The sequence below is a fragment of the Mus musculus genome, chromosome X, assembly GCF_000001635.26.
Source record: "Mus musculus strain C57BL/6J chromosome X, GRCm38.p6 C57BL/6J".
Taxonomy (NCBI): Eukaryota; Metazoa; Chordata; class Mammalia; order Rodentia; family Muridae; genus Mus; species Mus musculus.
In genome coordinates this window covers 9,430,336-9,502,424 of record NC_000086.7, presented here as the reverse complement: position 1 = coordinate 9,502,424, position 72,089 = coordinate 9,430,336, and the positions used below count along the sequence as shown (strand labels likewise).

General features: G+C 40.0%; 1 protein-coding gene and 1 long non-coding RNA gene across 3 annotated transcripts; one reads left to right on the top strand and one right to left on the bottom strand.

Moving 5' to 3' along the window:
* Nucleotides 1-14,658: 14,658 nt before the first annotated feature.
* Cybb (cytochrome b-245, beta polypeptide) lies at nt 14,659-67,173 on the top strand. 2 transcript variants are annotated; one of them, XM_006527565.3, is made up of 14 exons: nt 14,659-14,710; nt 33,121-33,219; nt 35,247-35,342; nt 36,671-36,781; nt 45,381-45,465; nt 47,146-47,291; nt 48,649-48,839; nt 51,614-51,743; nt 52,692-52,784; nt 55,479-55,732; nt 57,715-57,877; nt 59,746-59,892; nt 62,406-62,530; nt 64,082-67,173. In XM_006527565.3, the coding sequence occupies exons 2-14, from the start codon at nt 33,175-33,177 to the stop codon at nt 64,206-64,208; spliced, it is 1,713 nt and encodes a 570-aa protein (XP_006527628.1). In that variant the 5' UTR covers nt 14,659-14,710; nt 33,121-33,174; the 3' UTR covers nt 64,209-67,173. The 2 variants fall into 2 exon arrangements, with proteins under 2 accessions (XP_006527628.1, NP_031833.3); NM_007807.5 differs by lacking the exon at nt 14,659-14,710 and having other exon boundaries at nt 33,101-33,219; nt 64,082-67,171.
* Nucleotides 17,899-21,852, bottom strand: Gm33784. Its single transcript, XR_878053.1, has 3 exons — nt 21,767-21,852; nt 20,756-21,611; nt 17,899-18,087 (listed from the first exon to the last, which is right to left on the bottom strand). It is a non-coding gene; the product is annotated as a predicted gene, 33784 (long non-coding RNA).
* Nucleotides 67,174-72,089: the final 4,916 nt, after the last annotated feature.

Below are 72,089 nucleotides of genomic sequence, written 5' to 3'. Positions count from 1 at the left end.
ATGCTGGAAACTTGTCTCCTGCATTTCCTCTCTTTTATCACCATTGGCCACAACAGTCTTAGAAACTTTATTTTACTTATTCTGGAACAACATTTCTTTTCCATATCTTGGAGTCTTTCCCAAACACAGCTCACTTTTAAAGATGAACCTTTCACTGCATAATTGCATATTATCTTAATTCAGTTCTGGATATATTTTTTCAGTTTTCCCAGATGACTGATTTATTTGGGTCTCCTTTCTCCATGCACAACCCTGCCACTTTTATCCTCAGATTACCATGTGTTTTAACTTTCACATTCAACATATTGCCTAATATGGGATGGGGTTTAAGATATTGAGGAGGACACATGATCTCACAGAAGAAAGGGTTCCTTTAGAACAAGTGGAAGTACTGTTTTCTAAAAGCAATGGCCTACCTCTACTGGTCAAGGAACTAGAATCTGGTGTTGCATAAATTTTAAGGACTTGAAACCAGATGACCTCATTGATCTGTGCATTGCAACCTCATTGCAACTGTGGTTCTCTCTCTCTCTCTCTCTCTCTCTCTCTCTCTCTCTCTCTCTCTCTTCTCTCTCTCTCTCTCTCTCTCTCCCTGTGTGTGTGCATGTTTATTTCTCAAGCTTTCTCAAGCTTAATGAAATATCTATCCATTGAAAGCTGTTGGTGATTTGATAGCAGTCATCTCTAAATATCAATATAAAGTTATTTGCATCCTAATGGAGACCTGGGAGTCATAATGTGAAGTACTTCTGTGAAATACACATTGTTCAATGCAGTTATACTGAGCTGCCATCAAAAAGTTTTCTCTGTCAGTCAACATGTGAGCAATGTTGTCTGAGAAGTGCTGCTTCCATTGTAGTCAAACAGCAACATGTCAGTAGAACTACCAGCTTTTATGGTTTACCACACTGGGAAGAACTTAAGTCTTCTAGTTAGGGTAAGCATTGCTGCAAGAAACACCCTGATCAAAAGCAACAGGTGGAGGAAAGGGTTTATTTGTCTTATACTTCCATATCACTGTCTATTCCTGAAGGAGGTTAGTACAGAAACTCAAACAGGGCAGGAACCTGAAGACAGGAGTTGATGCAGAGACCATGGAGGGGTGCTGCTTATGGGTAGCCTCTTTGTCAGTCTTCTTTCTTATAGAACCCAAGACCACTAGCCCAGGGCACTATCACCCATAGTAGTCTGGGGCCTCCATGATCAGTCACTAGTTAAAACAATAACCTAGAGACTTGCATATAGCTAGATATTATGAAGTCACATTGTCATTTGCGATTCCCTCCTTTTTAATGACTATATCTTTTGTCACATTGACATAAAACTAGCCTGCACATGAGGAAAATGAAATAGGTTTGCAAAAAAGTCACTTCCCTTATTATGTATTCAAAAGCAACACTGTATCAGAAGCAGATATATAGGAGAATAATACCACAGCCAATTATAATTTACAAAGAAATTAAAAATTAAAAGATTGTGATAAAATAATATAGGGCAGTCAGTCATTCACTAGATTTACACTCATATATATATATATGTAGTTACTGCTGTTTTATCTATGATTCTCTGCTACCATTTGTCCCCCGAAAGTATAAGAATTAAACTTAGATTTAGAAAGTAGTCACATCCTTATATTGTTGGTTTTGCTAAATTATTAGATAGTTCAGCTTCTTCATTGGAAGTATTTTCTTGTAGTCCTTTTCTTTGTTCTATGCAGAATTTTCAGTGTGCAACAGACCTGCCTTGAACCTTAGGATCCTTGTCTAAATGATGGGATTTGTTTTTGTCTGCTTTTTCCTTCAACATTACACCAATGCTGACTTCCTACTTTGAATAATCATCCTTTTCCTCTTCTCTGAATTTGTAATCATGGAATGAGAAAGGTTACAAACATAACATAAGAATCAAGAACCCATTTTATGTGAAGGGCATATATTTTAAAAGGGACTTTCTTATAGATTAGAGTTAGACTAAAGCTGTTATAGTGACTCAATTTTTGTGAAAAAAAATCAGTAAGTTTCATATTTTTCTGTAATTTTAGATAGAACCATCAAGTCCCTGAAAATTATTATATGAAAGTATTTTGTATAATTTAATTTTAGCAAACCATAGTAAATGACCTTAAACGTTTTTCTTTTGGGATTTCCTGTTTTTGTCTCACTGAATCTTAAAAGTTCTAAACATAGACTTTGCTTTACTTATTTGAAGTATAAATCTCTCTGTAAATCTGTGCTTCCTAATACTTCCTTCACTATATGCCAATAAAGCTGACTCTTCCTCAAAAAAAAAAAAAAAAAAAGATAAGTACATACCAAATAAACAGAAACATAAAAAGAAGAAAGAATTAGAATGATGACTCAACATATTTTAATATTAAACTCAGTGGAATTTAAGTATCCAATACATTAAATGATTTTTTAAATGACATTTTATAATGATAAAATATATGTACTGTATGTGCTCTCAAACTTGTAATCTTATCATTTGGCAGAAAGGCAGGAATATCAGTACAAATTTGAAACAGTCTGCTATATAGAAAATTACAGGCTAAACAAGGAAATATAGTGAGATCATAGCTTATAAAGTAAAAAAGCAAAAACATTCTCTGTAAATTGGTGTTTGAAAAATATTAATTTATATTATTCAGGATATGCCCTGGAAATGTAGCAATAAATAATTCTGTTAGTATACAAAGAAAAAAGAAAGAAAGAAAAGAGTGTCTCCATCCCTTTCCTGGTGACAAACTGGAGAGAAGGAATACATAAATGAAATGCCACAGAGCACATGAAATTAAAGACTAAAATACCATGATATACTTTGAGTCCACTAAGGACAGGAAATGTATCTTGTTTATCATCTCATTTTCCATCTGACAAAATAAAACATTTCAGGGTTCATATGAAAATTCCAATAAATTGCATGAAATTCATCTAGAGCAGACCACCTTTTTTTATTGTAGACAAAAGTTTGAGTTGTTTGTAAGCAATGTGTAGCAAAATGCTTTAGGTTTCTGAATATGACACAGGCACATTGCAGTTATACCAGTCATGGCACTGTGTATTTGCAGCATATTGTTTGTGGTGCTGCAGACTGACCCAAGACATGCAAGAGTTTTACTACTGAGCTAGATCACCAGTGTTTAGCCTACTTTATACTAATTTCCTATGAACAACTATGTATAAGAAGGCTGAAGACTGACACTCCAACTTCCTGACTTACTGGGGCTGTATAGGTAGGCAGCTGTCTTTACAATTTGTCTCAGTTCTGGAAGCTGTGTTAGGCTTCCTATATTTTCAGATAATGTTGGTCATTCTTGGATTTCTGACAGGGTTGAAAACTGGTAGTCTCATAGCCAACCCAAGCTGTTTAGCATTGAGAAAGATGATATATATTTGAGAGGATGGTTTTCAGATGGCATACAATCTAAAGCCAGAACATAGATCAGGTGTAGAATTATAAGTCTTTTAATTTAGGATAGATTACAGAATGTTCTATTTTTATTGACAAAAATGATGAGCTGGGTGTTAGGTCTGACTTGTACTTTATAAATTACAAAATGGTAATAGTTGTATTAAATTTATATTTGAGAGAAAAGTTGTTGTTGTTGTTGTTGTTTTAATCTGGACAGAAAGGGTGAAATGTAGCCGAATTTCCACCAATTAATTTAAATATTGATACAACACAACAAGAAGCCTGTGATTGGAAAGGGAAAAGGGAGGTGAAGCTAAGAGTTTCAGAGGCAGAGACGGGGACAGGTAAGAAGGAAGGAAGATGGAGAAAGAGAAAGGCAATTCAGATTCCATGTGGCTTTAAATAGCCATAGGTAGCTATGAATATATTAAAAGGATAGAATAATTGAGATAACTTGTCTAATCTAGGTGGACAGCTTGTATCATTATCAATTGGCTTTGAAATTATTGTGTGGACATCTTGTGAACTGAGAATCTATTGATATACAAATCTGACTGATAATTATAAGCATCTAGAGTTTTGATTTACCTGGTTAAGGGGATTTTTGAGAACTAGCTGCAGGGGGTAGATGGTTGAGAAGGTACAAGGGTCTCTGAGGCAGGCAAACCAGAGCTGGGAAGACCACTGCCTGGGACTAGCCCAGAGTCAGCAAGACTGCCAGGGCAGAGAGTAGCTGGGTATGGTGCGGGATGGTACAATTTTTTAATATTTCTCACAACACAATTACATACTATCTACCACAGTAAAAGTTCTATGAGGAATGGGAGGACCACCCTTTGCCATGTTCCTTTTGTTTACATAATACCTAGTTGGGTATTAATGTATCCCTCCATCTATACCTTTTGCCTGTAACTTCATAACCCTCATTGTAAGTCACTGCCCCGGTGGTTTTCTTTTGCTGATGAAATGCTCTTATGTGACCACTAACAACCAGGTGACATAGTTAATAATAAGCTATTTTGAAATGGCCCCTGTGAACATTAAGCCAAATATCTTTAGTGTACCCTCAGATATATGTATATGTATGTATGTATATATATATATATATATATATATACTGGATAAGGGCCAAAAGCAGCCGCATTCTTTGCCAAAATGTCACAAGAATGTTCTGTAGACTACTTAGGAATATTCTTCCACTCTGAAACATCCGGAACTGCATTTCCATAGTCCCAGTTACATTCAGCATCACGGATTTCTATGCTCCTACAAGGATTGCCTTTGCCTTTAAGTCCCACTTAAAGCATTCAACTACTTTTATAGAACAAAGTCCCAAATTATTCCATATTCCTCCAAGTAATGTCACAGTCAGTCCTGTTACATCAACATACTACTCCTTGTCATATCTACTGACTAAAGCTTATAGATAAGAACATTTAATTGGGGACTTGTTTGCAGTATCAAAAGGTTAGTCCATGATTATCATGGCAGGAAACAGACAGGCATGACACTGGAACAGTAGCTGAGAACTGTACACCCTGAACTGCTGGCAGCAAACTGGGAGACACTGGGTCTTGCATGGGGTATTGAAACCTCAAAGCCTACCCACCCCCAGGACACACTTACTCCAACAATGCCTTACCTATTCCAAAAAGGCCACACCTCCTAATCCTTCCTAAACAGTTCTCACTGGGTGTGGGACCATGAAAACCAGCCTGTTTTCTGGTTGAGCTAGGTTAAAACCCCAGAGACCCAGCAGATAACTCTGCAAGGTACCGAAGGAAGTTTGCCAATCTCCCAGACACTAGGCTCCTGACACAAGGCCTCAGCTCCATAATTCTGCAGCCATCAGTCATGTAGGGCAATGCCTCAAGCTCCTGGTATTCTGTCTGGACTCTACCCCCACAGTTACCTGGCAACAGCCAGGTAGGCCTGGCCCACTATAAAAAAGACTGTTTGCCCCCTCCTCCCTCTCTTACTCCCTCACTCTCTTACATTTGCCTCTCTTACTCTCCCTCTCTCCGGATCCCCACCACCACCACCACCACGTGGCCATGGCTGGCCTCTACTTCCCTATTCTCTCCCTCTCTCTGCTTTTCTACAATAAATGCCTCTTCTCATCAGGATCCGATCCGCTGTGCTGGAGCAATGGAGCAGGTCTTCCTCTAAAGAGCTGAATGTCTAACCTCCCATAGAGGCCTCCCTGCACTCTCAGCCATGGCCACCAGCCAAACCAAGAGACCCACCAACCAAGCCTAGGACACTCTCCTCCCCATCTTTTCCCTTTGGCCTCAGGCTAGAGCCAGCCCTTGGACCCACGCTCTGTTCTCAGCTCTTCTGTGGCATCCAGCAGTGTCTGTGGTGTCCAAGAGTTAGAACCTGCAGTCCCTGGCCTCCGTGCAGGCCTGGGGACCACAGAGCCAGCTCTGCCGTGGCAGCCAGCAATGTCTGTAGTGCCTGAGAGAATGAGCCAACTCCAGCAGTACGGAGGACCTCAGACTGCGCCTCCCCACCCCCCAGAGCGGGGTCCCTCAGCTCATAGCCCAACATCTGCCCAGTAGCAGTGTGAGGTGCTAGCAGTCAAACTTCCTGTATCTGCCTCCATGAGCAGCCTTAGTCCTGTGGCAGGCCAGATGTGGGCCACCATTTTAACCCACAACTGGGGACCAAGCATTCAAACAAATGAGCCTGTGGGGGCCATTTTCATTCAAACTACCACAAAAATTATCTATAGTGTTTTTCTTAAAATTTTATTGATTCATTGTGAATTTCACATCATGCACTCCAATCCCACCTATTTCCTGGTCTTTCCATATCCACCCTCCACCCTTGCAACTTGCCCCTCAAAAGAAACAAAGAACAAAAACATGTCTCCATGGAATCTGTAGTAGTGTGTCACACAGTTTACCTTTTGCCCAAACAACTTTACTTGCAAATGTTCATTGCAATGAATCATTGGTCTGGTTTGAGGCCTTTGTCTTCTGCTACACTATCAATACTGGATCCTCCCAAGGACTCCTCTCCAATATCCTGCTTATTACCCTGTGTCATAGAGAGTCTGAAGTTTTGGTTCTGCAGAACCAGCCCCTTTTATGCACACCAGCAGTTCATAGACAAGGTAGATGTTGGGGTGGACCAACTCAAAGCTCTAGATCTGAGCCTTGGTGGTAGCCATGCCACTGGTGTCACCCCTCCTGCTTTGCTCAGATAATGGGTGGGGCCAGTTCTCCTGCCTACAGCAGCTGGCAAGGAGCAGAAACTCCTGCACTCAAACCATCAGACCCAGTGGTCCAGCACTGCCCCAGCAAGGGGCGGGGCCATCTCTCCCAAGGTCTTGTTCTAGGGGCCAGCTCACCTGTACACATTCCTCAGGTTGAGGGGAGAGGTGCTCTCCGAAGTGCTGCAGGCTGGGAGGGGTACTCTGTGCAGCCCTTGGACATCAACATGGCCTCAGATGGCAGCTTTATATAAAAAAGAGCCACTGAAATTATCCTTTGATTCAGCAAGAAAGTATGAGATAATGATTATATTTTCTTAATACCTGGGCTTCTAGTAGGAGACTGACCAGATTTCGTTCCCTTGTGGTGTTTAGCAGAAAATAGGCCTGTTGCTGGCCTTTGGTTACTTTGTAGGGTTTTTTTTTTCTTCCACCCTTCTCCTCCCCTTTTCCATCCCTAATGCTAGATAGGACAGAAAAAAGGATAGAGGGGAAAGGGGGCAATGTTATGTTAGATTACTTCCTGATGATTAGGGGCATCCAGTTCCTTGTGGCAAGTTTGATCTTCGATGTCAGGACAGCTAATTTCTTGTTGCTGTTGTTTTTTCTTTCTACATGACCAACAGAAATCAATCAAAACCCTGCTAACCACCACAACCCCTTATTGGGGCTCTAGCATTCATATACCCCCTGAAAAGTCCCCAGAATTCCAAATGCCACACACTCTCAGAAACTATTGGCAGCTTGCAAAATCACAGCCCTGCTATACAAATCAAGGCAAATCATAGTCAGCTGCTGTGGACAGTCTGATGCAGTCCTATGTCATACACCTGGGATTAAAACAAAACCATATTCCTATAATATTTCTGTGCTTTTTAAAGGAACCAAAATTCCAAAATTGTTATCCCACAGGTCTGTTTTCTTTTCTTGTGACAAAAGCAAGAGACCACATTTGATCTTTGAGAAAAACAAGTAAGGGATGTTCCACTCTACAGATCTATTCACTTCCCTTTGACTTTCAGAGATTGTCTTCCAACTCTAAATTTGCATTGTGTGGCAACTATATAAAAGACTTCATCTGTTCCAAGCCAAATCCATAAAACAGTAAATGAGTAGGAAAAAAAATCAATATTTGATTGAAATCCTTTTCTTAGATAAATGTTAATACGTTGAATATTTATATATGCTTGTGCATGTATAAATGTATATATGTGCTTTTCCATTTAAGTCACAATTTTTAAAGTAATGAATAAAATAAAATTTATTAGCTGATTAAAAACAACTTCAAGAAATAAAAAAATATGGAGCAAAACCTACAAAAGTACCAATTTTATTGATACTTTGTTTCTTCATTTCAAATTACACTTATCAACTTTTCTTATTTCTTTTATTTTTATTGAATATTTTCTTTAATTATATTTCAAATGTTATCCCCTTTCCCGGTTTCCCCCCAAGAAATCCCCTATCCCATCCCATCCCCCTGCTTCTATGAGGGTGTTTCCCCATCCACCCACCCACTCTACCTTCCCCCCTCGAATTCCCCTACAGTGGGGCATCAAGCCTTCACAATACCAAGGGCCTCTCCTCCCATTGATGCCCAACAAGGCCATCCTCTGCTACATATACAGCTGGAGTCATGGGTCCCTCCATGTGTACTTTTTGATTGGTGGTTTAGTCTGAGAGCTCTGGGGGTACTGGTTAGTTCATATTGTTTTTCTTATGGTGTTGCAGATCCCTTCAGCTCCTTCAGCCCTTTCTCTAACTCCTCCACTGGGGACCCCATGATCAGTCCAATGGTTGGCTGCAAGCATCTCCCTCTGTATTTGTCAAGTTCTGGCAGAGCCTCTCAGGAGACATCTATATCAGACTCCTGTCACTTCTTGGCATCCACAATCGTGTCTGGGTTTGGTGACTGTATTTTGGCTGGATCCCCAGGCAGGGCAGTCTCTGGATGGTCTTTCCTTTTGTCTCTGCTCCACACTTACTCTCTGTAACTCCTCCCATTGGTATTTTGTTCTCCCTTCTAAGAAGGACTGAAGTATCCACACTTTAGTTTTCCTTCTTCTTGAGCTTCATGTGGTCTGTGAATTATATCTTGGGTATTCTGAGCTTCTGGGCTAATATCCACTTATCAGTGAGTGCATTACATGTGAGGTCTTTTGTGATTGGGTTACCTCACTCAGGATGATATCCTCCAGATCCATCCATTTGCCTAAGAATTTTATAAATTTATTGTTTTTAGTAGCTGAGTAGTACTCCATTATGTAAATGTACCACATTTTCTGTATCCATTCCTCTGTTGAAGGATACCTGGGTTGTTTCCAACTTCTTGCTATTATGAATAAGGCTGCTATGAACATAGTGGAGCATGTGTCTTTGTATATGGTGTAGCTGGGTCCTCAGGTAATACTATGTCCATTTTTCTGAGGAACCTTCAAACTGATTTCCAGAGTGGTTGTACCAACATGCAATTTCACCAACAATTGAGGAGTGTTCCTCTTTCTCCTCATCCTTGTCAGTATCTGCTGTTACCTGAGTTTTTGATCTTAGCCATTCTGACTGGTGTAAGGTGGAATCTCAGGGCTGTTTTGATTTGCATTTCCCTGATGACTAAGGATGTTGAACATTTCATTAGGTGCTTCTCGAACATTCAATATTCCTCAGTTGAGAATTCTTTTTTTTTCCTTTTAGAATTCTTTATTTAGCTCTATAATCCATTTTAATTGGATTATTTGATTGTCTGGTTTCTAATTTCTTGAGTTTTTTATATATATTAGAAATTAGAACTCTATCAAATATAGGATTGGTAAAGATCTTTTCCCAATCTGTTGGTTGTTGTTTTGTCCTATTGACAGTGTCCTTTGCCTTACAGAAGCTTTGCAATTTTGTGAGGTCCCATTTGTCAATTCTTGATCTTAGAACATAAGCCATTGGTGTTCTGTTCGGGAAATTTCCCCCTGTGCCTATGTGTTTGAGGCTCTTCTCCAGTTTCTATTCTATTAGATTCAGTGTATCTGGTTTTATGTGGAGGTCCTTGATCCATTTGGACTTGAGCTTTGTATAAGGAGATAAGAATGTAGCCATTATTATTAGGTAGGTCTACTAGGATTTCACCCTTTCAGTTTTCCATTATCTTTTAATGATTTTATTTCTGTAGTTTAGATTTGGGGGTTTTGAAACATGGTTTTATGGAACCCAGGCTGGCCTCAAACTTGCTATGAACAGATTTTTTTCTTGTATCACCCTACTTGGGGACTGTTGAGTTGAAAATCTTTGTGACTGTTGCCAAATTTGAAGAGTTCTTTTTACCACTATTTCATTTATAAAATTTTCTTCTGTATTAGTCACTTTCCTTTTTATAGTTTTGGACTTTATTTTATAGACATGAAAACTTTGCCTGCAAGTATATCTATGCATCACATATGTGCCTCGTGCCCTTGGCAGCCAAAAGAGTGTATCGGATCCCTTGGAACTAGAGTGACAGATGATTGTGAGCCATTGTGTAAATTCTGGGAACTGACTTTGAGCCCTGTGCAGGAGCAACAAGTGCTCTTAACTTCTGAGCAATGTCTTCAACCCCCCATCAGTTGCTTTCCTTGCTGTGATAAAAATATTTCAAAGGAGCAGCTTAAGGAAGAAACAGTTTAGGTTGACTTACAATTTGAGGCTAAAGCCAATCATATCAGGGAAGTCATGGCAGCAGGAGCTTGAAGCATTACAACTGCATCCAGGAATCAGAGAACAATGCATGTTGATATTCATCTCCATTTGCCTTTTCTAGTCAGTGTAAGACCCCACTCACAGAATGTAACTGATAGTTTTCATATAAATGTATATAGTAAATTAATATGGAGGCTTTTTTTCTAGCTAGTTCCCAACAAATAATACAGACTAAGATTTATTTCAAGCTTTATTTTACTACCTGGCCAATCTATCTTAATCCCCTAAACTAATCTGGGTACTTTGGAGCCAAAGTTCCAATAATATTTACATTTAAGACCTTCCATGCTTCAACTGAACTGTTATGAATTCCTCTTGTCCTTCCTTCTGGCTCAATCTACCTCCTCCACTCTCTCTCTCTCTCCTTTCCCTGGCTGTTGGAAATCCTGCCCTATTCTCCATTCTGCCTAGCCATTGGGTAATCAACTTTTGTTGACAAGGCAAAGAATTAATAGTGAGCATTGTTTACACAAACTTTACACCAGAGACTCAATAACAATGCTGTGTTTGGATTGAAACAAGATACGAGGGCAGATAAACCAGCATTTGAATAACACAAGAATAACAATTATGCACTGCACAGAAATAGTATGCCTACAATGGAATGGTACCACACACATGTAGACTTCAACACAATGTAGACACTCAGTCCCAGACATGTCTAGAGCTTTATCTCCTAGGCAACTCTTCCTCTGTAATTCCCACTTTGTGTGTGTTTATAATGTACTACAGACTCTTTATTTTTCTTCATTCTTTTTTCTCATTATTCTTCAAAGTAAACAAATTAATTTTACATATATCTTAGTACACTGATTGCCTTTTCTGCTTTTCTGAGATCTTCTAGTACATCTTTATTGCAATTAATATATTCACCAGTCCCTGAATTTCTATTTTCAATATTTTTTTCTCATAATTGATAGTCTATATTTGTAGAAACAATTTCCTGATACACATAATTTCCTTTAATTTTTGTTCATGGTTTCCTTTAACTCCATGAGAATATTTTAATACTATTGACTTAGACCAATATCTGTGATGACTTGGGGACAGGTTTAGTTAACTTTTTTCCCTATGAGTCAGTGATAGTTTATTTTGGTCTTTCTGTGTCTTTAAATTGTTTGTGAATACTAGATATCTTTAATATTACCATGCAGTATTTCAGTTTCTCTTCCATCTTCAAGAATTGTGTTGTTACTGTTCTTGTTTTTTTTTAAATACTAACTTTCAAAACTCTTTCTGTAAAGATGATATATCTCATGTCCGTTGATGCCGTGTGTGCTCTAGTTTACTTTAGCTAAGAAGTTATCTGGTATTTGACAGAGATATCCTTAAATTACTGTTGTCATTTTTTAAAAAAGAAAAAAAGTAAAAGAAAATATAAAGTAATAGACAGGACACGACAGGGATGGAAAGGAAAGGAAAGGAAAGGAAAGGAAAGGAAAGGAAAGGAAAGGAAAGGAAAGGAAAGGAAAGGAAAGAGGAAGCATTGTGTAGGTCCTTGAAGACTGGTTTTGGGTCCAGGCAGAGTACTCTTTCAACCATCAGCCAGGCATTTCCCAATTTGAAGTTATCCTTTGTTATGGTAAAGGGGATCTCTCCAGATTCTTCCGGTCTTGACCCAGAAGCATCTTGGTTCTTGTGCTTCAGATGAGGCTTGATGGCAGAGTAATCAATCAGGGTTTAATTAGAGTAAGCAAAAAAAAAAAAAAAAAAAAAGCAAGCATACATCCTTTAGAAATGAATGGGTTGAACCCAGCCGAAAAGGCTTTGCCCCTGGCAGACAGGGAGCTTATATTTCTTTTCCTGTGTTAGTCCCTCCTTTTTTTCCTTCCTCCATGGTGACTACTTCCAAGAGAATGGAATACTTTTCTGAGAAGCCAATTTTTACCAAAAATTCATTCTAAGTGGGTATATAAGATGCAGAAATATGCATAAGTATTGAAGTTTAAAAAAAAAGATGACTAGGGAAAAGGGCAACAGCATTATCTACATGTTTGTGTGTTTAAAAAGTTGCTGAAGCTAGTGTGAATGGTCCACCTGCAGTGAGAATGCAGCATCACCACCTATTATTGGTCCTTATGTCCTGCTTGTGAGGCCCTGAGCTGGCCCACCTGGAATTACTAGCACTATCTATCCTGTTTTGGGGGGTCTCATTGATCAGTCCATCCCAGAGATGGCCTTCTACCTACTACCACCTTCATTTTCTGCTTGATCTGGGCTTAGTAATCAGTCAGATATGAGCCCTTGTGATCTTAGGCCTTTCTTGGACATGCACCCAGTCCCAGATTCCTGTGAGGCCTTCTGGGCCTGCTACACCCAGTTGTTAGTTTTGGCTTTCATAATGTTACATATAAACCCAAGTTTATATGCTAAGAGGACTTGGAGCTCGAAGTTCTAGCTCAAAGAGCTGTCAGCATGGGTCTCTTCATCTTGGTTAGAGATAGATCCACTGTCAGCTGCAGTATCCTCACTAAAGTTCTTCGTTTCTCTTCCTCTATTTGTCAGGGAACTGGAGGTTGAACTAAGACTTTACACATGCTAATTAAACCCTAAAACACTTATCAGGAAACATAAGTCTGCCAAGTAGGCAAAATGACTCCAGGGCAACAACTGTTCAGAACAACACTGGTGTGCTTAAGAAAGAATTCTGGCAATATCTTTACTATGTCACTCTCCCATCTTTGACCAGATTTTCAGTGTCCTGTCCCTGATCAAATTGTTCAAAGTGTTGTCAGGACCTGAAAGAGATTTAAGGATGACAGTATGTATGTTAAATTCCTAAGTGTAAGGTGTATATAAGCTAGGAACCTCTTCTATTCAGGGTTGACTGTTATTTGAGCATTAGCCCCAGTATGCCAGGCACTTTAGTAAAGAGCTTTTCCTTCAGCTCCTAGTGTGCAGAGTGATTTCTCACAGAGGCATATTATTTCTACCACACTACCAACACCTATAGGGATTGTCTTAGCGAAAACCGTCTTTTCCAGGGGTGTTGTCCCCCATTGAGCATCTCACACTCAGAAGGCTGAAAAAGGGGTTGGAGGGGGAGCATTGTGAATTTCAGGCTTGTTTGGCTAGAGTTACAAGACCTTGTCTCAAACCAAAGGAGCTAAAATCCTGACTCATATTTCCCAAGACCAGTGTCAGATCTTTCCTCTTAATTGCTGAGCGCTTGGTCTTGCTGCATGATAATTCATTTTCTTCTGTGGCCTACTCCTGTTTTCTTAGCTTTTATTTCCTTCTATAGACATTTACCTCCAAGAACTCTCCCTAATAAAGCTGCATACCAATCTCTCCTTTAGAGTCTGCTTCCTAGGCAACCCAGAGTAACTAGGATGCCTAAATGTCTAGGTAGATAAGACCCAAGAATTCAAACACTGTCAGTGTATCTCTCTTCAAATCTCCTCATCCATTCTTAGTTGCTAATTCAGATTTTATTTGTGTTGGTATAATTATATTTATGCATATGCCATGTTTTTTAATTTAAAATTCTGATTTATTCTCCAACTCCCCCCATTCCTTCTCTCTCAAATATACAAGTTCTTAGTCTATAATTCATATTGTTACTATATACATATATTATATAAACCTACTGAGTCCACTTAATGATGTTCATCTGTACATGTGTTTAAGATTGACTATTTGGGATTGAATAACCTATATAGGTTCTTTTGGGGAGGGAGTGTGATTTTTTTTCCTCTTGCTCTGTAGCCATTGATGGCTTATAACACTTCATCCAGGGGCAGAGCCTTGTGAAATTTCCACCATCGATGATGGTGTGCTGAATGGTGTTATCCTTATATGAGTCTTATTTAGGCAACTATATTTTTGAGATTTTATGCATAACCTCCCCCAGCCTGAAGCAGGCTAAGCCAGACCTTGACCTTGCTGCCACTAAGGAGATTACCTAGGGTGGAGCCTTCCTCCCTAGATGACTCTATTGTTCAATCACTGCCACTGTTCCCCTTCAAGATACTGTTACCTGATGGGAGGCCACTGAGCTATTCCGGAGACTACACCCTATCCTGCAAGTCATCACCTCTGCAGCTGGTTCCAGACTCTGAGGATTAATTGGCAGGAATGCCCCCCCCCCCTTTATAAGCGCATTTGCCATTAAACATTTGAGCTTTGATCAGGAAACTTAGCTCCATTTTTTCTCTCAAACTCCTAGTTCTCTCTCTTTCAGCTCCAGTCTGCCTCCCAGGTGTACCCCATTTCTTGTGAGCCTCAGGTTGGCTTCCAACAATCTGGTGTCCGAATGTGGGGCCTGAGGAATGGCAGAAAAACACTGGAGGAATGCTGCTTGGTATGGAGCTCCATGGGAAGAAAAAGAAAAGGATCGTACTGGGCACAGTGAAGCAACAGGTAAAGTGTTGCTGGAGGTGCGGAAAGATATGGGCTAAGCTTGAATCTGTGCTAACCCAGTGCTGGATTCACTTAGGTCAGCAGCGAATTATCGGAACTAGGAACTGATCAGGCAGTTGTCCGCAGCTGTTAAAAGCTGCTTCAGGGGAGAGGAAAATGGTTTAAAAAATAATGAAACAGGTGGTTCTCCGCAGTCGAGAACTGTATCAGACTAGAGGAATAGAGCTTAAAATGATGGAGTAAAATATATAGAGGAAAATGGATTTTAAAATTCTCCCAGAGGCAGAGAAAAATTCGGGGGACACCCCTCCTTTTTCTCTCTGGCCCCTACAGCAGAAGTTCTCTGCCCTCTTTGTGTTGTCTAATGTCTAGTCTAATGTCTGGTGCACCGGTCCGTTCACATGTCAATCCATGTGTGTTCCTGTCTAGTTGTCTGAATGACTGAATGTTCTGTGTTTCATGTTGGAAAATAAAGATGGCTAAAACTTTTATCTGCTGGTTCAGCAAAGCTGAGAGTGGCCACATGCTTTAGCCAGGATTAGGCACAGCAGGAGGGCTCCTGATGGGAAAACAGTTTCTTAAGAAAGGGAGTTTGCAACCTCTTAGTTTTAAGGCAAATAGGCTGGTAGTGTAAGACCCCCTTTCTGGGACCCCATTCTAGTCTCTGGAGTGAGAGAGCACCCAAAGAAACATGAGAATCCATCTTGCTGTAATCACATGAGGCAGTTTAATGACAGAGCTCCAGACCGACATGCATCCCACACAGGAGATAACGGATGTCGGCCACAAGGCTCTGAAGCTAGGGGCTTTAATGGGGTAAGTGGCTTATGGGTGTGGAATTCAGCATAGCGACACACTATTGGCTTATTCAAACATCAGCAGAAAAATTACATGTACGTGCAGGGTGTCAGAGTTCTGTGAGTTGTTGACTCAGTTCAGATATCCCAGTTATGTCCTCACATTCCTCTTTATCTTATGGTCAAGCTGTTCCCAGGAATGTTTTAACTACGGGGCATACCCAGGTTTGTCTTTCTTTTTTTCTCAGCCCCAGGCAGCCTCTAGGCTCACAAACAACCAGCAATTTCTGAGTACTTTATATGACTTACAGGTCTTGAAATTTCATCTTTCTTTCATTCCCCTCTTCTTCTCCCACTAAGTAATTCTAATCTTAGAATTTCAGAAGTCTATATCTCTATGTGGAGAATAGAAATCATACTCTTTTTCTATCTTAACTATAGATTGCTATTGACGCTGGAGGACCATAAGCTATACTGTATCTTTAACATGGGAACAAAAACAGAGTAAGAAGGTGTCTTAGTCAGGGTTTCTATTCCTGGACAGAACATCCATCATGACCAAGAAACAAGTTGGGGAGGAAAGGGCTTATTCAGCTTACACTTCCATACTGCTGTTTATCACCAAGGAAGTCAGGACTGGAACTCACGCAGGTCAGAAAGCAGGAGCTGATGCAGAGGCCATAGAGGGATGTTCTTTACTGGCTTGCTTCTCCTGGCTTGCTCAGCCTGCTCTCTTATAGAATCCAAGACTGCCACCCAGAGATAGTCCCACCCACAAGGGGCCTTTCTCCCTTGATCACTAATTGAGAAAATACCCCAGAGCTGGGTCTCCAGAAGGCACTTCCCCAACTGAAGCTCCTTTCTCTGTGATAACCCCAGCCTGTGTCAAGTTGACACATAAAACCAGCCAGTACAATTGACCCCTTGTCAACTTGACACACAAACACATCACTAGTAAGCCTCAACCCTTAGTTTTCATTCATTCCCAAGATCTTAAATAACTTTAAAAGTCCCATAGTCTTTATACATTAAAAATTCAATACTTTTAAAATATCCGATATCTTTTAAAATCCAAAGTCTTTTACAATTAAAAGTCTCTTAACTGTGGGATCCACTAAAATATTTTCTTCCTTCAAGAGGGAAAAATATTAGGGCATACTCACAATCAAAAGCAAAAATTAAACTCCAACTGTCTAATGTCTGGGATCCAACTCACGATCTTCTGGGCTCCTCCAAGGGCTTGGGTCACTTCTTCAGCCATGCCATTTGTAGCACACACCTTGTCTTCTAGGCTTCAGATGCCTGTACTCCACTGCTGCTGCTGCTCTTGGTGGTCATCTCATGGTACTGGCATCTCCAAAACACTGCACGACCCCTTCATTCCTGGGCCATCAATTGCAACTGAGGCTGCACCTTCACCAATGGCCTTCCATGGCCTCTCACAGTGCCAAGCCTCAGCTGCTCTGCGTGACCCCTTCATGCCTTCAAAACCAGTGCCACCTGGGTAACCCTTACACATTACCAAGTCCCGCTGCAGCAGGAGTATAACCTTGGCTATCTCTGGAACACAGCCTCTTTGTGCTTTCAGAAAACACTTCCCAGAAGATGTCACCTCAACGATGCTGGTCTCTTCTTAATCACCGCTAATTTCTTAGCTCCAGCTAACCAGCATCAATAGTCCCAATAATCCAAAGGTTTTGCTTTAGTAGTTCTGGTATCTTGTTAATCACAGCTGATTCTTCAGCCCCAGCTAACCAGAACTACAGAATCTTCACAATCAAAAACAGCAATGGCCCTGAAAAAAGTCTTTAATCTTCCCTCTGAAATTTCATAAGCCAGGCCTTCATCTTCTGCACTGTTCTCAACATTATCTTCCAAGCTCCTATACAACATTCGACAGAGCTCTTAACACCGAATGGATCTTCTGGTCCAAAGTTCCAATGTCCTTCCACAGTCCTCCCCAAAACATGGTCAGGCTGTCACAGGAATACCCCACTATGCTGGTACCAATTTGTCTTAGTCAGAGTTTCTATTCCTGGACAAAACATCATGACCAAGAAACAAGTTGGGGAGGAAAGGGTTTATTCAGCTTACACTTCCATACTGCTGTTCATCACCAAAGAAGTCAGGACTGGAACTCACGCAGGTCAGAAAGCAGGAGCTGATGCAGAAGCCATGGAGGGGTGTTCCTTACTGGCTTGCTTCTCCTGGCTTGCTCAGCCTGCTCTCTTATAGAACCCAAGACTGCCAGCCCAGAGATGGTCCCACCCACAAGAGGCCTTTCCCCCTTGATCACCAATTGAGAAAATACCCCACAGCTGGATCTCCAGAAGGCACTTCCCCAACTGAAGCTCCTTTCTCTGTGATAACCCCAGCCTGTGTCAAGTTGACACATAAAACCAGCCACTACAGAAGGGATAGTAAACAGGACTAGGCAGGGACCCTTCTAGTGAGGCTTGAGAGTCTGGGCATGATGCAGGTGCACGTGGATCAGATCTCTGACTGGAACTGGTGAGATGTCCTTGGGGTACCCGGCTTGTTCCCTGTAGCCAGTTGTGACCAGACTTCTTTCTGCACCACCTGCAAACATTTTAACTTATCATACAGATCATTATTATAACAACATGTAGGTTTAAACACATCATTTAAGACAGTTATGGGCATGGGAGCCCCATAAAGAATCTTAAAAAGAGTAAGGCTGAATCAAGAGGGAGTATTTCTATTTCCAAATAGGGCAAGGGGAAGGAGCACCAAGTCTGCTCCAGTCTCCATGGTTAATTTTGTCAAGGTCTTTTTTAGAGTTCTATTCATTTTTTCTATCTGTCCTGAGTTCTGAGGTCTGTACACACAATATAATTTTCATTTGACCTCTAAATAATTGGCCACGCCCTGACTTACCTGGGCAACAAAGGCAGGGCCATTATCTGACCCTATTGCTTTTGGCACTCCGAACCTTGGAAAATTTTTCTTTAATAATCTTCTTGATGACTATCTGAGCAGTCTCATTTTTACAGGGAAAAGCTTCTATCCATCTTGAGAATGTTCACAAAAACCAGAAGGTTTTTCTCAGTAAATATAATTTTCTCAGTAAAGTCTATTTTCCAGTAGATGTCAGGTCTGTCTTCCCATAGGAGGACTAGTTTTCTTTCTTCAGTTTCTACTATTCTATACAGGGTTTCTTTTACCAGTCTTAATTTGTCTATAACTTGATAGTCTTCAGACTGTCAGGATCATTGCTCTTTGGGATGCCTGTTTGGTGGTTAGATCTGCCATCTGATTTCTTTAGCCACACCATCTTAGGTCTTTCTCTGCAGATGTCAACAGCCCTCTTTGTCTGTATATTGCTCTGTGCAGTGGCAAAAGCATACCTGATGTCAGTGTAGACTTCTCTTTTGCCATTTATAGAGTTTGTATCAAAGCCACAAGTTCAGCTTTCTGTCTACCACTGTACTGCTGTCCTTGCCTTCCACTTACCTTCAACTGTGAGGCTACTGCCATTTGTGTACCAGCTCGAACTCTCAGGCCAAGGCTGATCTGATCCTTCAGATCATTTCGAGTATCAGTTTCTTCTGCCAGAATGCCAGCACAGTGATGAGTAGGTGAAGTCTCAGGCAGTAGGTTAGTGAGATTGAGGATAGCAGGGGGGGGGGGGGGCGAAGGTCACTCGTTCAGTCAACAAAAAGCTCTGATAATGTGTCCATCAGTCAGGGGAACGGTTGGATAATGTTTTCAAGAGCGTTAGTCAGCCATCGGTCAGTGGGGCTGAACCACACTTTCTAGGGCATGTGCCAAGTTTTGTCTCAGAGTCAATTTATCTGCACCCTTGACCAGAAGCCACTATGTGCAGACAACCAGGCCATCCTACAGCCACCAGGTCTAATTTCTTACAAGTATGCCACAGGTCTTTTCCAGGGTCCCAATCTCTGAGTAAGAACCTCTTTGGTAATAATACCTTTGTTCTTAGTCACATCTAGGAGGCCCAAAGCTGAGGCCGACATTAGGGAGGTCTTAATAGCATCCAAGACCTTTTGTTCTTTAGTTCTCTAACGAAGGGCTGTTTATCTCTTTAATTCAGCAAAACCTGGAATCTACAATCTGCAAAAGCCCACAGTGCCCAGGACATTTTCTAACTTGTTTTGCACTGGTCAGTGGAGGAATATGAAACAGTCTCTTTTCTAGCTGCTTCGACAGGTAGGCCACCGGCCTCTTCTAAGGACTCAGCTTCTGTGTTAGCACCCCTTTTGCTATCTCTTTACTTTTAGCCACGAACAGGTGAAGAGTTTGGTCATGAGGGGGGCTCCTCTTCTTTTTGTTGGGGCAGTCTCTTACCCAGTGCCCATTTTCTTTACAGTAAACACATTGATCTTTAGCCAAAAGCTTTCTTTTGTTGCCAGGTACTATCTAAGTTTTCTAGTTTTCCTGACTCTTGTGGCCAGCATTTCATTTAAGTTTTTCTCTTGTCTCTATCTCTTTTTAATTTCCTGGCTCCCTGTTTCTTACAGATCATTTCTAAGTGCCAGCATTATTAGCATGTGCCACCTTACCAGGTTCTAGTCTTTGTTATTTACCTCTCTTTGCTCCTGTTTCCTAACTGTAGTGGAGATCTTATGCAATGTTCTCTCTCTCTCTCTCTCTCTCTCTCTCTCTCTCTCTCTCCATATATGTGTGTGTGTGTGTGTGTGTGTGTGTGTGTGTGTATCTTTTGTTCCTCCTCCTTGTCTTTGCTTCCTTTGGATGCTATTTAAATATCACATCTATATCCTGTCACTTATCTTCTCTCATAGTTTGACTCCTACCCTGGTTTATCCTTCTCTCTCACTGCACATCTCTGATTCTGACTCTGGTCTCTGTCTTTGTCAGCTTCATGTTTCTTTAACTCTTTTTCTTGCCTGTCTCTTACTTACTGGTTCCTCCTCTAAATATTTCTCATTCAGGGTATCTCTCTCATCTCAGGCCTCTCTAATCTCCTTCATCTCTATTTTTATTTCTCCTCACTGTTAACCTCTCTATTTGCCACTGCCATCTATCTCTCCTGAGTCTGCTGAAGTTTGCTCTTAGCTCACTTCTTTGCAGACCTCTATCCTTCCTTTGTTTCTCCTCCTCTGCACTTTCTTATCGACTTACCCTGTCCTTCTTCTAACTTATGTAACTTCTTATTACCTTGGTCAGATTGTTGGGGCACTTTCTAGTCCCATAGAGACAAGACCCCCATCAGAGCCTGGCAGTTAGACTCGAAGGTGCTCCTTACCTTGGACAGAATCCCCAAGTAGGCGGATGCCTCTCTCACTGCTTAGCAGCTTAGGGTGGGGCCACACTAGAAGAGAAAACACTAGGCAGGGAAGGGAGTGCAGCTCTCACATCTGGTTGTACCAGGCCACTGATATCTCAAAGTGAAAGCACTTTTTCTGTTAACAAGAGACGGGATGCAGGGGACAGGGGAATGAGAAGCAGCCAGGGAACCCTCGGCGCTCTTGGCCAGTCACTCCCACAGCCTCCTCTATCTCCCCTTCAGCAGCCACAACATCCAGGGCAACTGACTTCTCAGGGACCACCCCTCTCTTGCTCCGGGTTTCCGATCTCATTTTTCCCTAGGCTCCAGGTCCATGGGTGGGACCACTGTGACCTGCTAGCTGCTCCCTGGAGTTGGAGTGGGAGGCAGGGCAGCCGAGGATCTGAAAGAAAGTGGTCAGCATAGGGATCTGACAGGATTCTTAGGCTTATTCCAGAGGGCATAACTCAAAAACAGTCATCAGTTGTTAGTCCAAGTCCAAACACAAAGAGACACACAAGTCACACACACAGAAATCATTTTCAGGCAACCACCATAGAATCACAGTACCTCAGAAATGACAAACACAAGCAAGACCAATACAGGGCATCTTGCATGCGATTTCCAGAGAAGCCTGACACTATCTGTTCCAGGCATATACTGAACCCTAGCTGCTGCTGGGTTGAGAAGGACTGTGTCAGATCTAACTTCCCAGCTTGAAACCGGAGCATCCTCCAGCGTTGTGGCCTGCAACGTTTTGGCACATCTCACTGTCACTGCGATGAACCCAAATGGACCTCTCTCCATGGGAAGGGCCCCAGAACCTGAGACCGGCCTAAAACCAAACCAAGATAATCAGTCAATCCCTTGGGACCAAAACCAGACCTGAAACCAGACAAGCCAAAAGCAAAACACAATCAGAAGGTGGTCTAATGGAGGACACACAAGTGAACAAGACAGACAGACAGGCAGGGAGGGATTCCACTTTACCTCCGATGTAAGGTGTCTGTGTCCCATGACAAAAACAAGACAGCAACAGAGAAAAAAGACACCAGTATATCCAAGCTTATTCAAACATCAGCAAAAAAATTACATGTACGAGCAGGGTGTCAGAGTTCTGTGAGTTGTTGACTCAGTTCAGATATCCCAGTTATGTCCTCACATTCCTCTTTATCTTATGGTCAAGCTGTTCCCAGGAATGTTTTAACTACGGGGCATACCCGGGTTTATTTTTCTTTTTTTCTCAGCCCCAGGCAGCCTCTAGGCTCACAAACAACCAGCAATTTCTGAATACTTTATATGACTTACAGGTCTTGAAATTTCATCTTTCTTTCAGTAGTTGTTTCTTCTTAAGAAAATTCTCTGCAATCGTGATTATTGCATTTAGCTAATGACAAGGTGCTTTTTGTCTTATAATTATAGCTAGAAAATTTGAAATTCTTTAATTGGTCTAAATTCATAAGTCTCGTGTAGCCAATTCATTTGTTTTTTTTTTTTACTGGTCTTAGAGGTGTAATATGCTCTGCGTGTCTTCATCACAAGAGTAGTAGCTTATAAGTTATGGGGTATGATCAAAAAGATGTAACACTGGTTACTAGAAAGTTAGCTTTAAATTGGTAACTCAGGTTTGGAGTCTTTCCCACACGTGGCATAAGGCAAGCCAAGAGGCTGGGCCTCTAAGGATACTTCTAGTTGAGATAATATTTAATGTGATGCTTATCCTAGAAAGTAGAATTAAAGATAAGATTTAAAGCAATGTCTCTTTAATGAAGCATTAAGACTTGCACTGTCATGCATTCATAGGTATAAATTGGCAGCCAAATTTCACAACGTGATAGTGAAGTTTTGATGTTTATTCTAAGGTGATAAATTGTTTTAAAATTGGGTTTTGCTTTCCCAAAGTTGTAGTTATAGTCTAATATTGCAAAAGATACTTAAAAATTCTGAAATCTGTCCGCATGGCAAGAGGAACAAGCTCAGAGCAGCCTCTGCAAGGTTTGTGTGACTTTCTTTTGTCTTGCAAATGGAGCCTAAGGAACCTTTCGAAACTTTCCTCTCCTTGCCTTCAGGGAAAAATTCCTTTTAGCTAAAAGAGCACTGTTGCAGATCTATCCAGATACTGTTCTAAATAAAGTTTAAATTCAAAGTTTATAAAAGGTTAATCAGGCTATAGAATTTATTAGGACATTGCAATTTGATTTGCCTACTTCATGTAAAGTTATTATAGATTTAAAATTTTGTTTTTCCCTTTGCATCTGGAAAATTGTAAAGAGTTTGCTTCTAGTGAGCTTATAATCATTGGAAAATTTTGCCGCTGAGTATGGCTAATATAGCCTTACCTCATGTAAGAAAAATTCTTAGTGTCTCTGCTTCAGCACAAGAAGCTAAGAGTTTGAATCTTTCAGTGTATATTTGTATAAATGGGAAGTATTTTATTAGCTAATGCCTTTCAAGGGAAGTTTACTTTAAATCCCCGCTCTCACACAAAGAGCTTTTAAGTTCTGGGGAGTAGCTGTTGCTTCATAAAAGATTCAGAGGCAATATCTTTTGAATACTTAGGGTTTTAGTTATACTATAAAATCGTAGTATAGAAAATCTAAGAATGAAAAATTGATTTGCTTCAAAATTTTATTTTCAAAAGCTTCCAGGAGATGTTAATTGGCTACCTCACCTTAATCTCACCACAGGAGAACTTAAGCCTTTGTTAGGTGCTATTAAGTGAGACACAAATTAACTGGCAAAGAACAAAAGGCTTTGCAGAAATTAAAGAAATCCATTGCCCCCATGAGCATCCGCCTGTCCCTGCAGGGGGTGGCTGTATTTTTCCTGCTAGGACTCAGGGTGCTCTGCCACCCTCGCTTGGGCTTCCTGACCTACAACAGATTGGGCCACTTCAGCCTCTTTGGCCTGGGAGGAGGGCCAGAGGTGGTGTTCACCTCAAAGCACAGTTTTAACATCCTATTAAGGCTGCTGTGGTGCTAATAAAGAATTGTAAGATAAATTCATATATTTTAGAAAACCTGAAACAAAAATTGTGTCTTAAGAACCTGACACAGTGTCTGTTCCTTGTTCAAAACAGCAATTAATTTGGTTATTACAGAATATTAATATTTGATCTATTGCATACCATCATTTTAAATAAAATTGACAATCATCCCAAAGACAAGCTAAAAATTTGTTTTTATGCATGATTCTGTATCTTCTGTAAATCCATGCATGCATGCTTCCCAATTACTGTGTTTAAAAACAGCCCTGTTATGGGAGAAAAGTATATGTGAATTGGATCACACACTTATTCTTTTGAGTTTTCTCCTGCTTCAGCACAGATAATTAAATTATGTGCTGTAGATGGTGTTTTAAAATGTTGAATAATCAAGCTTTAATTTGTATCTTTAGATATATCAGAGCTTACATTTGCTTAAAATTGTTCATCCCTCAGATGCTATTAATTCTCAAGTTTGCAATTGCTTATGCAACCCATAGAAAAAAATAATGTTCCTTTTAAGAAGACTGTTTTGGGACAGTTAAGAATTTGTCCTGGGTTGCCTGGAAATGACCCCCAGGATTCGATTTTATGTTATAGAGATTTACATAAAGCTTTAGCTGATAAAGGATTACAGATAGCTCCTAAAAAGATACAAACTCAGGATCCCTATAATTATTTGGGTTTTAGATTTACTAATCAAGTTGTTTTTCCCCAGAAGATAGTTATTCGCAGAGACAACTTAAGGACTTTGAATGATTTTCAAAAATTGTTAGGTGATATTAATTGGCTTTGCCCATATTTAAAGCTTACTACAGGGGAGTTGAAACCTTTATTTGATATTCTTAAAGGGGGTTCTGATCCTACCTCCCTTAGAACTTTAACCTCAGAAGGATTGCTGGCCTTACAACAAGCGGAAAAATCTATTGAAGAACAATTTGCCACTTATATAGATTACTCTTTGACTTTACATCTGTTAATTTTTAATACGATTCATATGCCTACAGGATTTTTATGGCAAAAGTCTCCTTTAATGTGGATACATTCGAGGATTTCTCCTAAACATAATATCTTGCCATATTATGAAGCAGTAGCTTAGATGATTATCATTGGAAGGAAACAGGCACTAAATTATTTTGGCAACGAGCCAGATATCATTACAGCGTAGGTCAAGACACTTGGCTGAAACAGTACAGTAGAGATTGGTTGCTTGCTCAAATAGAGTTTAAAGGAACTATAGGCAGCCACTACCCTCAAGATAGGTTGATAAATTTTAAAAATGTATATGAGGTAATATTTCCTAATATGACCTCTTTACAACCCTTACACAATGCTGTTCTGGTGTTTACTGATGGCTCCTCTAAAAAGCGAGCTGGATTTCTTATAAATAATCAACAGGTAATCATAAAGACTCCTAGCTTCTCAGCTCAATTAGCAGAATTAACAGCAGTACTGAATGTCTTTCAGTCTGTGAGTGATGCTTTTAATAATTTTACTGATAGTTTATATGTTGCACAATCGGTACCCTTATTGGAGACCTGTGGTACGTTTAACCCTAATATGCCAGCAGGATCCTTGTTTTCACAATTGCAAAACATCATTCTTGCCTGAAAACACCGGTTCTATATTGGTCACATATGTTCTCATTCTGGTCTTCCTGGACCTTTAGCTAAAGGCAATGATTGCATCTACAGAGCTCTAATAGGAGAGGCCTTAATTTCAGATGCTGTTGCTTTGGCCAAATATGATCATGAAAAGTTTCATCTCTCTAGTCATACCTTAAGGCTCCAACATAAGATCACTAAGGAGCAGGCAAGAATGATTGTAAAACAATGTCTTAAATGTATTACATTATCTCCAGTACCACATTTAGGAGTTAATCCACGAGGTCTTATACCTAATCATATTTGGCAAATGGATGTAACTCATTATGCAAAATTTGGAAAATTAAAATATATACATGTTTGTATTGACATTTGTTCAGGATTCCTTTTTGCTTCTCTGCATACAGGAGAGGCCTCTAAACATGTAATTGATCATTGCCTACAAGCCTTTAATACCATGGGATTGCCTAAACTTATTAAGACAGATAACCGGCCATCCTATTCTAGCAAAAATTTTACTTCATTTTTAAAAGAATTTGGCATCAAACTGAAATTCTGTATAACCCCATGGGACAAGGAATAGTTGAAAGTGCTCATGACACTTTTAAAAATTGGCTTAAAACAAACAAACAAACAAAAAAACAAACAAAAAAAACAAAAAAAAAACAGGGGCAGTTATATCCCCCAAGGTCACCAAAGGCACATCTTGCTTTTGCTTTATTTGTTCTAAATTTTTTTGCAAACTGATGTTAAAGGTTAGTCTGCAGCAGATCGTCACTGGCATCCAGTTACTTCTAGTTCTTATGCCATGGTAAAGTGGCGGGACCCATTAACTAACGAATGGAAGGGTCCAGACCCGGTCCTAATCTGGGGAAGGGGCTCGGTCTGTGTTTTTTCACAAAAAGAAGACAGAGCACGATGGCTGCCTAAAAGATAAGTTCGTCAACTGAACACAGATCCTGAATCTTCCAGTAAGTATGACTCTGACCTTGATTATAGCTAAAAATCCTCTTTAGCCAAAAAGTTAATTTGGAGCACAGCCTCCTCTCCCAGAAAGTTACAGCCTTTCTGTGATTCTCAAAGTCACCTCCCCCACACCAGGAGCTCTAAGTCTAAGCTTGATTGTTGCTAATTTGCGATTGAGTGGAGTACCTGGACTTCCCCAAAGATGCTTTTGTACTGTTGCTTTTCACTGTCTCAACTTTGTTTTTCAAGCAAGTCAGTCAACGCCCTTCAGCAGGTATGCAGCCTCACCTCCAACAGTACAGGTGGCAGTTATTAATCTTCATGAGGAAGCATTCTCTAAGTACATATTATGGCTTTGGTCTGAATTGGGAAAAAGGTGTGCTAATGAGGGCCGGACAGTCAAAGACGGGCACCCAGATCTCGGAAGCATACCAATCTAAGACAGAGGTACATGCCAAAAGGACATGGCTGTTGATAACACACCACAGAGACATGTTTTGTGTGAAATATAACACAAATAAGCTGCACATAGCCTCCAAGACAGAATTGGATGGTTCAGGAAGATCTAAGATTTCCTAAGACAGGTGCAGCTGCCATCCACCATAACTCCCAGGCAGGAAGAGCATAAATAAATTTTATGCCTCAGTCCAGCTTTTTTTTTTAAATATTAATAACAGGGGGTAAATTGTAACCTCCCCCAGCCTAAAGCAGGCTAAGCCAGACCTTGACCTTGCTGCCACTAAGGAGATTACCTAGGGTGGAGCCTTCCTCCCTAGATCACTCTATTGTTCAGTCACTGCCGCTGTTCCCCTTCAAGATACTGTTACCTGCTGGGAGGCCACTGAGCTACTCTGGAGAATACACCCTATCCTGCAAGTCGTCACTTCTGCAGCTGGATGAATTGGCGGGAATGGGCCTCCCCACCCCCACTCCCACTTTACAAGCGCATTTGCCATTAAACATTTGAGCTTTGATCAGGAAACTTGATTTAGCTCCATTTTTCTCTCGACCGCCTAGTTCTCTCTCTTTCAGCTCCAGTCTGCCTCCCAGGTGTATCCTGTTTCTTGTGAGCTGCAGGTCAGCTTCCAACAATGCATAAGACATCCTTGTCGGGTCTAGAAGATGCTATATAGCATCAGTCATCCCAGTCTTATTCCTTACAATCTTTGTGCCCCATCTTCTTTCATGTTCCTCAAGCTTTAGGTGTAGGGGTTGCGTGGTAGGTATACAAGGTTAGGACATGTCACTTTTGATAATTGGGTTTTGTCAATTTGATAGAAACTAGAGTCATCTGAGAAAAAGGAACCCCACTTGAGGGACTGCCACTAACAGCCTGGCCTGTGGAAATGGCTCTGTGACAGTTTTTGATTAATGGTTGATGAATGAGGGCCCAGATCACTCTGGGTGATGACACTTGGTGGGTGGTCCTGAGTAAACAGTGGAGGAACAAGCCAGTAAGTAGCACTCCTCAATGGCCTCTGTTTCAGTTCCTGTCTCCAGGTTCCTGCCTTAAACTTCAGCACTAACTTCCTCCAGTGATAGATATGATCTGTGAGTTGTGAAATGAAATAAATCTATGTTGCTTTTGGTCATAGTGTTTATCACAGCAACAGAAAGCAAACAAGAACAGCACATGGTCACTTGTTCTCTGAGCTTTGACTAGTTGTGGATCTCTGGAGTAGCTGCTGTAGCAAAAATGAAGCTTCTTTGGAAAGGGAAGAGAGCTACACTTATCTGGGTATAAGGATAAGTGATTGGAATAGAGTTAGAAATGTATTGGGTTGTCCTCTAGAGCCCGTGATTGCCCCAGTCACAATTGGTTGGTTAAGTTCATGGTACCAGACACAAATTCCTTCCTAATAAAGGTTTCTTTAGTGTAATTAGACAGATTTCAGTTACCCAGAGATAAAAGTGCCACAGTTGTACCATTCAGAATATTTTGCCTGGCCAGTCATTGCTGTGGTCTGTAACCTTTACATCTGGGTAGGACTTCTGATCACATTTTAACCTCAGTAGTTTCATAGCATCTTCTGATTCTGTAAGACCTAGGCATTAGAGAGGAGGCTTCCAAGTCAGCTCTAGCTCAATTCCTCCACAACATGGTATAATTCTAGTTCTGATTTTTAGCACATGATAGGAGAGACAGACTGTGGCCACACCAGGCATACATCACTGACAAAGAGGAAGAGAAAATGATTTTATTTTTGTTCCTCCGAAGTAAAAAGTCTACCACAGGATGCAAAAACACTGATTGGTTTTGTTTCCATCAAGAGACCCCAAGTGAAGTCTAAAGGGACGTCTCAATAGTAATCCTTTGGCAAGGAATGTGGGACCACATCACCTATAGATGTTGATTTTGTCAGAACATGACAATTCTGGAAAATCTAGCATACACAAGCTAGCTACAGAAGAAGGAAAATGCACTTTGATCAGCACCAGTAAGAAAATTCATTGGGACTTTTGATGTAGTTACAAATCTCCCATTCTGTAGCAATTTCCATTCTTGAAATTGTGGGAATTCTAATTTGAAAATTGAGCTATCAAGACAGAAAGACATAATCATTCAGGAAGTGAAATCGGAGACTATTCTGAAACTCGGGACTTCCTTTCTTCCTTGTTTCTAGGGCTTGTGAGTTCATGCTTAAGTTTTCCATAGTCTAACCCAATGTCAACAGTTTCAAGACACAATGGAAGCTTAAGGGATTAGACAAGATGATCCCTTAGCTAATACCCATTAACTAATACTGAGGTTTAATGTCTTTTTATTCTCCTTGTGTAGTCAGTGCTACACAGCTAATCCTATTGTTCCTTTCTTGCCCTTGCCACCCGTGTTTCTAAGAGCAGCATACACTATAGCTTTCTTAAAGTCTCTTCATAGGGCAGTTAGTTTCCATGGAAGAAATATTTTACTTTTCATTGCAGGTGATCTTCTCATCTGTGAACCTGATTAAGGCAAGAGCTCACAGAAAGGCTCCTCCCGAGTGCTGTGGCAACTTTCAGAAAGAGGAAAAACAATAGAAAGGAATGGCTGCTTATCCGTGGAAAAATACTTCCTTCACGTACTTTCTTTCTGAACTTTTTGAGGGAAGGAGAGGGAGGGAGGAATGTTCAAGAGACATGTTTATGAGAAGTAGAAAATACTGTTTCTTCATATGTGAACATTCATGGTACTCTCTTTTCTTCCACAGGTTTAGCTATAGCACAGGTTTCAGAAAGCTGATCAAAAATGGTGGGGGAAATGTGACGACTTAGCTAGAACAAGAGAAGGTGAACCATTAGGTAGAGAAAGAGAAAAGAGAGGAACCATTGGGTAGAGAAGAGAAGACCTTGTTGAATTTTGAAAAGCTTAAAGTCATTCTTAAGAAAGAGTCTGAGAATGGAGAAGATAAATAGAATTTATCATGTTTATGGTGTTCTATTGTTCTTGAGGCACATAGGACTCTTTAGTTATATGAAATGATAAGAAGTTGTCAGGAGCCGTCCAGGGTATGTTAATAAGGCTAGCAGGTGGCCTTCCTGGAGGTGTTTTTGCATGGTCTGAGATGAGTGAGCTCAATGGCAAGGTCCAAAGAGACTTTTTATCTCCGGACTGCTTCTTGCGGCTGATATGCCCTTCCTGTCATTATAAAATTAATATAACAATCCCTGGGCATTAGGCCACCCATCAGATTTCCTGAAGATCAACATAAAGATGAAATTTTATGAATTAATGCTGTTTAGATGAATTAATCATTCTATAGAATTCCTGATTTGTTCAATTAATTTTAGGAAGAAAAATTTAATAGATGGTTCTAGTTGGTTTGTTAGAAAGATGTAATAAAGTTAGAATCAAGAATAGTACGTGCCCACTCCTCACAATAGTAAGTAAAGACTGCATAATAAGAAATACAATGAGCTTTCATAATTACATTAAAAAGAGATATAGGCTTGGAACAAATTTGTATTCAAATTAAAAACATTTAGGTCCAAGGATATAGCCATGTGTGTGCACTATGATAAGGTAAGGCCATGTAAAAACTTTTTTTAACTTATAATGAGCATATTAGAATGAAACACTGCTTTGAACTTAATATCCACCTCCTTTTGTAACTCCCATTTTATGTAACATTTTATTTCTTAGGTAATTTTCCAAAGAACTTTTTGTCTAAGAAGGTATAAAAAGGCCAGAGGAAAGAAATAAAGTTGTTGGTTGGTTGGTTGGTTGGTTGGTTTGATTTGGAGGACTCTGACCCATCCATCCATCCATCCATCCATCCATCTATCCATCCATCCATATTGTCCATATCATCCGTATGTTTACGTCTGTTTGTCTATATGTATGTGTGTAGGTATGTAAGCATACATGAATACTTGTGGAGTGTATGGAATAGTTGGTTGGGCCCAACATAAATATGAATGTGTTAATGTGTGAATGAAAATGTAAATGTGTGTATGAATATCTGGCATATCTGCCAGTATAAAGCATCTTAATTCTTTCCTTTTCCTTCCTCTCTAGTTCATAGAGTTAACCAGCCTAGCCAGAGAGGCTCTGGCTGCTTTGCAAGAGAAGAGAGCAAAAGCAATAAATCCTTATTAATTAATTATTATTAATTATAATTATTTAGTTATAATTATAAAATAATATATAATAGAAATATTTATAAATAAAAATAATTATTTAATTCTAAAATATAATTATTATAATTGTTAATTATTATTAATAATTATTATTGACTAATCACCCCACTGATAGCAACAAGTGTCAATAGATCCAGAGACCTGCAGCTTCTGGCCTCAGGATAATTTAAAGTCAAGACATGCATATGTTGGTATAGAAAGCAACTTTTACATTTACAAGACCAAGCCCCTGCTGACAGTCTTCCCCCTAGGCTGCTTCAGTGAGGACCCAATCCCGGGATAGGTCCCAGGCAAGTACTCAACTAAATTGGCTTGTTTCACAATCGAATTAAAACACAGAAACCACCGTATTTCAACAGAGGGACTTTCACACATGGATGATGGAAAAGTGGAGAATCCCAACAGGGGACAAAAGTCAACATATAAAAAGAATAACAGCAGGAAGTGGTTACCTCTCAGTCAGAGAGGAACTGGAAGGTGGCTGTCTAATTTGCCACCCCCACTCACCAGCAGGGGCCATCTGGCTGCATGGAGCCCTGCAGTGCTGTTGACTATCAGATGCTTCTAACACAGAAGGACTGGCTAGCTGAGGGAAGCTGGATGCCCAGCAGTAATGCAGTCACCTGGTGAATGCCTCTTCAAGCAAAAATCTGCAGAGAGAAACATTGTAGCTTCTCTTTCAGTCCAGTTTCTCGAAGCCAGCCAGAAGCTGTCGATCTAAGCTGGCAGACAAATGTAGCTCTCAATGAAATACATGTGAAGAGGGCAGTGGACAAACAAATCAGGGAGCAAAAGAGCACAAAACCTCCTCACACTCTGGTTTTTGTAAACCCGTTTCTTTGAATCTATTTTGGGGATGAACCGAGGAGGTCAGTTTGCCTTGATGTGGGTTTTACATGTTCTAATTGCAACGGAGAACGTCAGAATACCTTGCTTAACTATCATGCAGTGAAAAAACCTACTAGTTTACTCATTGTCTCAAGCCCAGAGGCTGTCCATGTACTTTGTAGAGAGCAACTGAAAGAGTCTGTGCCTCTTGTTCTTTTGCCATTTTGCCGTCTTCCAGTGATCCAATTTGTTTCTTGAACTTCTCTCTTAGATGTAACGACTGTAGAGCCCTGCTTGTGCAGTCAGTCAACTTTCACCACACCATCAGGTTGCCTTCATAGCCTTCTGTTTCATGTCTTGAAGCCTGAGTACCTGCCAGGAGGTAGTTGTGTTCCATTTGGCTTTAGCATCTACCGTACACTGATGTACCTTCGATCTGACCATGTTTACAAGCTTAGCATATAGAAAGTCTACCTGGGACCGTGATTGTTATCTAAACATTTTGGTATTTCCATTGCTGTAGTCCTATGTGGGGTGTTTAGGGTGGAGGTGACAAATTTAAGCTTGTTTTTGTGTTTCCTGGTATTGTACTTACAAGTGATATCAGTTGTTTGGACTTCAAATAAGCAACTGTATTATTCCTTGGCACTGTAACTGGGTCCAAGTAAATTCACTGTTCTGGGTCTCAGCTTCCTCATTTATAAATGTAATCATAAAATAGAACCTAATCTATAGGAATTGAGTTGTAAGAATCAAATGACTTGATGTATATGTGTGTATGGTTATGTTTCTGTATATATGTATATATATATGTGTGTGTGTGTGTGTATATATATATATATACACACATGATACCATTTTAGGTACCTATATCCATTTTAAGATATAAAATTGGCATCTGATAATCATCCTATAACTAACATCTATCACTCCTTTTTAACTTTACCCAATGAGAATCAGTATTGTTGGAAGAGCCTGTGAGAAGAACATGTGTTTTATCTAGCTAGTTGGATAACTTGAAAGTTCTAACTACATAACTAGTTATTATTAAAAAAAAAGTCACTGTCTAAAATACACCCACAAACTACACAGATAATCTTATGAATAATAAAACAAATTTTAAAACCTGACAAATCGTCTCTGAGTTGTAGCAGTAGCTTTCATTTTCCAGTGTATTTACTTGTGACTGAATCACAAGATCTTTTCTCTTTCTGTAGTTTTTGTGTGGTTTGAAGTTTTAAATTTGTTATGGGAACAGCCTTTCAGTTGGCCAATGATTAGCTAATTTCTGATAATAGAAAAGGAAACCTATTGCCCCAAAGCTGCTGTTTTCATTTCCTCATCAGAAGAAGAAGCACAGTAGAGAAGAGAGGCAGAACCAACACTTAACCTTTGCTAACATGGGGAACTGGGCTGTGAATGAAGGACTCTCCATCTTTGTCATTGTAAGTACCCAAACCAGGTAACATACATTTTTTGATATGTTGGAGTTCTCTTGGAATGTGAACTAGAGCAATGGCTTTTATTATTGTTGTTTGCTTAAGAAATATACTTACTCTGGGAACAAGCATCTGCTTGCAGGTAGATTCGGTTAATTTTCCCATCCCAGGCTTCTTAATCCCAGCACGCCTTTAATCCCAGCACTCGGGAGGCAGAGGCAGGTGGATTTCTGAGTTCAAGGTCAGCCTGGTCTACCAAGTGAGTTCCAGGACAGCCAGGGCTACACAGAGAAACCCTGTCTTGAAAAAACAAAACAAAACAAAACAAAAAAGTTAAAGATACAAAATATGCATCAGCAGCTCTCATTTTCATAGTTTATTTCTGAGTTCCTAAGACTATGAAGTTAGCCAGCATTTACCAGAGTGCATAAAAGATACTTCATACTAAAAATTCTAATTGTGAGAAGTTTTTTCAATTACTCAAGGGTAAGTTTCTTCACTTTTTATGTTAACTGCTTTAAATGGTCAATTAAAACTCTACTGTTTTCTGAATAACATTTATTCTTATGGATTTTGTAGATAGGAAAGTTGGCTCTATTTCAGTCATAACACCAAAATAAAGTTCTCAAGTTTCTTTTTAAAACAAGCACATTTTTTTCCCTGTGCAGTCCAAACTGGAGTAACTTGTGAATTTTACAACAAATGGAGGTAAAAGAATTGAAATAAACTATCTCGTTTCATACCTATGAAGTATCTGTATTATATGTACTTTATACACATATAAAGTATGTATATAATATGCAACCATATATAAGAAGCAATTTTAGAAGGTTCTAATAGCTATTTGATTTCTGTTCTGAACTCTTAAGTTAGTGTTCTCAGAAAAACAATTATGGATGAGTTGAATAGGAAGAAATGTGCTATCTAAATATTGTTGGCTAACAGCTCATGAAACATGATATTAAAAGGTACTTATGAATGGAAGTTTTGTAAGGATTAACCATGTAATTAATGCACAGAGTCAGAGTTCTAAAGAAATTAATAAATTATTGGCATGGTTAAAATTAAAACAACAAATATTTTATTGAAACATTGTTCATGCCAACCCACCATGCTAATGCAATATAGACGCGTGAGGATTGGGAACTCTAGTCTTCCGTCCTTGCTACCACTTTAAGAGCAGGTGACTCAGCTAAGGAACAAGTTGAACTCTAACTTTCATTCGAATTACGGTTTCCTCAGGAAGTGACCTTTTAAATTACCTATGCATATACATGAAAGTAAAACATGGCTTAGCAATCCAGAGTTAGGGAGCACAGCAACGTAATACAACATGGAGTTTCTATAGCAACCTTCTGCGTAAGGAGAGACTGCTAAGAAGCATCCATGGGTATTCAATAGTTAATACTAATAACTAATAATTTACTATTTAAGGAAAAACACCATGAAGCTGAAGTAGAACACTGAGCAGTATCATTCCTTGATAAGTTTGTTGTTGGGATCAATGTGAACTTAAAACCTAGAGCATTTATTTTATTTTTAAATTCCATGACCTTCATCCCCTTGCCCACACTCAATATTCCGTCCTTTAAAAATTAAGGAAAACTTATCCAACAGCAAGCTGTGTGTGCTGCAGGTGACTGTCATCTGTGAGCACAGAGTTCAATTTCCTACAGGTCATGAGACAAGAACAATACCTTATTTCCATCTGCTCTTTACTCCCCAATCACTGTTACCTGTCTGAAGTTAAGATGAAAAGAAGAGGAAAGAGAAAAGAGACAAGAGAGACTGAAATTAATTCAGTATGTTGACCAGGTAGTGAAGCAATCATACAAAACAATGAAGGAAGGTAAAGACAGTTCCAGAAAAGTGTAGAGGCGCTGTAATAGGAAAGAGCTGGCACTGAGCTGGGTGCACCCAGCCCTGTCAGAGTCTGAACTTGGGGAAGTCCTGGCCTTCATTTGCCTCCAGTCTCATATGGAATCTCCCTCTTGAGAGATATAAACCTCATACAACTTTTCCTGTTTGTGCAGCTGGTGTGGTTGGGGCTGAATGTCTTCCTCTTTATCAACTACTACAAGGTTTATGATGATGGGCCTAAGTATAATTATACTCGAAAACTCCTTGGGGTAAGTATAACTTCTGCCTCATGCAATCTTGGCCAGCTCACGCTTGCAGTCCGTTGTATTCACACATATTCCTTGTTAAGTTTTTGAGTAAATCTCCTGACCAACTAAGACAACACCACCAGCTTTATCCCCCCATTGGAAATTCTTTGGCAAGAGTCCTTTATGGCCTGCTGGTGTAACAAGCTGAAGTATGGCAGAGGGTCCTAGCCACATCCCTACCCACCAATATGTGCTGAGCTTAACATTGAAATGTCTAGAATAGAAAGCTTACTGAAGAATAGAAAGCTTACTGAGAGCCACAGGGTGGCTCTGGTGTGACAATTGGAATGTTCTGGTTTTTTTTTTTTTTTTTAAGTTTGGTGGCACATTTGGGACACATCATTTGTTCCATTAATAATATGTTATAATCATGTGTATAACTCATATCAAACAATCATGACACTATTAAAATGGTCTCTAATGCATTAATGGTGATCTGTTTTCTCTATATAATAAATAGGCAACATCTTTAGATATTGCTAAACCGATTTTGCCCAAGTGTTACACCATACCAACTTAAGTTACAGTTAAGGACTAAATGCTAAGGGAACTTCGTTTCAAATCAAAGATCTAGTTTTGATACTGACCTCATGTTAATGGTATATGTGCTTAAAGCTTTAGGAGGAAGTAAGCCGATGCATGCAACTTACTTTAAAAATGTATCCAATATATAAGAGGTGGGGTGGGGGAAGCTCAAAGGATAGGAGTTCTTGCCGCATAAGCATAAGGGCAAAACTTTAGATCCCCAACCTCCATGTAAAAACTCGCATGGTCACATGCACCTATAACTCCACTACTGGGAGAGGAAGGGAGTAGCTGGGTCGGTAGGGTCCCCAGAGCTTGCTGAACACCAGACTAAACAAAAAACAGTGAGCTCCCAGTTCAAGGTGAGACCTTGTCTCAAGGGGATAAGACAATGCAAATAAAGGAGACACCTGATATTCTCTGATGGAGAACTGGGTGGAAAGATAGATCTGTGATAAAGTGTGCATAGGAAAATTTAAAAACTGTGGTCTGGGAGGTGAATAAACAAGAAGTCAAAGTAAATGTATCCCACCCACTTCTCCTCAGGTTTGAACTTAAAATGTTGACTTGGAGTAAAAAGGCAGTTTCAAGTTTAAAACAAAACATATAAGTAGCTCCTAAGAGAAACTCCTCTGCTGTGAAGGAAATTTCTTTCCTGATCTCTTGGAGGAGCTTTTTAGGGTCCCATGATGAGACTCTGGGGAAGAGGAATACGGGTATTCTGCTCACCAGCCTCTCTCTACTGCTTCTCCTCTCTCATATAGTCAGCACTGGCTCTGGCCCGGGCACCTGCAGCCTGCCTGAATTTCAACTGTATGCTGATCCTGCTGCCAGTGTGTCGAAATCTGCTCTCCTTTCTCAGGGGTTCCAGTGCGGTAAGAGCAAACACTCTGTCTACTGCTTCACATTGTTGACCATCACACCAAATGCTCTTTCCAAGGAAGAGCCAAGCAATGCTCTGTAAAGCTCATCTTGTGTAGAATATTCATGAGCTATGTCACGTCACATGCTGTGATATACGTCATGTACATCTGCATCACCATCTACTTATACATACACATACACATATACATATATAGATCCATCCATACATATATTATACTATTTGAGGGCAAAAGTTCCTGGAATATCATTTAACTTGGAAACTTAAAAAAGCGGCTAAACAAACATATACCAACAATAGTAATGAAGTAAATATGCATGCGTAGGGGTTTATGAGCCAGACATATGACATTTAGGAACTAAGAGTTCAAGAATGTTTTTAAAATCATGTCAGAGAAAATATATATATTTTTTTGTATAACATCTCAAGCAATTCAATCACTGCACAAAACAATATGTTATAATAAAATATAATTAGGAATAGTTTACTCCTATATTGGCACATGCCTATAATTCCAAAAATAAGGAGCCTGAGACAAGCATATCTTATGTATGTTTGGAACCACCCCAACCTACATAGTGAGTTCTAGGCCAGCTTCAACTACATAGTGAGATCCTGTTTATAAAACAAAAACAAAAGCAAATCAAAACAAAAAGAAAGAAATGCAAAGAGTGGCTAGCTCCATGAGATTAGAGATTTCAGAGCTTTCTACGTGCCCAGAGTCCCTTTTGCCTTCATATAAACACTCTAATGGGCATTAAAGTGGTGCATTGATGTACAGGAAGTATTTTCAAGCTGTAGGATTCTGTATATATTTTTTTTTTTACTGGTAGCATTATATGAAGATGAAAATTAAGTTAGTGATACTTATTTAGCACACATGTTCAAATAAATATGGCACAGAGCAAAATATGGTGTGTCCCATAAAAGAAAGTATTGGAGAGAAGGTATCCTGACAATGGGCAGGTGAGGATTCATCAACACCTAGAATTTGCTGATAAAATAGAAAAGTATTATATATATGGAGAAGATAGCATGGGTGTGGTGAGAAAATCTGATTCTCAAAAAATGAGAAATAATATAAAACTTTCTATATCAACCTTTATTGCACTCTATTTAAATGCATTTATTGGGCAGGCAGTTCAATGGTATAGTGCCTGCCAACCATGCATGAAGCAGTGGGTTGAATTGCCAACACCAAAAGAAAAGCAAAGGATATTTAGCCAATGTATGAGTTGATGGCTAGATTGTTTTCCTTTAGCTTCTATGAGCATTTCTGTACTTGGAAAATGAAAATGGACACTCAGCTTCTATCTGGCATGAGAGAAAGAGGGATGCGGCATTCTTTCAATAGGAAGTAATATAGAAAGAGTGCCCAAAAATGGACAGGTTGAACATGTCACTCAAGGCAAGGACATGCAGCATCCTAAGCTTGGTTAGGGTATATTTTTGTGTAACTAGTCTTTAAAACCTAATATCAGCAAGGCATTGCTTCACTTTGGATGCTTTGCTATTCCCAAGAAATATAAGGGTTTAATGCCCCCTGGGGCCTGGCCAGCTACTTCTGCAGAGCTGGTGAGCTCCAGATTCAGTGAGTTTTTGCTTCAAAAATAAGATGGAGACCAATAGAGAGACACTTGACATTGACCTCTAGTCACCACACAAACACGTCCACCCACCTCCTCTGTCTTTCTCTTTCCTAAAATTCTACAGTGTGTAAGTAAAAAATCACATTTAAAGGAAAATGGAAAGCAAATTATTTCTGTGAATATACAGTAATTTTGGTGGGCAAATGTCTAAGATAAGACTGGGAGAAGAAAGGAAGGATTTTGCTGGGAAAACCAGAAAGTTAAATAAATGTACTGCTAAAGAAGTACCACTGCATTTGACAATTACCAAATATCTGCACTAAATGCCAGTCACAGGTACAACATAGCCTTTCACTTGGCCTTACTTTCCCTAGTCATAGAAAATCCCCATTAATCTTTAAAATGAGTTTTTATTTAAAAACAGACCACACTCAGCTTTCCCAAAAGGGATGAGTAGATAACAATTAAACTTTGATATTACCCACCACTTTATAAAATACCATTTTGTCTTAAACATACTTCTTAAAATCCCTCTCAGGGGTCTCATTTTACATGAAGACTTGGGAAGAAGGGGAGTCGCTCAGTAGTACAGCATTATCCTAGCATGTGGGAGGCCCAGAACCCACCTTCAGCCCTACAAATCCATCAATAGTTGAACAAAATGTTAGAGTCACTTTGTCCAGCAGCAAGACAACAGGTCAAACAAACTAAACCAAAAGAAGAATGGTGATGAATCCTTTAAGATTCTCTGGAAAAAGCCAGGTCCCTTATCTCTGGAAAATACTGTGTGATAAAGCTTCTTTATTAAGTCATTAATTTAATGTGTCACTATTGTGCCTTGCAAACCATGGCAACAGCCAATAATAGTATTCAATGTTAGCTGTTCATCATAAGGTTTTCCAAATAATCTACTGAATAGAAGAATCCACAGAGATGAAATCTCACTAGATTGAAAGCCTGACTACCAAGCTACCCATCTTTGAAATAATATAAGAGCCAGATGAAGGCTTGCTAAATGACACCATTGTGCAATATCTTTCTGTTTTTATAGAGACATGATTTGGGTACTTTAAAAAAAAAAATCTCCCTATCCCTATGCACATCCTATTTTTATTTAGAGGAAGTAAAGTGTGAAAAACAGGCAGTGTTTTCACTGAGGTGGTCAGTTAAGAAATCCGTGTTACTCCATAACTCAGAGTTGCATTGCCTTGAATGGTCATGCTCCATGAGCAGCACATATAAAATGTCAGCGTTGGGGCATCTTGTCACCCACGGGTGAAGACCCTCATGAGGAACTTTAATAGCAGTAGTAAATTGGAGGAAAGCCAAGCTCTGTACCCAGATACATCTTCACACAGAAAAACAATTTCCTCTTTCTCTCTCTCTTCCTTCCTTCCTTCCTTCCTTTCTTTCTTTCTTTCTTTCTTTCTTTCTTTCTTTCTTTCTTTCTTTCTTTCTTTCTTCCTTTCTTCCTTTCTTTCTTTCTTTCTTTCTTCCTTCCTTCCTCTCTCTCTCTCTCTCTCTCTCTCTCTCTCTCTCTCTCTCTCTTTTTCTGTCTTTCTTTCTTTCTTTCTTTAAATTAGCACACAAAATAATTTCTCCTTAGGGCATTTTTGTACCTACTTAATTCTGGTTGATGAGTCTCCCTGTGACCTCTTCTCCCTGTATCTCTGCCACCCATCTTCATTTATACTCTTCCTCCCCCCAAATTGCTCCTGGTACCTTCATAGCACCACTTCCGTTACCTTTCCCATTTCCCCTCCCTTGAAAGGAACGCTCTGGGCATGACATGCCCTTCCGAGGTTGGCAATCTGAAAGGTGGACTTTGCAAACAAAGTTACTTTTTCTGATTGGGATATAAATGAGTATGTTGTGACTAGAGTTGGAAATTGTAACAGCCACAGCTAACCAAGGCTTCATGGAGCTCAAGTCAAGGATGTGAGGTGGGAACACAAGCAGGAGTATTGGGATTCAAAGCCAGCAGGCCGTTTTGCTCCCCGAGCCTATTTGCTTTTGCATGTGTCAACTAAACACCTTGAACTGTCCCCGTGGCTCTGTTTAATATGCATATTTGAACCTGCTAAGTAACCCAGTCTAGAAATGATTGGGCTATAATAACTTAAGAACTTGTTCATGGAACACTGTGCTAACTAATTCGGTTCAGGTTTAGAGATGGGAAACATGTAGACCCTAGCTTTGAAACCTTCTGCTTATCTGGAGGGAAAAAAGCCCTCTGGCTGTGTAACCTTACCCTCCTCCAAAACCAAAACAAACCAACTAAATAAACAAACAAATAACAAAACAAAACAAAACCCCCAAAACCCAACCAACCAACCACAAAACCAAACCAACCAACCAACCAACCAAAAAAACACTGTGAGAAAAGGCTAGGCCTGAGTATGTAGAACCACCTGCTGAACTTTTAGTAACCTCAGTTTGATGTGTAGAAACAACTTGTGAACTTGTGACAGTTCTAATCTTCAGATCAGAATCAAACAGGAAGGTGAAAAGGCCTTTTGTCTTCTACAGTATTAGGATCAGATGGCCTCTTCATGGCTCTGCCTCTAACCATGTGGCCTCCTAGGGAGCCTTGTGCTTTTTTTTTTTTTTTTTTTTGACTCTGGGACATTTTAACAGGGAAGGAGGCCAAATACTGCACCTTTAAACATAAGTATACTGTCCTGGGTAGTTCTGTTGCTCAACAGTGAAGAGCATGCCAAGAGTCAAAGGCCTTAAGTCCCATCCCCAGTGTTGGGGGGAAAAAGAGAATGAATAGGCATATCTTTAGTAAAAGATATAGTAATGAATTAAAATTGTCCATTATTGACTAGTGCCCCTTTTGAGGTCTCTCTGTGTCCTGATAACTGGAGGAAGGACGGATGGCCACAAGCTTAAGGACCTTAGAGTCTTGTGGAAGAGATATAGACTAACTATGGGCCTTCAAAATTATAAGGAGCACTAGACAAAATGGCATTCTTCATATTTATCACACATTTTTACTGCCACTATATGCAGATATTTCTGATGATCCTTTGCCTGAGTTTTGTAGGCAGAGGTAAGCCTAGCTCTTGACATTTCACCTAAAATGTTTATAAATACGCAAGGCAAGCCCAGTAAGACCAAGCAGACATACGATGGAGTTACAAAAGCCCACAGTATACCCTACTAACTATGTAATTCATTTTACTTCCACTTTTCATTATTTTGAAATTCAGTTTCAATACAGCATAGAAATTTGCAAAGATGTCCCAACAATTGCCCTTGCACTATAATGATAGTTGATTGAAGTTGGGCAAGCCTCTTTGTGACAGTAAGAGAGAAACTTCCTTTTAGGAGTCAGTGGACAATAGCAAATGGATAGATCCCCGAGGAAGCTCTAAGGCCTGATGACAGCTTGGCTATTTGGGAGGTGGATGACGATAACTCAGAGGTGAGTCAAAGCACACACATGCTATTTGTAGGCTAAGGAGGAACAGAAAGGGCCCTGGCAATCTAAGAGAGTAAAGGCCTTCCTTCAGACCCTGCCAGCAGATCACCCTGCTCAATTTTCAGGAAGTGGTGAGGAGATCATTTTCTTGAAAGTTTAGTATCGGCATGCCTTGTTTACCATTCATGACCACATGGGAAAAAAGCACTTAGGGAAAATGAAGGATTGCTGCTCTGGTGGGAGCTGTGGCTCAGGCTTATTAATTTTTTTTATTAAAAATATGCTTTGTGTATACTAGATCTTAAGTCATAATGGTTATCTCTGAATGGGCACTGTTACCCAATCAGATCACTCCACTGTTCTGACACTGCATTGATTATTTTATTAAGTGTATCTGTCAAAGGCTTGTAAGGGGCATCAACATCTATTATTTCTCAAATTTAATTGATGCTGATGTTAGTGATAAAGATAGGACTGAAGTGACGCCATAGGAAGCCTAACAAAATCATACTGATTCTCTTCAAATTTGTTATGATGCTGGAGCTAGTGAATTTCCTCCTCCACCCCTCCTGTAAGAAAATAGAAAAAAGGCAGCAGCGAATGAGGACAGGCTCAGTTATCTGGTTTCCAAGGCAGTGAAAGTGTGGTCTCTTTGTATGACTAAGTAACCATTAAAGAAAATTTTTAAAAATATGTCCCATGTTGCTTTTTGTTCAGGATGCTTGCCCTCTCTAGCTGGAGAGTCAGCTAACAGGTAGTTGAGAACTTAGGTACACAATGATGCAAAAAAGCATATGATTCTAATAAAAAATCTCTCTCAATGAATACATGCCTCCTAGAAAGAGCTTTGATGATTAAATAGATGAGATAAGGTCCTACAGTTATGTGGTATGTCTGTGAGTCACCATAGACAGATACATATAAAGGCAAAATTTACTTTCTTATCACTGTTTTTAGCTAACTATACTAATTTTCATCCTGTGATTATTTTTGTTTTTTTTTGTTTGTTTGTTTTTGTTTTTGTTTTGTTTTGTTTTGTTTTTTTGAGACAGGGGTACTCTGTAGACCAGGCTAGCCTTGAACTCAGAGATCTGCCTGCCTCTGCCTCTGTCTCCCAAGTGCTTGGATTAAAGGCATGTGCCACCACTGCTCACTACCTGGACAGGTCTCATCCTATGATTCTTAAGAGTCCAATACAGTTTACCACTCCAGGAAGGATGTTAATATTTGTAACTTCTGTGCAGCAAATTGCCACAAATGCATTGATTTAGAACAGGAATCATTTGCAAGCTGAAAGTTGTGTAAAGCAGAGGTCCAGCTTTCTGTGAGACAGAGAAAAATGCAAGCCTTCTGAAAGTCTAGGCTCAGAGTTAAGAGTATCTTTCTAGCATGCACAAGGTCCTGGGTTCCATCATCAGTTCTGTACAATGAAATGAAACAAACAAACAAACAAACAAAACAACACCCAAACAAACACAAAATCTCTTCTAGGCCCTTAGCAAAAATCTCTATTCATTATAGTTGCAGGTCTGTGGTCCCTGTTTCCTAGCTAGCAGTCACTCCAAGGCCATTTTCTGATCCCATACTCCTCTTCCCACGTACCTGCCCTCATCTTCCAGAAAGCAACAGTAGCTTACATTCTTTTTGTATTTAAAGTTTCTGAATTCCTCTTCTTTGGGACTTCTAGAGTCTATGTGATAGTGTCAGATCACTCAGGGGGGAAAAAAACTTCCACTTTAAGTCAAGTTTGGACTTTACATCTGCAGATTTCCACTTTACCACATAGTATAACAAACTAAAACTACATGTCATCCACACAGGTCCCATCCACACTCAAGGGGAGAAGATTGCAAAGGGTCATTACAACTCCTTCCAGAATTCTGCCTAACAGAAGGACTTTTAAAAACTAGAGGAACATGGCAGTTAAGAAACAGGAGGCTATTTCCTTAAAACTATAAACGAGTTTGCTGGTTTGAATGAGCCCACTCTTAAAAGGCAGAGAGTGATATAACAATGACAGCTGAATGATAATGGATCCTTCATTGAGTAATTGCCACTCTAGTCCCTGTTCTTCTACATTCTCTGACCACTGTCCACTAAGGATCCTAATACTTCAATTATTGAATCTGATTTTGAGACATTTAGAATACTAGTGATGGTGTTCTTGTGTCTGATTTCATGCAAAGGGGCATAGACTTTTGATAGACAAATAATAAACTGGAATCCCAGCCAAAGTGAGGTTTTAATTTTTTTATCTATAACAGAGACAAGAATACATGCATTATTGCATTAAGTGATAGGTAAATTATCTGGATCACACAGGCCACTCAATAAAGCTTTTCTCCTTTATCTGGAATCCTTAAGGTTTTCCTTTCTAGTACTTTCACGATTCCAAGTGTCATCTTTTATGTAGCCTTCCTGCCTTTCAGGTGTGGTGCACTGAGAAACAATGGGGCAGATACAATTTTCCATGCAATCATATTTTTGTACAAAATCGGAATATTTTATTAAAAATAAGTAACCTCCTTATTTAAATTGAATGCAATACATAGACCAATGTATTGACAATACCTAAGACTGTTTTAGAAGTTCACTGACATCTTTAAAGAATTTTTTTTGGGGGTGTCAGTACATTTAATTTGGAGCAAAGCAGCTAAAATAAACACATGGCCAGATGTTCTGAGGTTTTCTTCTTTCTCTGCTTTGGGTACTGACCTTGACTCCAGCTTCAAACCCATGCACACTAACATGTGCAGGCAGGCCAAGAGCATTGGGGTACGGATTCCCTTTCTAGTTTGAATGTCAAGGTATCATATAAATTATAAAATACTGCAATATTGGTACAAACTATTCTCAGACAGTCTGGATTTAAATCCCATCTGTGCCACTCACTGGCTAAGTCACTATGAGGCAAGATAACCAATCATCTTTGTTTCATTAGCTGTTAGATAGCAATCATAATGGCCCCTCCTTAATAAAACTAGTATAAGAATTACATGATCCAACACATGTAAAAGGCTTAAAGCAGTTCTTTTCACAAGCTCTCAGTAACTTTCAGTTATTATTATCATTGATATTAATTATTAATATATGACAATGATCTTCCTTGTAATGTCGCTGACCTAAATGAACATGTGAGCCCATCCCCCCATAGTGTATATGAGCAACTGTGCAAGGATGTATTCACTTGTTCTAGACTCGTTCACTCATCTTTGTCCCAGAATCCTAAGAATGTGACAACAGACCAAGTCTTCATGAAGTTTTAGATACCTTGTTTACTAAATAAATTAATTAAAACTAGAAATATATTTTGGCAAAATTCAAAACTTTAGATAACAGTGAAAAATGTATTTGCAACAAGGCCTCATATTACTAGTACGAGGAAAGGAAACAAATGACTTAAGCTGGCTATCTGAACTGGGAGGGATGACTATCATCCCTTGTCATCAACCAAATGGATGGAAATCTATTCTACTCTTTGTAGAGTGCTTATGAGAATTACATATCAAGTATCTGGAACAAAGAAATCGTTCACATGAACAATTTCTACCATTCCTTTTTCTCTCCATCCAAAGTGTTGCTCGACAAGGATTCGAAGACAACTGGACAGGAACCTCACTTTCCATAAGATGGTAGCTTGGATGATAGCACTGCACACCGGTAAGTCTTGGAAGACATTTGAAATGCAGAGAGCGATCTTGGTGATACGTATGCAGGGCCATTAGGTTGGGATCGGTTGAGTTAAGGTTAAAGCATTCAAACTATTTCCTGATGTTAGGATTCATACCTTGGGCAGAATATTTTTTTAACCATAGGGTCTTCCTATATAAATAAAATATGCCATACAGTCTATCCTCATGTCCTCATTGTTTCCTATTATTTTAGTAAAAAAAAAAAGTCTGCTAGTGAACACACAAACATTTTTATTCATTTTACAAATGTTTTGCTACAGATGTGGACTTCATGGACTTTGCAATGAACCTGCAGAACTATGAGCCATAGTTGAAAATTATGAGCCATAATTGAAAGTATCTTAAGAAAACTCTTATTACACGCACACCTTAGTGATTATTACTATGATAATCATACCATGTTTGCATACAATGTGTATTTATATGTAGTACATTCTATATTATTATCATGATTGTGGTGGGAATGTTGTTGCGGCAAAGAATGTTCCTAGAACTGTTTACAATCTCCATGAATTAACTTATATCATTTATTTGCCAGAAAATAGGCAAGCATAGCAGTGAACAAAAACATCTTTTACTCTGGCTGTGGGGAGTGTATCTCTTAGGGAGGAAAGTGAGCTTAATGTAGAGGCGTTTTACTGACTCCCGATTCTTCTACCAGATTTTGCAGGACTTTGAGTTGTGGTAAATGAAAGCTTTAAAAGAAATGAGTGACAAAATCCTGTTAGAAATTAGCATGCTATACCAGTAAGAAGGCAGACATGTGTGCCACACAGCTTGGAGTTGATCCCTAATTCAGTTTCTACTTGGCTTAGGTGACCTTGGGCAAGGTTTTAAAACAAACAATGCCCTAGTTCCCTCATATTTTAGATGAGTTGACATTAAACATACTTATTTCATTGGTTTAATGGAAGGACTGAATGACTGCAAAGCAGAACAGGGCCAGGCCCCTAGGAAACTCTAGGCGAGTGATAGTGAAATAATGAATGCAATTTCTTTTTAAAAATTAATTAATGTATCCACTTTACATCCCAGTATTACTCACCCCTCTCCTCCCAGTCCTCCCTCTCACAGCTCCTCCCCCACTTCCCCTTCCCTTTTCCTCTGAGAAGCAGGAGGCCCCTGCTAGGTATCCCCTCACCCTGGCTCACTGAGGCCAGAGAAGGCAGCCCAGTTAGGCGAGCAATTTCTTTTGAACTTAAGAGCTTCATGCTGATGACCATGAGTTTGTATTATTTCCATTATGCCCACCACTACTCTCTGGAGGTGATAAAGCAGACACCATCACATGGGTGCGTTCTCATTTGAGTGCAAACACATTAGGCAAAAAGGGAAGCTGGGAATCTATCACATGTATACTCTTTAAAAAAATTGGTTGGCGGGCTCTCCTGAAATGTTCGTTTAACCCCTTCATTTCCCAAATGATGGAACCAATACCAGAAGTTCTGTATGGTTTGTCCACAGTAGCACAGGCAGGAAGAAGCTGACCTGCCTTGCTTATTGGGTTATTGGGCACTGTTTGTTTACTAAATCCCAAGCCCCATCCCTTTGGTTCTCTTTGGAGTCAGAGGCTGTGGCCAGAACCTTCCATTCTACTGATGTGTTTCATCCTTCTCCCCTCTTTGTGTCCCTTCTCTGCCCTCTTCAGCCATCCACACAATTGCACATCTCTTCAACGTTGAGTGGTGTGTGAATGCCAGAGTCGGGATTTCTGACCGGTATTCAATAGCTCTCTCTGACATCGGTGACAATGAGAACGAAGAGTATCTCAATTTTGCTAGAGAAAAAATCAAGGTAAGCCTCCCTTTTCTGATCAGATGTTTGCTGGGCTATTAAAACAGAGGACTTTGTTTTCCTGAGTGAACATAATAAATAAACCTATAATTTGTCCATAAAAACCAACAATGTAAGTTTGAGTTTAGAATATAAGTGTAACAAAAAAAAATGTCTCCTACCTACCTGGTCTTATCCCCAGAAAGGCACTCATGCCATTTTTATGAACTCAGTGGCTTAGGGAGACAGTTAAGTTCCCCAGTTGAATTTCAGACACATTTTTCCATGTTTACAAAAACAGCTATAAGACAAAGAACATTAATTTTGCCCCAAATTTTACATTCAAACTGACATAAAAAAAAAAAGCTGGCATGACTCGTGCTTTTTTTCTGTCATACCATGGATAATTTTTCTTTCCATCCTTCATTGTTTTCCCAAGGATGTCTATGGAACATATTAGTTTAACTGACATTGTCATGATCTGTCCAGCTTTCCTTGGGTCACGTGTACTGGCTCTGTGCTTCCTCCAGAATGTTTTCCTTTTTATTCACGTAATCCCTCTCCTCTTCTAAGGACTGCCTTGAGGCTCCCAGCATCTCTTTGTACAAGGATGAGATCGGAAAGCATCTGGATAATTACTGCTCCCTGAGAAGCTTTTGGCAAATAACCGATGAGTGCAGGCTTTGGCATGCAGCTCCTTTTCCTTTAGTTAGTACCAACTGTGACATGTAACTTAACTCTCAGATTGATTCCTCTATGTCTGAGTGGATGACATTTTCTCATCTTCATTCAATAGAATCCTTTGAGATTGGAGACAAAAAAGATGGGGGCAATCTCACGAGGCTTGGGACAGGGACATCTTCGCCCTTACCCTGTGCATCTCTATACATCCCAGCCTATAAAGTCAAGTTCAAGCTGTCCCTGTGAGATATTGTGTGTGTTTCATCTCCTCTGACCTGTTCCTCTTCACTGACAAGTTTCTTTTAGAACACCCTCCCTAAGTCATTTGTCTCCAAACTCTCATCTAAGGGTCTACTCATAATGAACCCAGCCTCAGGTGGCAGCTGTAATCAGAATTCATTGGCCAGCTATGTTCTGTAGCCTTTCCAAATCAAAGAGATAGAGCAGGAGACACTTTGAAGATATCTTTTAGTAAGTCAGTTCCCTGTAGTTCAATTCCACTACAATCATTTGAGTCTTCTTCTTTATCTATTTATCTGTGATTCTCCAATAATGTGAGACAGTTTAAATTTGAAAATCTCAACACCAGATCTGAGAGATGTGACTACAGCCACCAAAGGCACAGAAAATGCCTTATATAAACAGCTTTAAACTGGATGCTCCAGCAGTTCTGAGCCTGTGTGTTTCTATTTTCCAGAACCCTGAAGGGGGCCTGTATGTGGCCGTGACTCGGTTGGCTGGGATCACAGGAATTGTCATCACACTGTGTCTCATATTGATTATCACATCCTCTACCAAAACCATTCGGAGGTCTTATTTTGAAGTGTTCTGGTATACACACCATCTCTTTGTGATCTTCTTCATCGGCCTTGCCATCCATGGAGCTGAGTGAGTTTTCTAACTCCAATGCCAAATACTTTGTGTTCACTTTCTAGATGTATTGACCAAGGAAAGGCATAGCAGAGAACATCTGAGGTCAGAAAAAAAATCCCCACAAAAACAGCAATGGTATTTGCTTTCTTGCTGTACCCATCAAATTCATTATGAGCAATTTAAAATAAGCTTGAAATATATACCTCCTATATAAAGTACACTGGCTATGGTTCATCTCAAGGCCACCGTTTGTGTGGATTGTCCACTATATTTCTGCCTAAAGAGAAGAAAGGTAGTCTACTCTCTGCATGGCCATACCTTATTGAAAACATTGGTTTGGTCTTGCATGCCCACCACATTGCTTACTATGGATAAATCGTGAGTAGGTTAGGCAAAAATCCCAAAGTAGAGGAGTTAGTGATTAATCAGCTGAATTAGTTTCCTTATGTCCAAGTGATTTTTATTTAAGCCAATAATCGTTACCAGTTTCCTACTGGATAAGAGAATCTACTTCAGGAATTAGGGAGGAACACTAGCTAGAAAAATACATGGGCATTGCCTTCAAAATTTCAAATATGATAAAAAGTAATTAACTTCTACCAAGCGTTATGTCAGGTGCTAAGAAGTTGACATTCAATGTTTCTTTTAACCCTCTCATGTGTAGATGTGGAACCAAAAGCTAAAAATGGTAAAATGTGGGCCAAACCACTCCAGGCTGGTGAGTAGCCTAGAGAACAGGTGGTTTCGAGTGGGCTATGGTGAAAACTCTCATAAGGACAAACAGTTCTTGACTTTATGCTCAAAAAAAATTCTGCTTTAATATCGTTTCATTTTTCTACTCTTTCCCACCACCTGCCCATACAAGCCAAGGTCAGGAACATTCCATCATGGGTATAGAGTTCCAGGAAGGCAGAGGGAGGAAAGAGAGTATGGAAAGCTCAAGCCAAGTAACCTACAGGTGACCAAGTCTGGAGAGCGAAAAGAGGAAGGATGAGGAAAAACAACTGTGGCCAACTTCACTGTGTGTTCTTCATCTACTTCCTGATTTGCACCTCTGTGAAACTCTTTCTAAGCACTGAGAAGTCTGTAAGAACGGAGGGCCTCCCGAGTCTCCTAGAGCAACCGAGTGTCTTTCCCTGTACGATGCTCTCAATCCAGTTCTCTCAGAGAATCCTTCAAAGGAGAAAGCATGCCTTCCCCTGCCCCCTTCACTAGTCCCACTGCTTCCAGTTTAGTCTCCAAATGAATCAGGAAATCAAGACCCTTTGTAGTTACTATTTCTCAGACTCCTGCTTTGTAATTGATGTGTTTCCCAAGCCATGTCCACTGAGCACTGAATTCACCATTTTATGAAGAAATATACCTGTATTGCAGATGGAATAACTGAAGCTAAAAATTTTTAAAAAGTTAATTTTTTACCAAGACTACCAAAGTATGAATGTGTAGAATTGAGATTTGAGGTCAAGGCTATCTGGGCCAAAACAGCATTATTTTCAACAGATCACGCTGCGTTGGTACCCTGATGTAAAATTGCAAAAGAATACTTGCTTCTCAAGATTATTCCAGAGGTTAACTAAGACAATTGGTGGACAGTAGTTTTCCTCATGCCAACTCAAAATAAGTGCTCATACAAGGACAGTCTCTTCAAAGAGACCTAGGAATGGGAAGGAATTAGTTTACACAGTGAGTTCCTAGCCAGCCAGGGCTACTTAATGAGACCCTGTTTTATATAAGGATGGAGAATGGGTCATGGCCTTGAATTAAACCATTCTCAGAACATACTAAATGATATATTAAATTATAGGTATTCCAATTGAAGTTTAAAAATGGATGTCCATGTCTCATCTATCAATATATTCTGATGACCATCTCATTTGCAGTCTTTACAATAACTTACTCCATTTTGTACTAACCCAGAATTGCCTAATATTCTAACATCAGCTTATTTGATAATTATTGAGTTAAACTAAATAGGCTCTATGCACTTTGAGGAATATAGTACTGGTGCTCACTCATATCTGTGAGAATGGTCAAATTTTCCTGGAAAGATATCATTTTGAAAACATTTTTCAGATGTAATCTCATTATGGAGACGAGGCTGCCTTGGAATCCTCCAATTCACATTCTGCCTTAGCATGTAGGAGTTACAGGTATGCATCATGCCTGGCCTACAGAAGTCAGGGATCTACAAATAAAGCACTCTGTTACCTCAGACCCACTCTGTATGGTTGTATGTGTTGTTCAGTATCTACTAATGTCTGTCTAAAAGATGAAAGGTAGTCTACTTTCTGCTGGCCACATGAGTTGCTTGTAGGAATATCTTTACAGACAGAGAAACCTCTTCCAATTTTCACAATGTCACCTCCTGGGTTAACAATCAGACTGTTAGAGATATCATTTTTCTAGGTCCTGTTTTTTTTTATACACAGAAATGACAATAGAAAAGAAGCACATTCTCTCTTTAACAAGGTACATGTTGGTAACCAAAGCCACACTCTATAATGTTACGTGCCAAAGGTCTTTGTACCATCTGCACAGTGTTCTATTGTTCAAGATTACATGTTCTCATTTCCTTCCCTGACTTACTTATAAGGGGTGTTACTGGTTAAAAAGCGCAGGGCTCACATGAAGATATTTGCGATATGTGCACAATCAGTGTTGAGGATATAGGCCATTGTTGGAGTGCTTGCCTAGCATACATGAAGCCGTAGATCCCAAAAGTCTAAAATACTCAAGCAGCTGACTGTCTTGTTATTAAGTGATGTAGATTATTTTTTTTAATTTACCAGACGAATTGTACGTGGACAGACTGCGGAGAGTTTGGAAGAGCATAATTTAGATATCTGTGCAGACAAAATCGAAGAATGGGGAAAAATAAAGGAGTGCCCAGTACCAAAGTTCGCTGGAAACCCTCCTATGGTATGTATTTGCATTGCTTCTATTATAATACTATTACTATTAGTCTCAAGAAACAGGTACAAGTGTTGTCCATTAGGATGTTCTATATACTTTTGTCAACTGGATGAATTGGCTAGAAGCATTTTCTCAGTTGAAGTTCTTCTTCTAAGATAACTCTAGCATGTGTCAAGTTGAGAAGAAGCAAGCAAGCACCACCAAAAGCAAACCAAACCAGGACATGTGGGAAACATGCTCTTATACTCTACCTCAGAGTCCATTTAGATGATGTTATCTTTTACACTTTTGGTACTTGAGATATTAGGTTAGGAATCCAACTGGTCAAACTGGATAGATCTGTTGGGCCTAAATGTTTATAGAGAGCCTACAACTCTATGAAGCAATTTCCATATTCTGTCCCAAGACTCAGAGAGAAGTCTTAGAGTTTTTATGTGTGTTCTCTGCAGCAAAAGCATTGCATAGTTCCTAGAATTTACCAGCATATTGAAGACATATAGAGGTCTTGCACAACATTTGTCATCTTGCAAAAGATTAATCTCAGACTCAATGACAGAGAGAAAAATTGCATTGTTTCATTAAAGATATCATGTTGCTGAAATGACACATTCTGAAGCCTTTCTTGCTTTGTTGTAGGCTCAGTCCAAGTTCATGTGTTGACACTGAGAGGAACTCTCGTTCTTGCAGGAGGTTCCTCTTAGAAAAGTTTTACACTCCAGATGCAGATTATATAATATATAACCCCAATGTGGCTGTTTTATTGGATTAGCAGTTCACCTTAACTTTTGATATTTTCATATAGACTCTCTTATAAAAAATTCTTATCAGTAGTAAATGCTTCAGCAAGCTTATAAAGGTTAACCTGGCTTGTAAAATGTTTGCTCCTGCTGAGTCTCTCACGAGCTGTCACCACCCCCTTAACACTACTCCTTTTTCTATTTGATGTGATTACAGACTTGGAAATGGATAGTGGGTCCTATGTTCCTGTACCTTTGTGAGAGGTTGGTTCGGTTTTGGCGATCTCAGCAAAAGGTGGTCATCACCAAGGTATTCACTGATGTGGAATTCACTTACCACTTGGGCAACTCTCCCCGAGTTCTCTATACTGTTTCTTTGAAAGGTCACTTAGCCACATTCTTTTTATTAAACTGAAAACAGAGAGAAGTCCTATAATTAATCAGTTGATTTTAATGCACTTAATGATGAAATGGATTCATCTTTAAGAGGGACACTAAAGGTATCACTTTCTAGGATTCTCTCTCTCATACACACACATTATGTGTTAGTGAGACAAAAATATTTTGTCCAAAAAAAAAAAAAACCAACCCACCAAGTAACCATAGGATGCTGAAACTTTCTAGTTCCTTCTATTCTTTTATGTGATCACTGTATATTAGAGCTGCAGTGTCCAAAGTATCAAGCAGATTAATATATAAGCTACACCATGCACTTCCTCTCCGAACTCCAAGTCTGGAGTGATTTTTCTCCATTCTCCCATGTTTTGCTTATCATTACAAACTAAAGAGAATGATATACAATTAGACTCTTCTGATAGATGCATAGGAAGATAGATAAGTGATAGACAGAAGAGTTCCTTGTTGTAGTTTCAGTAAACACCCAACAAGATGATTTTGTTAAATAAAATTTAATTCCATTCACTTGAGAAGTTATTTACAAAAAGTATTATAGTTTATTTTTTGCAAGACACTAAATTACCCTATGTCCTCCACACAGAATGCTTTTGGTTGCTACCTATGGAGAGTCCCAGCAGAGCTAGTCCTGCTGCCACTGGCAGACTTGCCATGTACGGGTGTGCAGCCCCTCTTCTTTTATGCTATTTCTACTATTTTATTTCTTTTAAAGCCTAGTCATGATTTTTTTTCATAAATAAGACATGACAAAACCAGACAAATATTATTTCTAGGGCAAATTTGTTATCTTCTGAAGAAAATAAATGTTTACTTTCTCCTCCTCATGTAAATACAAGAAACAGGGGTTGTCCAACAATATGCCCGTGAGTCTCTTAGTATATCTTATTTAGTTAAATCCTCTTTGTGCTTATCATAAGAAATTGCAACATGTGCAAATTTGTTTTACCACAAAAATTACAACATGGTGAACAAATTTCAACAGACTTTTCTCTATTCAAAATGATGCTTTCTAATTGCTTGACTCAGAGAAGAGGAAGAGGAAGGTGTTTGCAGCCTTGTCCTATGAGACACATTGAAATCCCAGGTTTTAAAATGTTTTCCATTTATTTTGGTGGTGCTAGGTGTCAAACTCAGGCATCACGTATGCTAAACATCTGATCTGCCAATTAGCTATAGCCTCACTAGTAACTTGTATTAATAGGAAGGACCACACTTCTTCAGTCTACTCAATTGCTTCAGTTCTCCGTAACCTTCCATCCTTTGATGAACTTTGGCTTGTCTGTATTCATCCCTCTGAAATTCTTCTTGATCTTGTAGGCATCTTCTCAGGAACAGTATCTGACCTTTGAGTTAGTTTGAAGCTCCATTTCATTTTCAGTTAGCTCAGAATTGTCTTGTGTTTAAAGGCTACAATGTAGTGTTCTCCTATGTGATACTTGTACAATCAAGTGAAGGAGTAGTACATCTTTCAACTCAGACATGTATGACCACGATGGTACAAAAAAAGTCAAAGTCTTCTAAAAAGCCTTAAAATAGAAAACAGAGTATTCACCATATGTACCATAACTACTGTCTACCAGGACACCAGAACCTATTCATCCTATTTGACTGGAAGTCAGTGCCTGAGAGCACCCATTGTCTCCTTCTACTCCATTTAAATAGATTGTCTGTGGTCATTTGTGTATATGGAGGATAAATATGATAACTGGCTTGGTGAAAGATGGATGGTGCTCTCCCTCAAGTGAGGAGAAATGTAGAAACAATACGTGGAATCGGGCTTTATTTAAGTGTGATTCAGAACAGCGGAGCATGGCTAGCCTCCTTTTGGGGCGGTTGCAATCTACCTGGTCAGTGAAAGGTCCACATTTCATCTAGATGCCTGTGTCCTCTCTCATGACCTGGGGAGACAGAGTGAAAAGGAGACTTTTTTTTTCTATTTTTGTCCTTTCTTTAGCTTGAGAGAGACAGAGAGAGAGATCACAACAGATTGATAGTTTCCATTTCCTGACAAAGACTGAAACAGAGAACTGTATGCAAATGCTTCTTAGGAGCTTATTCTCAGGGGCTGTACTCATAAGGAAAGAAAACCAGATGTGGTAGCACATTCCCATGATCTCAGTAACCAGGAAGTTGAGGTAGGAGAGCAAGACTTCAAGACCAGCTTAGGCTACATCACAAGTTTCTGGCTACCCTGGGCTGCATACAGAAACCATGTCTCAAAACAAACAAGAAAAAAAAACATTAAAAATATTAAGAAAGAAAGAATGAGGAAGAGAGAAGGACAGGCCTGGGCCACAGTGTGGTTGCAATTGCAGTGTCAGCTGATCCTAAAAGGCAGTGTTGGAGTTGTCTCAGGTTGAAGGGAGAATACTAGGACTTTGTGTCCATTCCTCAGTCCATGGTTAGCCATCAGCTACAATTGGGGACAAATCCCAAATGACAGATACATTTGCTGATGGACCTTCTGTGTTGGTCCCAAAATAAAAAAGCACAGGCAAGGCATCTTAACTAAATACTTTATCCATATGGACCCCGAAAGTTCAAATGTTTTGTGGACATGCAATTTCCAGGGTTGTGTTTTATTCTACAGGTGGTCACCCACCCTTTCAAAACCATTGAGCTTCAGATGAAGAAGAAGGGATTCAAGATGGAGGTGGGACAGTACATTTTTGTCAAGTGCCCCAAGGTATCCAAGTTAGAATGGCACCCATTCACACTGACCTCTGCTCCTGAGGAAGACTTTTTTAGCATCCATATCCGTATTGTGGGAGACTGGACGGAGGGGCTATTCAATGCTTGTGGCTGTGATAAGCAGGAGTTCCAAGATGCCTGGAAACTACCTAAGTAAGTTTGGGACACATTGCAAATGTGTATGCATTTAGGAGAAATGGCCAAATAGTTGTGATTCCCCCATATCTTACCACATGATCTTCTGAGTAACAAAATACAGTGGTTCAAAAAAATATATGGGTGTTTCTCCGTGTTCACAGTTGCATGTGGTATGTTTATACATATCTTGGGTGCACTATAAAGTATTGAGATAAAATATTAGCAATACCCCCAACTTTCTTTAAATATGTAAAGGTCAAGGCCAAATTATGTTAACTTTTTCAGAGAGACAAAAATTCTTAAATTTTAAATGATATCATTTATTTGAGTAGACTATTTGCTTTGCATCTTTCTCTCCAGTTTCCTAACACAAACAAATGGTGTCATTTTAACAATCATGTCAGGGACTCAGTAGAAGCTAAGTAATGCAATTAGGAATTTCAAATGTCGATTGTCCTTCCCAGGGGAAGCAGAAGCAGGAGAATCAGGAGTTCAAAGCTCTCATTGACTAGATAGAAACATGAAGAGATCTCTAAAAAAAAAAAACAGTCTTCAAGGGTAGGGTAGTTGCCTAGCATGGGTGAGGCTCTAGATTCAGTTCCCTTTATTATATCTTTAATTAGGATAGCCTTAACTCACCATTAAGAAATTATTTTTGTGGATTTAGCAATTTTAATTGTACAAAGATTATAAATATTTTTGTAATCTTGGTGGTATTTATGCAAATTAATTTTCAAGTAGTAATTTAAATCACCTATTATATTCAATAAAATGGTTATTTAAATTAAAAAAAAGAAACCAAGACACAAGTCTTGTGGACATAGAACTTTAAAAAACAGAATTGTTCTTGGGTTGTGCTTTCCTGCTTCTCTCAGGTGTAGAGATAGGAGTGAGTTTACTTGAGATTATTCATTACAACTGGCTGTTGTTTATCTCTATGAAAAATAACATGTTTTTGCTCTATGCTGGTTGTCTTCAATGTGAGGCTTGTCCTCCATGTGTGGATTAACCTTGTTTCTGTACAATTTATTCATCTTCTTAACCCTCAGAATAAATTGTCTGATACTCTGAATAGAAAGAAAGAAAGAAAGAAAGAAAGAAAGAAAGAAAGAAAGGAAGGAAGGAAGGAAGGAAGGAAGGAAGAAAGAAAGAAAGAAAGAAAGAAAGAAAGAAAGAAAGAAAGAAAGAAAGAAAGAAAGAAAGAAAGAAAGGAAGGAAGGAAGAAAGGAAGAAAGGAAGGAAGGAAGGAAGATGGAGGCTATCCTGGGATACAAGAAATCTCAGTTCAAACAAGCAAGCAAGCAAGCAAGCAAGCAAGCAAGCAAACAAATGCCTTGATCAGTAAGAGCTTACTGTGCAGACCAGATGTCCTGAGTGCAACCCTTGCCCCCCCCAAGATCCCATGGTTGAAGGAGAAAAACTCCCGAAAGTTGTCCTCTGATATCATATACTCTTTGGCATGTGCATACATACATACAACATCGACAACAACACAAGACAAAAGATCTTTCATAACAAGAGAGACATGTGAGCTGGAGAAAAGGCTCAGAGCATTAACTGTTCATCCAGAAGACCTGAGTCAAGTCTGAGCACTCACAACTATATGTAACTCCCATTCCAGGGGACCTAACATCCTTTTATAGCCTGTATGAGCACCAGGCATGTACATGGTGCACAGACATACATGCAGACAAAACACACACATGCACATGATAAAATTAAATAAATCTAAAGAGGCATATGTGTTGTGTATAGAGGGAAAGAAGAGAAAGAAAAAGAAAAAAAAATCCATGGTAACCTAGCAAAGATTTTCAGTTAGCTAATCATTCATATTCTTACTTTCAACCTCAGTGGTGGCATTAAATGACTTCCATGAAAGCCATTTTATGGGGATTTCCTATGCATAGAGTCAGCATAGTGCCCATCTCCAACAGTGGGTGGGTATTCTGCTGTGCAGATCAATACATCCATAGCCATCCCCTTCCCTTTTCATTCAGGATAGCAGTTGATGGACCCTTTGGTACAGCCAGTGAAGATGTGTTCAGCTATGAGGTGGTGATGTTAGTGGGAGCCGGGATTGGAGTCACGCCCTTTGCCTCCATTCTCAAGTCTGTCTGGTACAAATATTGTGATAATGCCACCAGTCTGAAACTCAAAAAGGTAAGTACCTCTTACTTGTTGGAGAGTCTGGGCTAGCCATCACTCTCTGAAAGGCTTTCAGAGATGAGAAAAATGACGAAAAGGTTTAAGTGACTCCAGAGAGGCAGGCTTGCTTCAAGAGAGTAGAAGGTACATTAGTGTGCATATATATAAACAGACCTGTTAGGAAAAGTAATATGCTGTGTTTGACTAGCAGTATTATAAATTCATAAAATTTGAGAAAAAGAGGAAGTAGGTACAACCCCAACCCAATAGTTACACTTTAAGTATGCACATGCATGAGCACATATATATGTGAACACATGTGTACACGTGCACATGCACGCGCGCGCACACACACACACACACACACACACACACACACACTCAAAGCAGTGCTGAAGGTGGCAACCAAAGCTTCAAGTGTGCTACTCAAGTGCTCTACCCCTGAATTACACCTCCTTCTCCTTAGATATTCTTTTCTAGTTTTCCCTCAGAAATTTATGTATTTTTAGAAATTTATAAACATTAAATACATACAATTTAATACCCCATTTTCCATAATTTTTAAATAGAAAGGAATGCACGACTGGGTATGGAATCCTGGGCCTTCCACCCACTAGTCAAATGCTGAACCACTAAGATACAACTTGACACTCCTTTCCCTTTTTATATTGGGCCAGGGACTCAATAGGTTGTCTGGTCTAGCCTTACATTTCCCGTGCAGCCCAGGCAGGCCTTTAACTTATGATCCTCTCTCTTCAGTCTCCAAAACAGTTGTGATTACACACCTGAACCCTTGGCATTACAGGACAGTGGCAGCAGGCCAAACTGAAAACATTTTTTTTTCTTGTCATCCTGCATTATACAATGATACTAACTCTACTTTCAGCTCTTCAATATACTGCTTTTTAGTAGAATAGGACAGGGGACATGGAACTTTTTACTTGCTTATGGATATCTCCTGGGGGTAAATTTCCAGGGGACTGTTACATGTTACTTGAGGAAAGATGCCTTGTAAACTTTAAATTATTCTAGTAACTGTTAAGATTGGTTCTGATAGGGTCATCGACGCCAGCTTCACATTTCCTTCTTTCCTACTGAAGAAGGCATTGCTGATACTACCTTTGCCCCTAGGAACTTGGGAGGCTTTGGCAGTCCCAGGCAGGAAAGACATCATGTGGGCAGCCACTGTGTTTATTCCTTTGGCCTTTCTCAAAGCAGATACATAGGAAGTCAGGGATTCTGGGAAAACAACAGCAGCCAGCAGAGAAAAACTACCAAGCCACAAGGTGGGGGTTGACTACATATTTGTAAGCCTAAATCATCAACATATTGATTTACTTTTAAATATTTATTTTTATTTGTGTGTGTGTGTGTGTGTGTGTGTGTGTATGTGCACACACACAGACATACCGCATATGTAGGGGTGCAGCTAGAAATGAAAAGAGTGTATCAGATGCCCTGGAGCAGGAGTAACAGGCAGTTGTGAGCCACTTGACACAGATGCTGGTAACAGAACTCTGATGCCCTGAAAGAACAAAAGGCAGTCTTACCCAATGAACCACCTCTCTAGCAGCTCCTGAAAACTATTTCCTGATCTGCTTGCTTGAAGTTCAGAGAACATTTGTGTAAATTAGCCTACGAAGAACATATAGTTTGGTAATATACACTCACAATGCCCGCACTCAAAAAGCAGAAATTGGAGGATCCCGAATTTAAACTAGGGTCAATCTATATTAAAGGCCCTGTCTTGAAACAATGACAAACATCTGCAGATTTCTGAAAAACTGTTTCTAGGCATTCTGGGTGTCATGAAAAAGTTTAGAACATTGGGAACCCATTCATTGAAGCTGATATAATCTGACTTGTGGCCTGTCCTCTTTCAGATCTACTTCTACTGGCTGTGCAGGGACACGCATGCCTTTGAGTGGTTTGCAGACCTGCTGCAGCTGCTGGAGACCCAGATGCAGGAAAGGAACAATGCCAACTTCCTCAGCTACAATATCTACCTTACTGGCTGGGATGAATCTCAGGTGAGGACAAGAGTCCAGTTCTCAGGTCTTTCTTAGTATGTCTAGAGCATGCTGGCTTCTCTTTTACTTTTTTGGAAAATTCCATATACTACTCCCAACCACCCCACCCCCGACACACACAAGGACAACTAATGGGCTCAAGTGACCAAGCCTGCTCACAGTCACTCAGTATCATCATAAGCTATTTAGACCATTGAGACTAGATTCCAAACTAAAGGGCCTATGTTGATATTAGGACATTGTTCCCACCAAAGAGCTGGAATCTCACGTCAGGTGGACAAGACTCATCAAACGTCAATAGGAAGGAAAGTCTATCCCCCATCTTGTATTTAGTCCTTAATTTATATGTTAGGTATGTCTTATGATGTATTCAGTACATTTATATTCAGTCAGCTCTCCATATACTTGAAGCTCTGCATCTATATGTTCCAGCAACCCAATCAAAATATTTGGGGAAAAGGTAACCATACTAAACATATATTCTTCTTTTTCTTGGAATTGCTCCCTAAACAACTAGTTAACAACTAGTTACATAGGTCTTCCATTGCCTGAGGTATCATAGCTAATCTAGATATGATTCACAACATGTAAGAGACTTCAGCTCTTATGGATTTGGCTATCACAGGATTGGGGTCCTATAGTCCTCTGCAGACTGCTTCCTGATCCGGGTATTGTTTTTAGTGTTTATACAAATATTGTCTAATTTTATGTTCTCAGCAACCCTATGGTGAAGTAAGTATTATTCTCTAAATATTATGGACAAGGAATAAAAGTCTAGAACTGATTAGCTTATTTGCATAAAGGCATCCAACAAGTAAACGACAGAGTCCAAATGCACTCAGCAATTTCCAGCAGTCTGTGGCTATTAGTAACAAATAAGTCAACATATATGATGAAGAAAGTTGGATATATAGTATATATGCAGATATTTATATGAATATGTGTCCTGAAAAATATTTGGAGACCACTAAAATAAGCCACTTGTCTTCAACTGAATGCAATATAGTCTCCCACCAAGATCATTTAGCAGTTTAACCTTATAATTGACAAGGTTAAGAAATGCTGTATGAAGCCTCATTGGGGCCGATATGGTTAGTTATAAATGTCAGTCTGGGAAGAGAGTTTCAATTAATTAAATATTTATATCGAACTGGCTTATAGGCATATCTGTCCAGAGCATGCTATTGTCTTAGTTGCTAACTGATATGGGGAGATCAGTAGGTGGCGCCAGTCCCTGGGAGGGGAACCTTAACTAAATAGGACAGAAGAAAGCTTAGATAGAAGCAGAAAGCAAGCTGCATTTGCTTCCTCCTCCTCCTGACTGTGGATACGACTAGCTGTTTCAAGTTCCTGCTGTCTTGACTTCTCCACAATGACAGACTGTAACCTGCAATTGTGAGCCAGAAAAACCCCTTCTCTCCTAAAGATTTTATCGTAATACTTTGTGACAGAGACAAGGAAGGAAACTAGTACAGGTTCCCTGTAGTATGAATTTGCCTTTCTTAAAGGGTGATATGGCCCTTGGGGGAAAAGCAGAATTTCACACTTTTGCGTCAACCAAGGATGAAATAGATAACTTTCGTATTATTTGGTTTAGCTTAGTAGTCAGCTAACATTTGCTCTATGTGACCTTGAGGTCAGGCTATGTCTAAGACAGGGAGGAATAATGACTGCCTGTATTTATGACCATCGGTTTACCTCTTAGTTTTGTGAGCTTAGGACTAGGAAAGAAGAGTTCATTGACTGACTGTCATCAGTTTCCCTTTGACTACGTAGGTGTTCAAAGCCCTGCCCACTGATTCATCTTGAACCCTGCCAGGAGTCACAGGCAGCTGCATGGCTGGATCATTTACCTAGAGGCTGGGGCTGATTGCCTTTTGATCCAGTAACGGAAGGCCAACTCTTGAAAATGAGCTACAAGCAGTTGGCAATTTCCTGTCACAGCCTTGAAATCATCTCCTCTTAAATGTTCTAATCCACTGCCTACACTAACTGGCCCAGCAGTGAAGGTCCTGTAGGCACCTGCCTCTAGGAGCCAAGCTTTTGGTGTATACAAAAAGCACATCTCATTCTGGGGACAGTTCTTCTTCTCATTTTGTCATTTCATCTTAGTTTGTGTTATAATTCCGTTACCTTTTCATTTAGGCTGGCCTTATTTGGATTGTAAAAGAAGGATTTTCTTTTTAATGCAGTCTTGCTTCAAATGGTCTCTTTCTCAACACCCGAACTTTTATAAAGCTTTTTACAAAGTCACATTCTGTAAAGGGAGTTACTATTGACTATGCCATACATCTCATAAGGAACTGACTTATTGATACCCACATGTCTAGTATATTATCTTGATAGCAGATGGGTACAGAGGACCCTTCTATCCCCTTTCTTCCTGAAGAATATCATCTCCTACCATCATAAAGTGTGTGTGTGTTTCTGTGTGTGTTAAGTACTAAGAGCTTGATTTGTGAAATGTGATATACCATGTCTCTTTTTTTCTGAATGTATATACTTTGCTATAGGCCAATCACTTTGCTGTGCACCATGATGAGGAGAAAGATGTGATCACAGGCCTAAAACAGAAGACTCTGTATGGACGGCCCAACTGGGATAACGAGTTCAAGACCATTGCAAGTGAACACCCTAAGTAAGAAGTCCTCCTTTCAAGTGTTCTTGAAGCTTGTGGTCTGCCTAAAGCAGCAGTTCCCGAGCACTGACTGTACTTTGTAGTCTAAAAGTTACCATTAACATTTCCATATTGCTGTGATGGGGTTGAATTCTTATCCAACAGATGTCTGATAGCTCTGACTTTTAGAAATAACCTTTAAGTCATAGCAAAATCACATGGAGAGTAATTCTGTCAAATTCATAGCATTTCTCTTCTTTAGTTGTCCAAATGTCACTATTTTATATATTGATTTTCAATAATGAGTACAGCTTATGCTTACTATTAAGACTATTATACCTTCACTTTCAGATCAAGTGTCTGAGTCTAAAATCATAAGTTGACAGATGACATGGTGTCTTTCTATTGTCACTACAGTTTTAGCCATCATGAAACCCTGAGGAAATCCCCCTCTCACATAGAACACATGAGAAACTCATTATCTTACTCTAAATATATCTTTTCAAATAGATGTGGCAAACACATTGACTTGTCTTTGAAACACGATGTGCTCAACAAATATGTCGGGCTGCATGCATAGCTATTCTTAGATGTATGTGGCCCATTGGCCCCAGGTCTGATATGCCTACTTTACTTGAATCATTGCTTTGTACACTTTAATGAACACGTAAATTACCTTGCTATGTTATTACATATAGACATATAAAATTACATTTATTAGGTCTGAGGTGGGGCCCAGAAACCTGCATTACTAAAAACATGAAGCTTTTTAAGATGGCATGGGACCGCATTTTAGAAAACAAGGATTTCCACTGTAAGACTTCAGAGGATGAAGCTGCTGTCAGAGTTGAGGGGTGTGTTACTGATTTGAAAATACTAGAAAGATTTGGGGGGCTCGAGTTCAACAGGAAAAGTACACTTTAGCTTCGCTTATTAGCCACGTGTCTTAGTCAGGGTTTCTATTCCTGCACAAACATCATGACCAAGAAGCAGTTGGGGAGGAAAGGGTTTATTCAGCTTACATTTCTACATTGCTGTTCATCAGCAAAGGAAGTCAGGACAAGAACTCACACAGGGCAGGAAGCAGGAGCTGATGCAGAGGCCATGGAGGGTGCTGCTTACTAGGTTCAGCTTGCTTTCTTATGGAACCCAGGACTACCAGCTCAGGGATGGCACCACCCACAATGGGCTGTGCCCTTCCCCCTTGATCACTAGTTGAGAAAATGCCTTACAGCTGGATCTCATGAAAGCATTTCCTCAAGGGAGGCTCCTTTCTCTGTGATAACTCCAGCTTGTATCAAGTTGACACACAAAATCAGCCACTACCATGATACCTCTGTGGAAGAAATTTCCAAACCCCTGCTTGGGTTTCATTTTCTGGGGATGTTAACTCCATTTGAGTTTGCCAGCCGTCTCTATACTCAGTCGAGCCTGCTCCTTGTGAGTAAATTGAACATTTTTGTCCCTTGTGGAAAAAAGTAGGAATAGAGTGGCCTCAACTGAACAGGAAATTTACTACCCTCGCTGCTGCCCAACTCATGTTGACTGAAACTTTCTTTTCTCTCTCCAAAGCACCACAATAGGCGTTTTCCTGTGTGGCCCTGAAGCCTTGGCTGAAACTCTCAGTAAACAGAGCATCTCCAACTCAGAATCCGGCCCGCGTGGAGTCCACTTCATTTTCAACAAGGAAAACTTCTAACTCCGCTCTTTCACCAGGAAACCAGTGTATGCTGCCAAATGTCCCAGTAATGCTGGTTGGTTGTAGGAGAGAAGGAGGAAAGGAAATCACAATGACACAGGCCCCCTAAAAGGAATTCCAAAGATCCTTACTAGTCATCTGTCATATTGCATGGAACTTCATGGTTTCAGAGCACTTTTTACATACATAGTTATGCATTGTTTCACATTTCCCTTTGACATGCCAGAAGAGGGTAAGGCAAAAGCATTTTCTGGGACTCTCTCTAGGATAAACAATAGGATCTCAAATGAGTTCCACACCTTCCTTCCAATTCAGAAGTTGAAACCACACCTAAGCCATCTGACTCTGGGTGTGGTCACCTTTTCACCTTTAATACCAGGTTGTCTCAAGCCTCAGTTTTTATACTATCCACCAACAAAAAAGCAAGTCAAAGAAGAGCTCATCATTCTTAGCTGTTGTTTTCTCTTTAACCTTAGCATCATGCTAAAGGAAACTTTTTAAATAGAGGAGATAGTGATGCTGATGGTGACTTAATACTTCCTAAATGACAGTATCGGCACAGAAGTATATTCCAGTTTTATCAGCACAACAGTTTAACTGGGTCAGAGATTATTCCTAGTAAGAAATATTAGACTGATTGGAGTTAAAGTAGCACTCTACATTTACCATGGTGTTTGGCAGAATTGGTGTTCAAGGTCAGTTTATTGAATGAATGAATGAATGATTGAACAAATAGATGCAAACATTCAGAACTATATCATAATGGAATGTATGGCCAGAGACAGAATTACCCTTCTGTTTCTTTTACACACCAAAGTATCCTGATTCCCCTGGGAGTAGAGAGAAAGATATGAACCAATAGGGAGAGTCAGGCCATTCTACTGGTATTCATCCAACTGTCATTTGAAGGGAGGAGGCATGAATTCAGAGACCTATTCTCCTATGATGATGGTGGCTAACACTTCTAGTTCCAGTCTGTAAGCTGAAAAAGAAGAACACATTTATTTACTGACAGAAATGATCTGCTCCAGCCAAACTTTGAACTGAATTCTAAGAAATGTATACATGATAATACATATCCTGCTTAGAATCCATTTCTTCTTTGGCTTAAATACCTATACAAATAGATCTTATGTGCATAGACAATAACTTGTTTTTTTTTTTTTAATTGCAGCATTTTCATCACCACTAGTACCAGCATCACCATCTTCCTAAAATATAAATTTTAGAAACTGTAATCCCCAAATAACTGGGTTAAGAGTAAAATCACATCCGATATTTTATGGGCATCCAGAAATGCAAGACAGAGTCTAGATGACTGCTAGACTAGTCACATGTGAAAAAAAAAAAAAAAAAGAGAAAACTACTCCTCTTTCTGGGAACTAAAAGCATTTCTGACTGCCCCCCCCCCCCCAGGAATACAAAGACTTATAACTATTCAGCTTTGGTAATGAGGAAGGAAGAGTAGAGAGCAGAGGCCTTGATGGAGAGAAAGTGGTGAAGCCAACAGGAGAGAAAGGAAAGCACCACACTCACAAGGGAAGTGTCAGAGGCAAAGGGTCTCATGGTGGTTAGGATTCGGCCTCCATTGCTACTTGATATGTATCACATGTAACTAAAGGACGCATGCGCTCATCTTGTTTTGACTTCATATTGCATTGCATAGTTTTAGTTCTGATCACAAATTTTGCTATTGTATGAAGATTTTGAAGGGACTAGACGAAGGGAGAGCTCAGATTCTCCTTATGTTCCTGCTATGCTCTTGTTCGCTTAGCATCCTTAGAGCACTCAAGGCTGGTTCTGGTAAATAAGGCCTTCCTAGATGTGCACATGGTACCAGGAGAATTGTTGCCCTGGGACAAAGGTCCAGACAGACCTTCGTGTTGCACCCTAGGCATTAGGTCATTCATTCAACATACATTTGTTTGGTATAATTAATGAGTCAATTTTAACTATTTGTGGCAAAGTTTGATCTCAGTTACAAGGACTCTGAAAACACCGTGTTCTAACAAAAGTGGTAATGAGTCTGTTTGTTGCTACAAGAATCCTTCTCCAGTTTTCTGGGGTTTTCCTTGTCTTTATTTTTCTTGCAGACAATAGATCCAGACTGCAGACTGGCCCCTCTCCCTCTCCCAGCCCTGCCTCCACACCTCCTCTTCCCCAGATCCATTGTTCCTCTGTTTCCCTTCAAAAAAAAAAAAAAGAGCAGACCTCCCAGAGAACACAGCATAACAAGATGCAATAAGACTAGGCACAAACCCTCATATCAAGGCTGGATGAGGCAACCCAGGAGGAGAAAAAGAATCCCATAAGCAGGCTAGGGTTGATATCAACATAGTTCCCAAAATAGAGATCTATCCTGAGTTATTCTGGTTATGAGATGGAAAATGAGTGCACATGTGCTTGTTGTTTGAGAACTTCCTTCTTTTTGCTCCCAAGCCCCCAGCTCACAGCCACCAGCTGCCAGCTGCCAGCACAGCTCTTTCTGTACTTAGTTCTTAGAATTTAGTAACAGATACTGAGATCTGTCATTAGCAACAAATCTAAAATGAGAAAATAAGGCTAGAAATGATTTTTCTTATTTTTTCCCCGCTTTTGCAATATCATGTTTATGGAATTTGAATACTTGCAGCCATTGTATATGAACAGTCTGGTGAGTGGGAGAAGATGATCTAGAGATAACTTTTAGAAATAACTATTAAAGCTTGCTTTGATGCTGAAATCAGTGAGCTTTCCCTGTGTCTTTGTTATTGAACTTGTCATTAAAGAGTGAATCCAACTAGCAAAGATACTGTATTTTATCAAGAAGGTTGTTCTAAATATGTCAATCAGTTACAACCCTCCCTGTCTAGGTAATGCATGGAGACATGAGCTCATGTTTTGGACTGAATTGGCTGTTGTTATCACGGATGTAAAGCACATCACCGAAGGCAAATGCTAATAAACAGAAATAGCAAACATTTAATGAATGCCTACTACTTTGCCAAACATTTTACATACACCTCAGCTACTCCCTCAACAACAGCACAATGACATTTTAGTCCTAAGCTTGTTGATAAGAAAACTATCCAAGGAAAGATGATTGATAAGCAAAGGTTCCATAGTTGATGGATGGATATGTCAACATTAAATCTCCATTTTCTAGCAATCAGGCCTATGTTCTTTCCGCTAGCAGATTGAATAAGGTTCATGGAACCAAAATATGCATTGAGAATGGTTGGGTAAGGGTGGCAATAGAGATCAAGTATCTTGGTATGTCACTTTTAAATTCAAATAAAATAGGATGCTGGAGGGAGAAATACATTATAAAAAGGGAAGAGTCGGGTGTTCTGGTGCATGCATGCAATAAAGCACTCAAGAGGCTGAATGAGAATTATAAATTCAAGGCTAAGGTGCTCTGCATACCCAGACTCTGTTTTAACCTCACCCCCCACAAAGAAAAGGTTACTTTTCTTGAAAAAAAAAAAAGATCACAGCTCAATTTAAATGCTCTTTTTATATATTTTTATTTTATTTATAAACATTTATGTCTTTCAGAGAATAACAGCCATTATTTGAAGTGTGTGTGTGTGTGTGTGTGTGTGTTTGTGTGTGTGTGCGCACGTGCGCACGTGCATGTACACGTGCATGTGTGCATGTGTGCATGTGTGATACATTTTCATGAAGAAGAAGTGAAATTATAAAATGACAAGATTTCTCAATGTTAAGTGCTGTTCTGCAGAACAAAAAATATGCTGACGTTTCCTGGGCAATCTGACCACTGGAAATTTCTAAAATGTGGAACATGACCAACCAGTCAAGCATGGCTTGAGATGGTTTCAATGCTATAGTCATGGATTGTGTTGGTAAATGAGGACATAGTCTGCACAATTCCTGGCAATATATTCGCAACAACCAAGAAAACTGAATATCTCAAATTAAGTACTAAAAAGAAGTCAATCCCCGTCGAGACTCGAGCCCCGGGCTACCTTGCCAGCAGAGTCTTGCCCAACACCCGCAAGGGTCCACACAGGACTCCCCACGGGACCCTAAGACCTCTGGTGAGTGGATCACAGTGCCTGCCCCAATCCAATCGCGCGGAACTCGAGACTGCGGTACATAGGGAAGCAGGCTACCCGGGCCTGATCTGGGGCACAAGTCCCTTCCGCTCGACTCGAGACTCGAGCCCCGGGCTACCTTGCCAGCAGAGTCTTGCCCAACACCCGCAAGGGTCCACACGGGACTCCCCACGGGACCCTAAGACCTCTGGTGAGTGGATCACAGTGCCTGCCCCAATCCAATCGCGCGGAACTCGAGACTGCGGTACATAGGGAAGCAGGCTACCCGGGCCTGATCTGGGGCACAAGTCCCTTCCGCTCGACTCGAGACTCGAGCCCCGGGCTACCTTGCCAGCAGAGTCTTGCCCAACACCCGCAAGGGTCCACACGGGACTCCCCACGGGACCCTAAGACCTCTGGTGAGTGGACCACAGTGCCTGCCCCAATCCAATCGCGCGGAACTTGAGACTGCGGTACATAGGGAAGCAGGCTACCCGGGCCTGATCTGGGGCACAAGTCCCTTCCGCTCGACTCGAGACTCGAGCCCCGGGCTACCTTGCCAGCAGAGTCTTGCCCAACACCCGCAAGGGTCCACACGGGACTCCCCACGGGACCCTAAGACCTCTGGTGAGTGGATCAGAGTGCCTGCCCCAATCCAATCGCACGGAACTTGAGACTGCGGTACATAGGGAAGCAGGCTACCCGGGCCTGATCTGGGGCACAAGTCCCTTCCGCTCGACTCGTGACTCGAGCCCCGGGCTACCTTGCCAGCAGAGTCTTGCCCAACACCCGCAAGGGTCCACACGGGACTCCCCACGGGACCCTAAGACCTCTGGTGAGTGGATCACAGTGCCTGCCCCAATCCAATCGCACGGAACTTGAGACTGCAGTACATAGGGAAGCAGGCTACCCGGGCTTGATCTGGGGCACAAACCCCTTCCACTCCACTCGAGCCCCGGCTACCTTGCCAGCTGAGTCGCCTGACACCCGCAAGGGCCTACACAGGATTCCACACGTGATCCTAAGACCTCTAGTGAGTGGAACACAACTTCTGCCAGGAGTCTGGTTCGAACACCAGATATCTGGGTACCTGCCTTGCAAGAAGAGAGCTTGCCTGCAGAGAATACTCTGCCCACTGAAACTAAGGAGAGTGCTACCCTCCAGGTCTGCTCATAGAGGCTAACAGAGTCACCTGAAGAACAAGCTCTTAACAGTGACAACTAAAACAGCTAGCTTCAGAGATTACCAGATGGCGAAAGGCAAACGTAAGAATCCTACTAACAGAAATCAAGACCACTCACCATCATCAGAACGCAGCACTCCCACCCCACCTAGTCCTGGGCACCCCAACACAACCGAAAATCTAGACCCAGATTTAAAAACATTTCTCATGATGATGATAGAGGACATCAAGAAGGACTTTCATAAGTCACTTAAAGATTTACAGGAGAGCACTGCTAAAGAGTTACAGGCTCTTAAAGAAAAGCAGGAAAACACAGCCAAACAGGTGATGGAAATGAACAAAACCATACTAGAACTAAAAGGGGAAGTAGACACAATAAAGAAAACCCAAAGCGAGGCAACGCTGGAGATAGAAACCCTAGGAAAGAGATCTGGAACCATAGATGCGAGCATCAGCAACAGAATACAAGAAATGGAAGAGAGAATCTCAGGTGCAGAAGATTCCATAGAGAACATCGACACAACAGTCAAAGAAAATACAAAATGCAAAAGGATCCTAACTCAAAACATCCAGGTAATCCAGGACACAATGAGAAGACCAAACCTACGGATAATAGGAATTGATGAGAATGAAGATTTTCAACTTAAAGGGCCAGCTAATATCTTCAACAAAATAATAGAAGAAATCTTCCCAAACATAAAAAAAGAGATGCCCATGATCATACAAGAAGCATACAGAACTCCAAATAGACTGGACCAGAAAAGAAATTCCTCCCGACACATAATAATCAGAACAACAAATGCACTAAATAAAGATAGAATATTAAAAGCAGTAAGGGAGAAAGGTCAAGTAACATATAAAGGAAGGCCTATCAGAATTACACCAGACTTTTCACCAGAGACTATGAAAGCCAGAAGAGCCTGGACAGATGTTATACAGACACTAAGAGAACACAAATGCCAGCCCAGGCTACTATACCCGGCCAAACTCTCAATTACCATAGATGGAGAAACCAAAGTATTCCACGACAAAACCAAGTTCACACAATATCTTTCCACGAATCCAGCCCTTCAAAGGATAATAACAGAAAAGAAGCAATACAAGGACGGAAATCACGCCCTAGAACAACCAAGAAAGTAATCATTCAACAAACCAAAAAGAAGACAGCCACAAGAACAGAATGCCAACTCTAACAACAAAAATAAAAGGGAGCAACAATTACTTTTCCTTAATATCTCTTAATATCAATGGACTCAATTCCCCAATAAAAAGACATAGACTAACAGACTGGCTACACAAACAGGACCCAACATTCTGCTGCTTACAGGAAACCCATCTCAGGGAAAAAGACAGACACTACCTCAGAGTGAAAGGCTGGAAAACAATTTTCCAAGCAAATGGACTGAAGAAACAAGCTGGAGTAGCCATTTTAATATCGGATAAAATCGACTTCCAACCCAAAGTTATCAAAAAAGACAAGGAGGGACACTTCATACTCATCAAAGGTAAAATCCTCCAAGAGGAACTCTCAATTCTGAATATCTACGCTCCAAATGCAAGGGCAGCCACATTCATTAGAGACACTTTAGTAAAGCTCAAAGCATACATTGCACCTCACACAATAATAGTGGGAGACTTCAACACACCACTTTCTTCAAAGGACAGATCGTGGAAACAGAAACTAAACAGGGACACAGTGAAACTAACAGAAGTTATGAAACAAATGGACCTGACAGATATCTACAGAACATTTTATCCTAAAACAAAAGGATATACCTTCTTCTCAGCACCTCACGGGACCTTCTCCAAAATTGACCATATAATTGGTCACAAAACAGGCCTCAATAGATACAAAAATATTGAAATTGTCCCATGTATCCTATCAGACCACCATGGCCTAAGACTGATCTTCAATAACAACATAAATAATGGAAAGCCAACATTCACGTGGAAACTGAATAACACTCTTCTCAATGATACCTTGGTCAAGGAAGGAATAAAGAAAGAAATTAAAGACTTTTTAGAGTTTAATGAAAATGAAGCCACAACGTACCCAAACCTATGGGACACAATGAAAGCATTTCTAAGAGGGAAACTCATAGCGCTGAGTGCCTCCAAGAAGAAACGGGAGACAGCACATACTAGCAGCTTGACAACACATCTAAAAGCCCTAGAAAAAAAGGAAGCAAATTCACCCAAGAGGAGTAGACGGCAGGAAATAATCAAACTCAGGGGTGAAATCAACCAAGTGGAAACAAGAAGAACTATTCAAAGAATTAACCAAACGAGGAGTTGGTTCTTTGAGAAAATCAACAAGATAGATAAACCCTTAGCTAGACTCACTAAAGGGCACAGAGACAAAATCCTAATTAACAAAATCAGAAATGAAAAGGGAGACATAACAACAGATCCTGAAGAAATCCAAAACACCATCAGATCCTTCTACAAAAGGCTATACTCAACAAAACTGGAAAACCTGGACGAAATGGACAAATTTCTGGACAGATACCAGGTACCAAAGTTGAATCAGGATCAAGTTGACCATCTAAACAGTCCCATATCACCTAAAGAAATAGAAGCAGTTATTAATAGTCTCCCAACCAAAAAAAGCCCAGGACCAGATGGGTTTAGTGCAGAGTTCTATCAGACCTTCAAAGAAGA

Bases quoted from the DNA above. Each gene is read 5' to 3' on its own strand.
- Cybb (XM_006527565.3), top strand. From the start codon at position 33,175: ATGGGGAACTGGGCTGTGAATGAAGGACTCTCCATCTTTGTCATT. The intron at 36,782-45,380 runs GTAAGAGCAAAC...CTCCATCCAAAG, and splicing joins TTCTCAGGGGTTCCAGTGCG to TGTTGCTCGACAAGGATTCG. The intron at 52,785-55,478 runs GTATTCACTGAT...TTTATTCTACAG, and splicing joins AAAAGGTGGTCATCACCAAG to GTGGTCACCCACCCTTTCAA.